At 41.1% G+C, this 72,089-nt stretch overlaps 2 protein-coding genes across 2 annotated transcripts; one reads left to right on the top strand and one right to left on the bottom strand.

The window, feature by feature from the left end:
* Positions 1-12,077: 12,077 nt before the first annotated feature.
* On the bottom strand, positions 12,078-12,641 carry LOC115186631 (zinc finger protein 239-like; the record flags this gene model as incomplete). The annotated part of the gene is made up of 1 exon (XM_029746201.1): positions 12,078-12,641. A coding segment is annotated over one exon (564 nt), but the record flags the coding sequence as incomplete, so codon positions are not given.
* A 3,138-nt stretch (positions 12,642-15,779) lies between these two features.
* On the top strand, positions 15,780-64,378 carry LOC115186407 (zinc finger protein 135-like). Its single transcript, XM_029746048.1, has 4 exons — positions 15,780-15,785; positions 30,369-30,417; positions 41,034-41,051; positions 63,219-64,378. Exons 1-4 carry the CDS (start codon positions 15,780-15,782, stop codon positions 64,352-64,354), a joined length of 1,209 nt encoding a protein of 402 aa, XP_029601908.1. The 3' UTR covers positions 64,355-64,378.
* The last annotated feature ends 7,711 nt before the right edge of the window (positions 64,379-72,089 follow it).

Genomic DNA, 72,089 nt, shown 5'->3' with positions numbered 1-72,089 from the left:
TCCGGTGAAGTCCACACAAAGCGTATTGCAGGTAACCAAACAGTTAGGTGACCTGCAGCACGGTCAAAGCAAAATATATGTTTCAGACGTTTTAGGGACGACAAAACGACTATTGCTTTAAAACGACACAGAGAGTTCAGCACCTACAGTTACGATCTGTCTTTAATTTTGCCCTTTTTTAAAACCATAAATTTGGATTAGCACAGCTAACACAGCTAGCACAGCTAACACAGCTAGCACAGCTAACGCAGCTAGCACAGCTAACACAGCTAACACAGCTAGCACAGCTAACACAGCTAACACAGCTAGCACAGCTAACACAGCTAGCACAGCCAACACAATCAAAGGAAGCCAAATGCTCACTGGCTTCCCTTGCCTTCAACGCTACGGGCAGCAACAATGTTATACTCTTTATGACCAGACAGCATCAGACAGGACTGAGACAGACTGTTTCACTGTCCAGACAGCATCAGACAGGACTGAGACAGACTGTTTCACTGACCGGACAGCATCAGACAGGACTGAGACAGACTGTTTCACTGACCGGACAGCATCAGACAGGACTGAGACAGACTGTTTCACTGACCAGACAGGACTGAGACAAACTGTTTCACTTATCAGACAGGACTGAGACAGACTATTTCACTGACCAGACAGCATCAGACAGGACTGAGACTACCCCAAATACAACGTGTGTGAAGCAAGAGCTTCCTGTGACAACCGGAAGTTGTTAAAAACAGCCTAGAGCTATTGTCATATGGCCACCTGCAGATAGTGAAAATTACTCAACTCAACCATGTGTCATTCAGTCAATTATTAAGGTAGAGACTTCTTATTCAGGATTCTGTTTATGTCTACCCCAAAGACAACGTGTGTTGAGTAAGAACTTTCTGTGACAACCGGAAGTGGTTAAAAACAGCCTAGAGCTTTTGTCATATTTCAACATGACGGAGAGTAAAGTCAGTCAGGAGTCCCTGACCTTGTCTTCTCTCAAGAAGATGTCTGGTAGGCCCATTTAAATACCTTTTTTTGGACATTTCAAGATAGCAGATGTTTGAGTTGGGTCTATTAACACAGCTGTGAGTTGTTATTTTTTTCATTTTTTCATTTTTGACAAAATGAGCAGTCCTGGAAGTGACAGATTTTGACTCATATTGAGTGATAAGACTGAGCAATTTAGAAAATCCCTTAGCCTTTCGACTAATTTTGGGTTAGTTGGACTAATTTTGGGTTAGTTCTCTCAAGAAGAACTAACCAATCTCAACATGACAGAAAGTAAGACAGGGAAACCAATCTCAACATGACAGAAAGTAAGACAGGAGAACCTATTTCAACATGACAGAGAGTCAGTCAGGAGTCCCTGACCTTATCTTCTCTCAAGAAGATGTCTGGTAGGCCCATTTAAATACCTTTTTTGGACATTTCAAGATAGCAGATGTTTGAGTTGGGTCTATTAACACAGCTGTGAGTTGTTAATTTTTTCATTTTTTCATTTTTGACAAAATGAGCACTCCTGGAAGTGACAGATTTTGACTCATATTGAGTGATAAGATTGAGCTATTTAAAAACACTTTTTCAACATTTCAAGATAGCAGTTAGTTCAGTTTGATCTTAATAAAGACAGCTGTATCATTTTTTTATTCATTTTGACATATTGTTTGGGACCACTTTCTTTGCTATGTTTGAAGGCTGTCAGCTTCTTCTCAGGAGGAGAATCACTTAGCCTTTCAACTAATTTTCAAATGATAGGATGCCTATTTAAAAACACCTTTTCAACATTTCAAGATAGCAGTTAGTTCAGTTTGATCTTATTAAAGACAAATGAATCCACTGTGTCTGCCTTTCCACTGTGAAGACAGGTTCTACTGCCCCCTGCTGTCTGTTGATGGTACTACTACTAGACACAGCGGCAGAATAAATTAAACTAGACATTTGTTTTCATCTCAAAACCAGAGAGCAACCGCTGTCCGGTGAAGTCCACACAAAGCGTATTGCATGTAACCAAACAGTTAGGTGACCTGCAGCATGGTCAAAGCAAAATATATGTTTGACGTTTTAGGGACGACAAAACGACTATTGCTTTAAAACGACACAGAGAGTTCAGCACCTACAGTTACGATCTGTCTTTAATTTTGCCCTTTTTTAAAACCATAAACTTGGATTAGCACAGCTAACACAGCTAGCACAGCTAACACAGCTAGCACAGCTAACACAGTTAGCACAGTTAGCACAGCTAACACAGCTAACACAGCTAACACCGCTAACACAGTTAGCACAGCTAACACAGCTAGCACAGCCAACACAATCAAAGGAAGCCAAATGCTCACTGGCTTCCCTTGCCTTCAACGCTACGGGCAGCAACAATGTTATACTCTTTATGACCAGACAGCATCAGACAGGACTGAGACAGACTGTTTCACTGTCCAGACAGCATCAGACAGGACTGAGACAGACTGTTTCACTGACCGGACAGCATCAGACAGGACTGAGACAGACTGTTTCACTGACCGGACAGCATCAGACAGGACTGAGACAGACTGTTTCACTGACCAGACAGGACTGAGACAAACTGTTTCACTTATCAGACAGGACTGAGACAGACTGTTTCACTGACCAGACAGCATCAGACAGGACTGAGACTACCCCAAATACAACGTGTGTGAAGCAAGAGCTTCCTGTGACAACCGGAAGTTGTTAAAAACAGCCTAGAGCTATTGTCATATGGCCACCTGCAGATAGTGAAAATTACTCAACTCAACCATGTGTCATTCAGTCAATTATTAAGGTAGAGACTTCTTATTCAGGATTCTGTTTATGTCTACCCCAAAGACAACGTGTGTTGAGTAAGAACTTTCTGTGACAACCGGAAGTGGTTAAAAACAGCCTAGAGCTTTTGTCATATTTCAACATGACGGAGAGTAAAGTCAGTCAGGAGTCCCTGACCTTGTCTTCTCTCAAGAAGATGTCTGGTAGGCCCATTTAAATACCTTTTTTTGGACATTTCAAGATAGCAGATGTTTGAGTTGGGTCTATTAACACAGCTGTGAGTTGTTATTTTTTTCATTTTTTCATTTTTGACAAAATGAGCAGTCCTGGAAGTGACAGATTTTGACTCATATTGAGTGATAAGACTGAGCAATTTAGAAAATCCCTTAGCCTTTCGACTAATTTTGGGTTAGTTGGACTAATTTTGGGTTAGTTCTCTCAAGAAGAACTAACCAATCTCAACATGACAGAAAGTAAGACAGGGAAACCAATCTCAACATGACAGAAAGTAAGACAGGAGAACCTATTTCAACATGACAGAGAGTCAGTCAGGAGTCCCTGACCTTATCTTCTCTCAAGAAGATGTCTGGTAGGCCCATTTAAATACCTTTTTTGGACATTTCAAGATAGCAGATGTTTGAGTTGGGTCTATTAACACAGCTGTGAGTTGTTAATTTTTTCATTTTTTCATTTTTGACAAAATGAGCACTCCTGGAAGTGACAGATTTTGACTCATATTGAGTGATAAGATTGAGCTATTTAAAAACACTTTTTCAACATTTCAAGATAGCAGTTAGTTCAGTTTGATCTTATTAAAGACAGCTGTATCATTTTTTTATTCATTTTGATATATTGTTTGGGACCACTTTCTTTGCTATGTTTGAAGGCTGTCAGCTTCTTCTCAGGAGGAGAATCACTTAGCCTTTCAACTAATTTTCAAATGATAGGATGCCTATTTAAAAACACCTTTTCAACATTTCAAGATAGCAGTTAGTTCAGTTTGATCTTATTAAAGACAAATGAATCCACTGTGTCTGCCTTTCCACTGTGAAGACAGGTTCTACTGCCCCCTGCTGTCTGTTGATGGTACTACTACTAGACACAGCGGCAGAATAAATTAAACTAGACATTTGTTTTCATCTCAAAACCAGAGAGCAACCGCTGTCCGGTGAAGTCCACACAAAGCGTATTGCAGGTAACCAAACAGTTAGGTGACCTGCAGCACGGTCAAAGCAAAATATATGTTTCAGACGTTTTAGGGACGACAAAACGACTATTGCTTTAAAACGACACAGAGAGTTCAGCACCTACAGTTACGATCTGTCTTTAATTTTGCCCTTTTTTAAAACCATAAATTTGGATTAGCACAGCTAACACAGCTAGCACAGCTAACACAGCTAGCACAGCTAACGCAGCTAGCACAGCTAACACAGCTAACACAGCTAGCACAGCTAACACAGCTAACACAGCTAGCACAGCTAGCACAGCCAACACAATCAAAGGAAGCCAAATGCTCACTGGCTTCCCTTGCCTTCAACGCTACGGGCAGCAACAATGTTATACTCTTTATGACCAGACAGCATCAGACAGGACTGAGACAGACTGTTTCACTGTCCAGACAGCATCAGACAGGACTGAGACAGACTGTTTCACTGACCGGACAGCATCAGACAGGACTGAGACAGACTGTTTCACTGACCGGACAGCATCAGACAGGACTGAGACAGACTGTTTCACTGACCAGACAGGACTGAGACAAACTGTTTCACTTATCAGACAGGACTGAGACAGACTATTTCACTGACCAGACAGCATCAGACAGGACTGAGACTACCCCAAATACAACGTGTGTGAAGCAAGAGCTTCCTGTGACAACCGGAAGTTGTTAAAAACAGCCTAGAGCTATTGTCATATGGCCACCTGCAGATAGTGAAAATTACTCAACTCAACCATGTGTCATTCAGTCAATTATTAAGGTAGAGACTTCTTATTCAGGATTCTGTTTATGTCTACCCCAAAGACAACGTGTGTTGAGTAAGAACTTTCTGTGACAACCGGAAGTGGTTAAAAACAGCCTAGAGCTTTTGTCATATTTCAACATGACGGAGAGTAAAGTCAGTCAGGAGTCCCTGACCTTGTCTTCTCTCAAGAAGATGTCTGGTAGGCCCATTTAAATACCTTTTTTTGGACATTTCAAGATAGCAGATGTTTGAGTTGGGTCTATTAACACAGCTGTGAGTTGTTATTTTTTTCATTTTTTCATTTTTGACAAAATGAGCAGTCCTGGAAGTGACAGATTTTGACTCATATTGAGTGATAAGACTGAGCAATTTAGAAAATCCCTTAGCCTTTCGACTAATTTTGGGTTAGTTGGACTAATTTTGGGTTAGTTCTCTCAAGAAGAACTAACCAATCTCAACATGACAGAAAGTAAGACAGGGAAACCAATCTCAACATGACAGAAAGTAAGACAGGAGAACCTATTTCAACATGACAGAGAGTCAGTCAGGAGTCCCTGACCTTATCTTCTCTCAAGAAGATGTCTGGTAGGCCCATTTAAATACCTTTTTTGGACATTTCAAGATAGCAGATGTTTGAGTTGGGTCTATTAACACAGCTGTGAGTTGTTAATTTTTTCATTTTTTCATTTTTGACAAAATGAGCACTCCTGGAAGTGACAGATTTTGACTCATATTGAGTGATAAGATTGAGCTATTTAAAAACACTTTTTCAACATTTCAAGATAGCAGTTAGTTCAGTTTGATCTTATTAAAGACAGCTGTATCATTTTTTTATTCATTTTGACATATTGTTTGGGACCACTTTCTTTGCTATGTTTGAAGGCTGTCAGCTTCTTCTCAGGAGGAGAATCACTTAGCCTTTCAACTAATTTTCAAATGATAGGATGCCTATTTAAAAACACCTTTTCAACATTTCAAGATAGCAGTTAGTTCAGTTTGATCTTATTAAAGACAAATGAATCCACTGTGTCTGCCTTTCCACTGTGAAGACAGGTTCTACTGCCCCCTGCTGTCTGTTGATGGTACTACTACTAGACACAGCGGCAGAATAAATTAAACTAGACATTTGTTTTCATCTCAAAACCAGAGAGCAACCGCTGTCCGGTGAAGTCCACACAAAGCGTATTGCAGGTAACCAAACAGTTAGGTGACCTGCAGCACGGTCAAAGCAAAATATATGTTTCAGACGTTTTAGGGACGACAAAACGACTATTGCTTTAAAACGACACAGAGAGTTCAGCACCTACAGTTACGATCTGTCTTTAATTTTGCCCTTTTTTAAAACCATAAATTTGGATTAGCACAGCTAACACAGCTAGCACAGCTAACACAGCTAGCACAGCTAGCACAGCTAACGCAGCTAGCACAGCTAACACAGCTAACACAGCTAGCACAGCTAACACAGCTAACACAGCTAGCACAGCAAACACAGCTAGCACAGCCAACACAATCAAAGGAAGCCAAATGCTCACTGGCTTCCCTTGCCTTCAACGCTACGGGCAGCAACAATGTTATACTCTTTATGACCAGACAGCATCAGACAGGACTGAGACAGACTGTTTCACTGTCCAGACAGCATCAGACAGGACTGAGACAGACTGTTTCACTGACCAGACAGGACTGAGACAAACTGTTTCACTTATCAGACAGGACTGAGACAGACTATTTCACTGACCAGACAGCATCAGACAGGACTGAGACTACCCCAAAGACAACGTGTGTGAAGCAAGAGCTTCCTGTGACAACCGGAAGTTGTTAAAAACAGCCTAGAGCTATTGTCATATGGCCACCTGCAGATAGTGAAAATTACGCAACTCAACCATGTGTCATTCAGTCAATTATTAAGGTAGAGACTTCTTATTCAGGATTCTGTTTATGTCTACCCCAAAGACAACGTGTGTTGAGTAAGAACTTTCTGTGACAACCGGAAGTGGTTAAAAACAGCCTAGAGCTTTTGTCATATTTCAACATGAAGGAGAGTAAAGTCAGTCAGGAGTCCCTGACCTTGTCTTCTCTCAAGAAGATGTCTGGTAGGCCCATTTAAATACCTTTTTTGGACATTTCAAGATAGCAGATGTTTGAGTTGGGTCTATTAACACAGCTGTGAGTTGTTATTTTTTTCATTTTTTCATTTTTGACAAAATGAGCAGTCCTGGAAGTGACAGATTTTGACTCATATTGAGTGATAAGACTGAGCTATTTAGAAAATCCCTTAGCCTTTCGACTAATTTTGGGTTAGTTGGACTAATTTTGGGTTAGTTCTCTCAAGAAGAACTAGCCAATCTCAACATGACAGAAAGTAAGACAGGAGAACCTATTTCAACATGACAGAGAGTCAGTCAGGTGTCCCTGACCTTATCTTCTCTCAAGAAGATGTCTGGTAGGCCCATTTAAATACCTTTTTTGGACATTTCAAGATAGCAGATGTTTGAGTTGGGTCTATTAACACAGCTGTGTGTTGTTAATTTTTTCATTTTTTCATTTTTGACAAAATGAGCAGTCCTGGAAGTGACAGATTTTGACTCATATTGAGTGATAAGATTGAGCTATTTAAAAACACTTTTTCAACATTTCAAGATAGCAGTTAGTTCAGTTTGATCTTATTAAAGACAGCTGTATATTCTTTTTTTTGACCCAAAAATATTCTATGTTCACGCCCACTTTTTTTGCACTATGTTTGAAGGCTGTCAACTTCTTGTCAGGAGGAGAATCACTTAGCCTTTCAACTTATTTTCAAATGATAGGATGCCTATTTAAAAACACTTTTTCAACATTTCAAGATAGCAGTTAGTTCAGTTTGATCTTATTAAAGACAGCTGTATCATTTTTTTATTCATTTTGACATATTGTTTGGGACCACTTTCTTTGCTATGTTTGAAGGCTGTCAGCTTCTTCTCAGGAGGAGAATCACTTAGCCTTTCAACTAATTTTCAAATGATAGGATGCCTATTAAAAAACACCTTTTCAACATTTCAAGATAGCAGTTAGTTCAGTTTGATCTTATTAAAGACAAATGAATCCACTGTGTCTGCCTTTCCACTGTGAAGACAGGTTCTACTGCCCCCTGCAGTCTGTTGATGGTACTACTACTAGACACAGCGGCAGAATAAATTAAACTAGACATTTGTTTTCATCTCAAAACCAGAGAGCAACCGCTGTCCGGTGAAGTCCACACAAAGCGTATTGCATGTAACCAAACAGTTAGGTGACCTGCAGCACGGTCAAAGCAAAATATATTTCAGACGTTTTAGGGACGACAAAACGACTATTGCTTTAAAACGACACACAGAGTTCAGCACCTACAGTTACGATCTGTCTTTAATTTTGCCCTTTTTTAAAACCATAAATTTGGATTAGCACAGCTAACACAGCTAGCACAGCTAACACAGCTAGCACAGCTAGCACAGCTAACGCAGCTAGCACAGCTAACACAGCTAGCACAGCTGACACAGCTAACACAGATAGCACAGCCAACACAATCAAAGGAAGCCAAATGCTCACTGGCTTCCCTTGCCTTCAACGCTACGGGCAGCAACAATGTTATACTCTTTATGACCAGACAGCATCAGACAGGACTGAGACAGACTGTTTCACTGACCAGACAGGACTGAGACAAACTGTTTCACTTATCAGACAGGACTGAGACAGACTATTTCACTGACCAGACAGCATCAGACAGGACTGAGACTACCCCAAAGACAACGTGTGTGAAGCAAGTTTGAGGGATCCCTCGTGCACCATTTACCCAGGTCATCAGGAGCCAGGTAATTTACCCAGGTCGTCAGTCACCAAGTGAAGATTCACATCCCCATCGCCAAATGTGGTGGTTCATTTCTTTAACCTGTCTGGGAATGTGGGACGCTTGCGTCCCACCCTAGTCAACAGCCAGTGGAATCGCATTGCGCGAAATACAAATATATGCTATAACTTCAATTTCTCAAACATATGACTATTTTACACCATTTTATAGATACACCTCTCCTGAATCGAACCACGTTGTCCGATTTCAAAAAGGCTTTACAGCAAAAGCAAAACATTAGATTATGTTAGGAGAGTACCCTGCCAAAAAAAAATCAGACTGCCATTTTCAAAGCAACTAGCATGCATCACAAATACCCAAAACACAGCTAAATGCAGCACTAACCTTTGACAATCTTCATCAGATGACACTCCTAGAACATCATGTTACACAATACATGCATTTATTGTTCGATAAAGTTCATATTTATATATAAAAACAGCATTTTACATCGGCGCGTGACGTTCAGAAAATATTTTCCCTCAAATGCTTCCGGTGAATGAGAGCTACAATTTACAAAATTACTATTCGAAAACATTGTTAAAATGTAATATTGTCATTCAAAGAATTATAGATTAACATCTCCTGAATGCAACCGTATTGCCAGATTTAAAAATAATTTTACTGGGAAATCACACTTTGCAATAAACGACGTGGTATGCTCAGAAAAATAGGCTAGGCGATACATGTTAGCGCCATCTTGGAGCCATCTAAAATCAAATATACTATTGTAAATATTCCCTTACCTTTGATTATCTTCATCAGAAGGCACTTCCAGGAATTCCAGGTCCACAACAAATGTAGTTTTGTTTGAAAAAGTTAATTTATATCCCAATAGTTCCTTCTTCTTAGCGCGTTCCGAAGGCTACTCATAATGTACTGAAGCGCGCGGGACTTGTCGTCATGAATGTGCAAAAAATATATATTTACGTTCGTTCAAACATGTCAAACATTGTATAACAGAAATCTTTAGGTCCTTTTTCAACCAGAGCTTCAATAATATTCAAGGCGGACGATTGCATTGTCTTACTAAACGTTTCGGAACAAAAGGGTTCCCATGGGCGCCCGCGTCATAGTAGTAATGAACCTCCCCCTGTGACCAACTTCCCAAGCCTCTCTTTGGGTCAGTTTCTACCATAGAAGACTCAAACCACTTTGTAAAGACTGTTGACATCTAGTGGAAGCCTTAGGAAGTGCTAAATGATTAATAAGTCCCTGTGTGTTTCAATGGCAAAGGCTTGAAAGTGATTCCACACATCAGATTTCCACTTCCTGTTCCACACCATTCAAACAGTTTTAGAAACTTTAGTGTTTTCTATCCAAATCGACTAATTATATGCATATTCTAGTTACTGTGCAGGAGTATTAACCAGATTAAATCGGGTACGTTTTTTATCCGGCCGTGCAAATACTGCCCCCTATCCCCAACAGGTTTTAATATCAATTGAGGAGACAAACTTATCACACAAGTCAGAGTTATTCTTAAACTAAATCTTTATTCACTTATAAGGGAGCAGGGCAATACAACGTACACATATAAAGTGAATCAATTGAGTGCCCTACGATAATGATGGCTGGTGGACCCAGGGGACAAAAGTACAAAGGTCTTTTATAGCCCTTTCAACCTACATAACGAACAGATGTATAGAACGGGTCACAAGGTTAAGATTTGTATGAAAGATACTTATAATTCTCAGCAGACAGTATCTGCTATAAAAACAGTACTCTTTGTGTAGAGACCAGGGTCTGGCCCTGGGGTCATCTCTCCCTGGTACCATATAGAACAGAAACATTAACTCATGCTCTGGAATGCGGTCTCTTTAGGTTTTATCACCCAAAAGACATTGTAAATCTCCTGTCAGTGTTTTCTCCCAGAGGCCCATCCTCAGTAGAACACACAGACACAATAGTTCTAAGAACCCTCTATTCTGTTGCATAAAACAACCATTTGATGTAATGAAAGTATTATAACATAATCTTGCAATTTTACTCTGTGTCCACTGAAAGTTGACTAGTAACAACAACTGGGACCTAAAAGACACCCACCATGAGACCCACTAAATCTGCCCAAGAAGAGGCAAACAAAAGAAAAACCCACACCAAACTTAAAGACAGGAAGCAAACCAAAAAGGTGGAGCAACTAAAAGGTGTTGACTCTCCACATGTATCAAGACAACTGGAGCACTGGGCCAGACACTCTTAAATAGAATCTGGACCAGCTCAGGTGAAACACCTTCCCACTAACGAGATGGACAAGCCAGCACAGGTGTAACACATACTGACTAACGAGGTGACACCAATCAGTGCGTCCTACGTGCTAACGAGCTAGACGTGCTAACGAGCTAGACGTGCAAAAATCCAAACCTCAAAACATAAATGGAAAAATCAAAGACTGTAACACCGTAAGAGAATGCTTACCACCAACAGAAAATAACTTCTATTTCACATTATAATCAACTACAATGCTTCACCTTCACCAATATAAACATGGTGTCTACTGGCTGTCAACAATTAAAAACAAGAAAAAAACGTATTTTTTCCCCACTAGCTTCTAGAACTCTCGTCCCCTTGGAACGAGCCCGAACAAAACTCATCTTTAATACGGAAAAACGTGCAGTCACAATAAGATCCATGGCAACTCACTGGCTAAACGCAAAACACAAATCTTTTTGACTGTCCAACCTTGAGACAATCAGAAACTAAATTGTCCTCACCATGGACACAAGCACCAAAAAACGCAGTTGTTTTGACAAGTAGCAATAAATCACTGATATCGATTAGGGGGGAAATTAGGTTGTACGTGCTGTTGAAACTAGCACAACTAAAAAAACACATGGAAATGGGAGATATATTTCACCTCACTGGTTAGAGGACAACCTGCAGAAGACAGTCAGCTACATTTTGGAGTGATGCATTTAAATGTAGGGGTCACTAAACAAAGGAACACAACACTTATTTGTCATCACTCATTGATATCATGTTGAAATCAATTGCGTGAGAGGAGGGAGATGAGGTTGCACGTCCTGTTAAAACTAACAGCTCAAAAACCACACGGAATCTGGGAATAATGTGTACATCACTGGTTAGACAATTTGTAGAAAACAGCTAGCTACATTTTGAAGTGTTGCATTTTGATTCAAGTGGGTCACCAACATGGTAAGTGTAACAACTCTTTTTGTTAGTTACTTTTTGTTAAATCTCATAAATAGTAACTCTTCCAATTCAGAGCCTGGATTTTCCCCCTGAGGCTAATATCCATATCATGTTGAAATCAATAGAACAGGGGACAAACGTTTAGGGTTCTACATTGTGACATCATTAAAATACTCCTACTACAATGTTAAAACATTCTACATTGTGACATTATATCATTGATATCATGAAACAATTCCTTCATGTATTTTCTGATGTTTAATCAGAGATCTTTTATCAGAGTATCTCTTGTCACATTGACCACAGCCAAAATAATTCTCTCCTGTGTGTGTTCTCTTGTGTTGAGTCAGATGTGCAGATCGACCAAAACTCTTCCCACATTTACCACAGCTATAAGGTTTCTCTCCTGTGTGTGTTCTCTGGTGCACTGTCAGATCTCCAGATTGACCAAAACTCTTCCCACATTTACCACAGCTATAAGGTTTCTCTCCTGTGTGTGTTCTCTGGTGCACTGTCAGATTTCCAGATTGACCAAAACTCTTCCCACATTGATCACAGCTATAACGTTTCTCTCCTGAATGTATTCTCTGGTGTATAGTCAGCTGGCCAGATTGACCAAAACTCTTCCCACATTGACCACAGCTAAAAGGTTTCTCTCCTGTGTGTGTTCTCTGGTGCACTGTCAGCTCTCCAGATTGACCAAAACTCTTCCCACATTGACCACAGCTATAAGGTTTCTCTCCTGTGTGTATTCTCTGGTGTAGAGTCAGAGAGCTAGATGTAGTAAAACTCTTCCCACATTGATCACAGCTATAAGATTTCTCTCCTGTGTGTGTTCTCTGGTGTGATTTCAGGCTGCCTGACTGAGTAAAACTCCTCCCACATTGACCACAGCTATAAGGTTTCTCTCCTGTGTGCGTTCTCTGGTGCATTGTCAGATAGCTAGATTGACTAAAACTCTTCCCACATTGACCACAGATATAAGATTTCTCTCCTGTGTGCGTTCTCTGGTGCATTGTCAGATAGCTAGATTGACTAAAACTCTTCCCACATTGACCACAGATATAAGGTTTCTCTCCTGTGTGCGTTCTCTGATGAATTTTAATGCCTGCTGGGGAGGTGAATCTCTTCCCACAGTCAGAGCAGCAGTGAGTTCTCTTCACTGTGGATCTCTGCAGGTGTTTATTGAGGTGTTCTGATCTGGAGAGACTCTCCTCTGCCTCTTCAGCATCACGAGGTTGTTGAGGCTCCCCAGAGGATCCACGATAGGTAAGTATCTCTCCTGTGTGAACAACAAAGTCAGACAGATGATTAAAGGCCCACAACAGCGGTAATCCACTGTAAAAGGTGATGCCAACAGCGTAGCCATGATGTTGTACAACAATTGACGTCTGTAATGAATGTTAAAATTATTTGACAATTGTCTTAAAATGACTTCTTTTCACATTAGTAGTAACATCGATGATTGTAGGCTATAAATAAGATATTCATGTTGTTGAAATCCTAAGCAGTGTGCCAGACGACTTTTGGTCTCCAATATCGGCCCCTTTCTGTGTTTGCTAAAATTGCGGCACGAGGGCAATTTGATTGCAGAAACTCCTCCCTGCTAATGAGGAAACCGAAAGTTATGGATGTACTATATCTGCCTGGAGCAAAAATGGTGAGCAAAGATTTTAGTTTTTCACAATGTATTCTGAATGTGAATGGGGAAACTCAGGGGAGTAACCTCCATTTCCAGGTTGGTTATGAGTGCATTTCACACTACTTTGGATTATAATTGTAAGGCTCATTTGAATGTCCTGCTTAATATAATGTTTGCTACAGTATTATGAATTATGTGTAATTATTGAAGAACCGTGTTAATGACAGTATCCATTTGGGTGTTGTCAATAAAGTTAAGTTTACAGATGGGCTGTGTACAGCTGCAGCGATCGGTAAGCTGCTCAGATAGCTGATGCTTAAAGTTAGTGAGGGAGATATAAGTCTCCAACTTGATTTTTGCAATTCGTTCCAGTGATTGGCAGCAGAGAACTGGAAGGAAATGCAGCCAAAGTAGGTATTGGCTTTGGGGATGACCAGTGAGATATACCTCCTGGAGCGCGTGCTATGGGTGGGTGTTGCTATGGTGACCAGTGAGTGAAGGCGGCCTAGCAAAGACTTATAGATGACCTGGAGCCAGTGGGTTTGGCGACGAATATGTAGCGAGGGCCAGCCGATGAGAGCATACAGGTCACAGTGGTGGGTGGTATATGGGGCTTTGGTGACAAAACGGATGGAACTGTGATAGACTGCATCCAGTTTGCTGAGTCGAGTGTTGGAGGCTATTTTAAAAATGACATCGCCGAAGTCAAGGATCGGTAGGATAGTCAGTTTTACGAGAGTATGTTTGGCAACGTGAGTGAAAGAGGCTTTGTTTGCGAAATAGGAAGCCGATTCTAGATTTAATTTTGGATTGGAGATGCTTAATATTAGTCTGGAAGGAGAGTTTGCAGTCTAACCAGACACCTAGGTATTTTTTGTTGTCCACATATTCTAAGTCAGAAACGTCCAGAGTAGCGATGCTGGACGGGCGGGTAGTGATCGGTTGAAGAGCATACATTTAGTTTTACTAGCGTTTAAGAGCAGTTGGAGGCCACGGGTGGAGTGTTGTATGGCATTGAAGCTCGTTTGGAGGATTGTTAACAGTGTCCAAAGGGCCAGATGTATACAGAATGGTGTCATCTGCGTAGAGGTGGATCAAGGAATCACACACAGCAAGAGCAACATCGTTGAACAGAGAAAAGAGTCGGTCCGAGAATTGAACACTGTGGTACCTCCATAGAGACTGCCAGAGGTCCGGACAACAGGCCCTCCGATTTGACACACTGAACTCTGTCTGAGAAGTAGTTGGTGAACCAGGCGAGTCAGTCATTTGAGAAACAAAGGCTGTTGAGTCTGCCAATAAGAATACGGTGATTGACAAAGTCGAAAGCCTTGGCCAGGTTGATGAAGACAGCTGCACAGTACTGTCTTTTATCGATGGCGGTTATGATATCATTTAGTACCTTGAGCATGGCTGAGGTGCACCTGTGACCAGCTAGGAAAGTGGATTGCACAGCAGAGAAGGTACGGATTCAAAATGGTCAGTGATCTGTTTGTTAACTTGACTTTCGAAGACTTTAGAACGGCAGGGCAGGATGGATATAGGTCTGTAATAGTTTGGGTCTAGAGTGTCAGCCCCTTTGAAGAGGGGGATGACCGCGGAAGCGTTCCAATCTTTAGGAATCTTGGACGATACTAAAGAGAGGTTGAACAGACTAGTAATGGGGTTGCCACAATGGTGGCGGATAATTTTAGAAAGAGAGGGTCCAGATTGTCTAGCCCAGCTGATTTGTACGGGTCCAGGTTTTGCAACTCTTTCAGAACATCAGCTATCTGGATTTGGGTGAAGGAGAAGATGGGGAGGCTTGGGGAAGTAACTGCGGGGAGCTGTTGGCCGGGGTTGGGGTAGCCAGGAGGAAAGCATGGCCAGCCGTAGAGAATTGCTTCTTGAAATTCTCGATTATCGTGGAGTTATTGGTGGTGACAGTGTTTCCTAGCCTCAGTGCAGTGGGCAGCTGGGAAGAGGTGCTCTTATTCTCCATGGACTTTACAGTGTCCCAAAACTTTTTGGAGTTAGAGCTACAGGATGCAAATTTCTGTTTGAAAAAGCTAGCCTTTGCTTTCCTAACTGACTATGTGTATTGATTCCTGACTCTCTGAAAGTTGCATATCGCGGAGACTATTCTATGTTTTTGTGCTGGTCGAGGGCAGTCAGGTCTGGAGTGAACGAAGGGCTATATCTGTTCTTAGTTCTACATTTTTTGAAAGGGGCATGCTTATTTGAGGTGGTGAGGAAATTACAATTAAAGAACAACCAGGCATCCCCTACTGACGGGATGAGGTCATTATCCTTCCAGGATACCCGGGCCAGGTCGATTAGAAAGGCCTGCTTGCAGAAGTGTTTTAGGGAGCGTTTGACAGTGATGAGGGGTGGTCGTTTGACCGCAAACCCATAACGGATGCAGGTAATGAGACAGTAATCGCTGAGATCCTGATTGAAAACAGCAGAGGTATTTGGAGGGCAAGTTGGTCAGGATAATATCTATGAGGGTGCTCATGTTTACAGATTTAGGGTTGTACCTGGTGGGTTCCTTGATAATTTGTGTGAGATTGAGGGCATCTAGCTTGAATTGTAGGACAGCCGGGGTGTTAACCTCACTAGGGTAGGGGGCACTATTTTCACCTCCGGATGAAAAGCGTGCCAAAGTAAACTTGGTAGATTTGGATAGAAAACACTCTACAGTTTCCAAAACTGTTAAAATAATGTCTGTGAGTATAACAGAACTGATATGACGGCGAAAACCTGAGAAAAATCCATCCAGGAAGTGGGATTTGTTGTTGTTGTTGTTGTAGTTTTCCATTGACTGCCTTTACAGATTCCATTGACTTAGGTCTCAAATTGCACTTCCTATGGCTTCCACTAGATGTCAACAGTCTTTAGAATTGGTTTCAGGCTTGTATTCTGAAAAATGAGAGTGTAAGACCACTCTGAATGAGTAGACCATTCAGTGTCCCATAGATTTTTCATGCTCGAGATCGACAGCGCGCCTTTCTTGTTTACCTTTTATACTGAAGACGTTATTGTCCGGTTGAAATGTTATCTATTATTTAGGCTAAAAACAACCTGAGGATTGATTATAAACATTGTTTGACATGTTTCTATGAACTTTACTGATACTTTTCTGATTTTTCGTCTGGCTGTTGTGATTGCCTTTGAGCCTGTGGATTACTGAACAAAACGCATGAACAAAACTGAGGTTTTTGGATATAAAGAGAGACTTTATCGAACACAACGAACATTTATTGAGTAAATAGGAGTCTTGCGAGTGCAACGATATGAAGATCATCAAAAGTAAGTGATTCATTTTATCGCTATTTCTGACTTGTGTAACTCCTCTACTTGGCTGGTAACTGTTTGTAATGATTTGTCTGCTGGGCGCTGTTCTCAGATAATCGCATGGTATGCTTTCACGGTAAAGCCTTTTTGAAATCTGACACCGTGGTTTGATTAACAAGAAGTTAATCTTTAAACCGATGTATAACACTTGTATGTTTTATGAATTCTTATAATGAGTATTTCTGTTTTTGAATTTGGCGCTCTGCAATTTCACTGGATGTTTGCCATGTGGGACGGTAGCATCCCACACCCCCTAGAGAGGTTAAGCATATCCCAGTTTAGGTCACCTAACAGAACGAACTCTGAAGATAGATGGGGGCCAATCAATTCACATATGGTGTCCAGGGCACAGCTGGGAGCAGAGGGGGGTCTATAACAGGCGGCAACAGTGAGAGACTTATTTCTGGAGAGATTCATTTTTTAAAATAGAAGCTCAAACTGTTTGGGCTTAGACCTGGAAAGTATGATAGAACTTTGCAACTCCTCTCATTTTGATGGAAAATGTTGTATTTGAGGATGGAAATTTCATAATTTTTGGTGACCTTCCAAAGCCAGGATTGAGACACGGCAAGGACATCAAGGTTGGCGGAGTGTGCTAAAGCAGTGAGTAAAACAAACTTAGGGAGGAGGCTTCTGATGTTAACATGCATGAAACCAAGGCTTTTACGGTTACAGAAGTCAACAAATGAGAGCGCCTGGGGACACACAGGGCCTGGGATAACCTCTACATCACCAGAGGAGTAGGATGAGGGTACGGCTAAAGGCTTTCAGAACTGGTCGGCTCCCTCCAGTCAGGTTACGTTGACGACTGGCTCCCTCCGGTCAGGTTACGTTGACGACTGGCTCCCTCCGGTCAGGTCACGTTGACGACTGGCTCCCTCCGGTCAGGTCACGTTGACGACTGGCTCTCTCCGGTCAGGTCACGTTGACGACTGGCTCCCTCCGGTCAGGTTACGTTGGCGACTGGCTCCCTCCTGTCAGGTTATGCTGACGACTGGCTCCGTCCGGTCAGGTTACGTTGACGACTGGCTCCGTCCGGTCAGGTTACGTTGACGACTGGCTCCCTCCGGTCAGGTTACGTTGACGACTGGCTCCCTCCGGTCAGGTTACGTTGACGACTGGCTCCCTCCGGTCAGGTTACGTTGACGACTGGCTCCCTCCGGTCAGGTTACGTTGACGACTGGCTCCCTCCGGTCAGGTTACGTTGACGACTGGCTCCCTCCGGTCAGGTTACGTTGACGACTGGCTCCCTCCGGTCAGGTTACGTTGACGACTGGCTCCCTCCGGTCAGGTTACGTTGACGACTGGCTCCCTCCGGTCAGGTTACGTTGACGACTGGCTCCCTCCGGTCAGGTTACGTTGACGACTGGCTCCCTCCGGTCAGGTTACGTTGACGACTGGCTCCCTCCGGTCAGGTTACGTTGACGACTGGCTCCCTCCTGTCAGGTTACGTTGACGACTGGCTCCCTCCTGTCAGGTTACGTTGACGACTGGCTCCCTCCTGTCAGGTTACGTTGACGACTGGCTCCCTCCAGTCAGGTTACGTTGATGACTGGCTCCCTCTAGTCAGGTTATAGTGATGACTGGCTCCCTCCAGTCATTTCTGTGTTTTAATTATTTAATCAAATAGCATGCTTAAAGCATCAGACAAGTTCAGTACATATAGTTGATTGTATAAAAACACATGGGGCGATTTGTAGAAAGAACAGATGACTCTTGGTTGACTAAGATTTATTTTAGTTGGGGACAGCACTAGAACATGATTTTGGGGCTCCCGAGTGGCGCGGCTGTATCACAACCGGCCGTGATTTGGAGTCCCATAGGGCGGCGCACAATTGGCCCAGCGTTGTCCGGGGTAGGCAGTCATTGTAAATAAGAATTTGTTCTTAACTGACTTGCCTAGTTAAATAAAGGTTACATTTAAATACATTTAAAAAATTGAGTTTCATGACAATCCATTTTTTACAAATCCGGCAAGGCACCAATTTTGAGAAGGGTTTAAAACAAAGGTTTCAAACCAATTCATGAATGTAATTGAATCTAGGTATGTCTTGCCTTTAATGTAATGGCATGAAAAACAATTGGCTGAATATTATACAATGACTTATCAACAGCTCTAATAATTTGCCTCCACCGGAAATCTACACTGGCAGTTATAGAATATACTATATAGCCTAGAAACCTGGTTAAACTATCATTATGACATCCTGGATGAATTCTAGAATATACTATATAGCCTAGAAACCTGGTTAAACTATCATTATGACATCCTGGATCAATTCTAGAATATACTATATAGCCTAGAAACCTGGTTAAACTATCATTATGACATCATGGATGAATTCTAGAATATACTATATAGCCTAGAAACCTGGTTAAACTATCATTATGACATCATGGATGAATTCTAGAATATACTATACATCCTAGAAATCTGGTTAAACTATCATTATGACATCATGGATGAATTCTAGAATATACTATATATCCTAGAAAACTGGTTAAACTATCATTATGACATTGTGGATGAATAAATCTGAGTGGTTACACTCCTCCTTCCCCCATCCCTCAGCTGTTTACCAAACCAAGCCTCTGGCAGCCATTTTGTTACTGTTGAAAATACCCACACAACCCAGCAATCTGCAGATCATACAATAACAAAGCAGTCATTCCACCACTGTTTTGGTTATAAGATGATTATGGGGTTGGGGAAATGTAACTACTTTCAAATTCATAGACAGACCTATGGATGCAAGGACTGACCATCCATGATATCAACAATATAGTTTTAACCATGTTGAGGCTATACAGTGTTGGTTTACATTTCTAAACATTGGAGTAAAAAAAAGCTTATTTGGGGTTCTGATGGGGTACAACAGTTGAACTAAGCTCATGAGGCATGTGTTATATTCTTCAACAATCAATGGCTATAAATTAATAATTTAAAAGTCACAATATGGATGTAGCTATTGCATATTTCTGCTTTAACACCAAACATCAGTTCAACAACTGCAGAGTTTGTGCCTCTGTATTTAAGACAGTACTTACTAGTGTTAATCAGGGAACGGTTTCTGAAAACCATCTTATGGCTGAGTTCACCGTTAGAACCATTGGATGCCTTAAGATGCGTTTGGGAAACAGGGCCCAGATGTCCAGTTTCCTCCTCTTCTTCCTCCTCCTTTATCGATGTAACAGTCATCTCCCCCTCTTCCTCTTTCACTCCATAAACTGCATCCTCCTCTTCTTTTACTGTAACATCCTCCTCCTCTTTCAGTCTGAACGCGTCTTTTTCTTCTTTCACAGTAACGGCCTCACCCTCTACTTCTTGTTTTACTGTAACATCCTCCTCCTCTTTCACTCTGAACGCGTCTTTTTCTTCTTTCACAGTAACGGCCTCACCCTCTACTTCTTGTTTTACTGTGATATTCTCTTCTTTAGCAGGAGGAGAGTAGCTCAGTGGCCGCATGGTTGGGAATGTTAGCTAGCTAGGCTAATGCTAACTTAACCAGCCCGCTAGCTGACTAATAACAACAACACCGTAAATATGAAATTAAATCTGATAACTAACTAGACGACAGAAGTGGGTTTAAAACACAGAGGCTAATATACACTAACGCGTCTAAAGAGCTTTATTATTCGGCTATTTTGTCTAGCAAGCTACCGTGGTGTCTGACTAACTGGTGCTACTGTTGAAAGAAGAGTTCCGTCCACTACATTATACGTCACACTAACAGCATTACCTTAAATTCCCACACCGCCATCTGCTGACTGGAGTGGGTAACGCAGTTGAGTAAAATTTTTATTTTGTCAGACAAAAAGTTAAAGGGTAGGAATAAGGGACATCGCTGGTCCTAAAATGTTCATTAGCCCCCCCCCCCCTAAATAAATCAATATCAGTCAATATATGTTTTCTGTGATTTCTTTTTTTCGTTAACGTCGCATCTTAAACTTCCTATCAGGCCGACACTAGGACCGGGGGAGGCTGCTGCTGCACTAGTGACTGTGAGACTTTCTTCAGCAAAGATGGCAGACAGAAATACTAGGAGAGAGGGGTACCCCTACACAGAACTGAACTGGATCAAAGATGGAGGACAGAAATACTAGGAGAGAGGGGTACCCCTACACAGAACTGAACTGGATCAAAGATGGCGGACAGAAATACTAGGAGAGAGGGGTACCTACACAGAACTGAACTGGATCAAAGATGGAGGACAGAAATACTAGGAGAGAGGGGTACCCCTACACAGAACTGAACTGGATCAAAGATGGAGGACAGAAATACTAGGAGAGAGGGGTACCCCTACACAGAACTGAACTGGATCGAAGATGGCGGACAGAAATACTAGGAGAGAGGGGTACCCCTACACAGAACTGAACTGGATCAAAGATGGCGGACAGAAATACTAGGAGAGAGGGGTACCCCTACACAGAACTGAACTGGATCAAAGATGGCGGACAGAAATACTAGGATGGAAGCAAATGTAAGGGATTATAACTTCATAACGAATCATGCAAAAACATGTACAGTTGACAGGAATGTTAGTTAATGTAGAGACAAACGATTATGCTTTTTTTTAATCGTAAAGTTCATTTACGAAAATCGCGATTTAGCAAGCTAGCTGACTAGCTAACATTAACCAGCTAGATGACTAGCTAACATTAGCCAACTAGCTGACTAGCTAAAATTAGCCAGCTTGCTGACTAGCTAACATTAACCAGCTAGCTGACTAGCTAACATTAGCCAGCTAGCTGACTAGCTAACATTAGCCAGCTAGCTGATTAGCTAACATTAACCAACTATCTGACTAGCAAACATTAGCCAGCTAATTGACTAGCTAACATTATCCAGCTAGCTGACTAGCTAACAATAGCCAGTTAGCTAACATTAACCAACTAGCTGACTAGCTACTATTATCCAGCTAGCTGACTAGCTAACAATAGCCAGCTAGCTAACATTAGCCAGCTAGCTGACTAGCTAACTTTAGCCAGCTAGCTGACTAGCTAACAATAGCCAGCTAGCTAACATTAGCCAGCTAGCTGACTAGCTAACATTAACCAACTAGCTGACTAGCTAACATTAGCCAGCTAGCTGACTAGCTTACATTAGCCAGCTAGCTGGCTAGCTTTATGGGTGTTGTGACATGAGTATGAAATTGTCATTCTGGTTGTTTTAGGGACTCCTGAAACAACCAGCAAACCAGGCTGTCGTTTTGTGTAACAGTGGATGTAGAGAATCTAGCTAGCTGAAGAATTCACTGCAAATTGAATGTACAATTGTGTAAGCTTGCCTTGCTGATCATGTACTCTACCTTGGCAAAGAAAGGTGCAGTTTAGGTATGAATGTCTTCGAAATTATTTTTCAGTCATATCCAATACCAGGAGGCCCAAATTCCAGTCTTTGAATGATGCTGTGTCTGCATGTATGTATTACAATTATACACTTCAACAGTGTTTACCAATCTTGGTCCTGGGACATCAATGGTTACACATTGTAACTAATAGACTAGAAACAGGATTTAACTAGTTAATTCATATATACAGAAATATAACGTTAAAAACAGAACACTACACTTCCTATGCATCATGTAAATACTCTAACACTGGTTCATCTCAACATCTAATGCCCTTCATCTGCGTTGATCTGATAAACACAGGATAGGTGGAGTATTTCATCACATTACACTTCATTTCAACCAGTAGAGAATGTGAAACGCTTTATTGAAAAGCTCATTATCCAAGTGTTATAAATACAAGTTCAATCTGTCCTTCAATGCACATCTGTTGTGCATTATAAAAACAGAGGAAGAAAGAGGAGGTGGTGAGAGAGGTGTAAAAGACAGAAAGGGAAAGAGGTAAGCACATAGGAGCAGGGAAGGCAGCACATGATTAATGAATCACAGTGCTACCTAAATATTCTCTCAGTTCATCACAATTACATAATAGTGTCTCTCGTCGGCCCAAAGGTTCTTAAAAGCAGGTGAGGTGGCGATGATGGGACTGGGGGTTGGCATCCTCTCACATCAAAACATACCTGCAGACGAGAGACAGATGGAGAGAGAGAGAACATGTTTAAACCTTGTGTTTTTATTTTTTATTCTAACATTGTTAGTCATCAATCAGGAGGTGAAATGCAAAACTCATATATGGTCATATATTTTGATACATTGAATGTTGATATTGTGAACCTATGTTATATATTTGCACCTCCTGTTTCAGGAAGTGATGTCACTAGGTACTGCCCCTATATATACAGTGCTGTCGGAAAGTATTCAGACCCCTTCACTTTTTACACATTTTGTTACATTATTCAAACATTTATGAGGAAAACATTGATTTAATCCATCTACACACAATACTCCATAATGACTTCACAATACCCCATAACGACATCACAATAGCCCATAATAACATCACAATACCCCATAATGACAAAGCAAAAACCGTTTTTTAGAAATGTTTGCAAATGTAACAAAAACAACAACTGAAATATCACATTTACATACAGTACCAGTCAAAAGTTTATACACATCTACTCATTCAATGGTTTTTCTTTATTTTGACTATTTTCTACATTGTAGAATAACATTGAAGACATCAAAACTATGAAAAAACACATGGAATCATGTAGTAACCAAAAAAGGTGTCACGTCCTGACCAGCAGGTGGAGTAGGTGTATAGTTTTGGTCAGGGCGTGGCAGAAGAAGTTGTGTTTTCTATGTTCTGTCTAGGTTGGGTGTTTCTATGTAGAGTTAATTGGGGTGGACTTCCAATTGAAGGCAGCTGTGTGGTGTTGCCTTTGATTAGAAGTCCTATATTAGTTGGGTGTGTTTGTCTGTGTGTTTGTGGGGAATTGTTTTTGCACTGCGTTAGTATAGCATGCAAAACTGTTGGTGTCGTGAGTATCGGTTTTTTCTTCTTCTGTGGATGCTTTACTCTTGTTTTTGTGAATTAAAAGAATGAGTATCCACAACTCTGCTGCATTTTGGTCTTCCCTGCAACAGCACGACATTATTTGTGACAAAAGGGTTAAACAAATCAAAATACATTTTATATTTCAGATATTTCAAAGCAGTCACTCCTTGCCTTGATGACAGCTTTGCACACTCTTGGCATTCTCTCAACCAGTTTCATGAGGTAGTCACCTGGAATTAATTTCAGTTAACAGGTGTGCCTAGTGAAATGTTAATTTGAGGAATTTCTTTCCTTCTTAATGCGTTTGAGCCAATCAGTTGTGTTGTGACAAGGTATGGGTGGCTCTCATGAGGATTGCCACAGGAAATGAAGACCCAGAGTTACCTCTGCTGCAGAAGATATGTTCCTTAGAGTTAACTGCACCTCAGATTGCAGCTCAAATAAATGCTTCAGAGTTCAAGTAAGACACATGTCAACATCAACTGTTCAGAGGAGACTGTGTGAATCAGACCTTCATGGTCGAATTGCTGCAAAGAAACCACTACTAAAGGACATCAATGAGAAGAAGAGACTTGCTTGGGCCAAGAAACACAAGAAATAGACATTAGACCAGGGAAATTTGTCCTTTGGTCTGATGAGTCCAAATTTGAGATCTTTGATTCTAACCGCCGTGTCTTTGTGAGATGCAGAGTATGTGAACGGATGATCTCCGCGTGTGCGGTTCCCACCGTGAAACATGGAGATGTGATGGTGTGGGGGTGCTTTGCTGGTGACACGGTCTGTGATTTAGTCAGAGACTGCGTGAATCAGGCCTTCATGGTTGAATTGCTGCATGCAAAAACACTGTTTACAAATAATGTGCTTTTTTTTAAAAAAGGACATTTCTAAGTGACCCCAAACTTGAACGGTAGTGGTGTATTGTTACACCATGTAGGATCAGTATAGACCTAGTCTGTTCATTATATACATCTACATGATGTATTGTTACACCATGTAGGAGCAGTATAGACCTAGTCTGTTTATTATATACATCTACATGATGTATTGTTACACCATGTAGGAGCAGTATAGACCTAGTCTGTTCATTATATACATCTACATGATGTATTGTTACACCATGTAGCAGCAGTATAGACCTAGTCTGTTCATTATATACATCTACATGATGTATTGTTACACCATGTAGGAGCAGTATAGACCTAGTCTGTTCATTATATACATCCACATGATATATTGTTACACCATGTAGGAGCAGTATAGACCTAGTCTGTTCATTATATACATCTACATGATGTATTGTTACACCATGTAGCAGCAGTACAGACCTAGTCTGTTCATTATATACATCTACATGATGTATTGTTACACCATGTAGGAGCAGTATAGACCTAGTCTGTTCATTATATACATCTACATGATGTATTGTTACACCATGTAGCAGCAGTATGGAGGTCAGTGGGGGACAAAATTGTTGACACCCTTGATAAAGATGAGCAAAAACGACTCTATAAAATAAAGAATTAAAATACTGAGCTATATTGTATAAAAAATAAAGGGAAATTATATTATTTTATACTAATACAATTGCTCAGAGAAAGAGATTTAGTGTAACATGTAATTCTCAAAAGGTAGGGGTCTGAATTATTGTCACCCATGTTTTCAATACTCCAGCACCCTCCCCTTGGGAGGATAACGACACTGAAATGTTTTATGAGATTAGAGAACACATTGGGTGGGATCTTAGACCAATCCTCCATACAGAATCTCTTCATGTCCTTGATTTCTTTAGTCTGTCTTATGGACTGCCCTGTTCAATTCAAACCACACGTTTTCAATGGAGTTCAAGTCCGAAGACTGAGATGGCCATTGAAAATGTTGATTTTTGTGCCCAATTAACCTTTTGTTTGTGGATGTTGATGTGTCTTGCTGGAAGATCCACTTATGGCCAAGTTTCAGCCTCCTAGCAGAGAGGTAACCAGGTTTTGGGCTAAAATATCCTGGTAGTGGGTAAAGTTTATTTATTTATTTTATACAGTAATTTTTGCTCATCTTTATCTAGGGTATCAATAACTAGGTGCTTATTTTGATATCTAGTTATTTGACTGAATCAGAAATACAGATGTGGAGTAGATGTAGAGTTTGTTTTAAAATCTCATAAAAAATCTGAACTAATCAAACAACACTTGTTGCTCTTTGTACGTGCTGATATAATATTAATATTTAATGGAGAGAAAAAACCGTTTCCCTAAACTGCTTTATAATATTATAATTCAATGAAGAATAAAAATAGTTTTCCCTCCTCAACTGCGTTTCCTCCCTCCAGACAGCAGATGGCGATATGTGTCTTTCAGGCGATGTTTCTAGTGTGACGTATAATCTAGTGGACGGAACGCTTCTTCAACAACTGCAGCCACCTCGGTAGCTCGCTAGCCGACAAAGTCTGAACATTCAAGTTCTTTAGACACTTTCCTGGTTTAATTGTAACTGTGATTTAAACATACTTATGTGTAAACAACTAGCTACCCCATTTCATTTCATATTTACGTTGTAAGTCAACAATCTGGCTGGTTAAGTTAGCGCTAGTCTAGTCGCTAATGCTAACTAGCTATTATCCCCGACCATGAGTTCACTAAGCTACTCTCCTCCTGTTAAAGAAGAGGATGTCTGCTGGATGGAGAAAGAAGCTCTCGTGAAAGAGGAGGAGGAAGAGGAGGCTGTTACAATACAAAAACAAGTAAAGGGTGAGGCTGTTACAGTGAAAGAAGAAGAGAAAGACGTTTCAGAGAAAGAAGATGAAGACGCGTTCAGAGTGAAAGAGGAGGAGGATGTTACTGTAAAAGAAGAGGAGGAAGATGCAGTTTTTGGAGTGGAGGATGAAGTGAAAGAAGATGAAGACGTTTTTGGAATGAAGGATGAAGAGGGGGAGATTACTGTCACATTGGAGGAGGACGAAGAAGAGAAGACTGGAGAACTGATTAACACCAGTAAATACAGTGAGTACTATCTTATAAAACAGGGACATTGATCTGATTAACACCAGTAAATACAGTGAGTACTATGTTATAAAACAGGGACATTGATCTGATTAACACCAGTAAATACAGTGAGTACTATCTAATAAAACAGGGACATTGATCTGATTAACACCAGTAAATACAGTGAGTACTATCTTATAAAACAGGGACATTGATCTGATTAACACCAGTAAATACAGTGAGTACTATCTTATAAAACAGGGACATTGATCTGATTAACAACAGTAAATACAGTGAGTACTATCTAATAAAACAGGGACATTGATCTGATTAACACCAGTAAATACAGTGAGTACTATTTAATAAAACAGGGGCATTGATCTGGTTAACACCAGTAAATACAGTGAGTACTATCTAATAAAACAGGGACATTGATCTGATTAACACCAGTAAATACAGTGAGTGCTATCTTATAAAACAGGGACACAAACTCTGCAGTTGTTGAACTAATGTGTGATTTTTAAAAGGGCATTCTACATTTGAATATGTTTTTGTACTGTCGGAATTGTTCATGATGTCCTTTCCTGTTGAAAAGTGATATATAAATACAGTAAAGTATAAACACACTAAAAGGAAACAAATAAATGTTTTGAGCAAAATAGTGTTTTTTTAGACAACTGCAAACTAGAAGGAGTGAGTGATGTCATAGTAAGGCCTCCAAGGAGTTGGCTTGATGGGAAGTCGTGATGTCATCCAATAGGAGACTGATCTTCATGTGAATATTCATTATTCTTTTTAAAATCCTTCCTGTTCTGTCAAGTTGGTTGTTGATCATTGCTAGAAAGCCATTTTCTCGTCTTGCATTGACTTTCAAGATGATTTAAGTCAAAACTGTAACTAGGCCACTCAGGAACATTCAATGTCATCTTGGTAAGCTCCTCCAGTGTAGATTTGGCCTTGTGGTTTAGGTTATTGTCCTGTTAGGACAGTTTTTTTGTATTCAGATCTCTGAAATGCTCTCTACCTACGTAACATTTAGTGTCTCCTTATATTACGCTGGGAAAATAGTTTTCATGGGCACAAAAATCCTAAATCATTTCAGAGTTTGCTAAATCCAATGGTTCTAACCGAGAGTCACCTTAACTTTATTGACAACTCCCAAATGGATACTGTCATTAACGCTGTTCTTCAATAATTACACATAATACTGTAGCTGTTTAGTTACAGTCACATGTTCAACTATCATCAGCTGATCCAGGAAATCATTTTCTGAATGACAGTCACATGACAAACATCACGACATGCAACAACAACCAAAGTGCTTCTTCATTCATTACTCTGGTAAAGACAGTTATGCTGTGCTCCACGTTGGATCCAACATCCCTAACAAATTGATGTTTATAAAGTGTTATTGTCTACTTGATTTACTGTAGGGTCTCGTTAGTCTGTTTGGAAACAGAGATACTTAGCTCATCATGTGTAGAGAACTGTTCCTTGATGGATAGGCTATTGTTCAACACACAGAGATATTTTCCTATATTTGTTGTTAGGTGAGGTTATGGGTCCTACAGTAGGTCTATGTTGTTGTCAGGTGAAGTTATGGGTCCTACAGTAGGTCTATGTTATTGTTAGGTGAAGTTATGGGTCCTACAGTAGGTCTATGTTATTGTTAGGTGATGTTATGGGTCCTACAGTAGGTGTATGTTGTTGTTAGGTGAAGTTATGGGTCCTACAATAGGTCTATGTTGTTGTTATTGTTAGGCTAAGTTATGGGTCCTACAGTAGGTCTATTATATTGTTAGGAAAAGTTATGGGTCCTACAGTAGGTCTATGTTGTTGTTAGGTGAAGTTATGGGTCCTACAGTAGGTCTATGTTATTGTTAGGTGATGTTATGGGTACTACAGTAGGTCTATGTTATTGTTAGGTGATGTTATGGGTCCTACAGTAGGTCTATGTTGTTATTAGGTGAAGTTATGGGTCCTACAGTAGGTATGTTATTGTTAGGTGAAGTTATGGGTCGTACAGTAGGTCTATGTTATTGTTATGGGTCCTACAGTAGGTCTATGTTATTGTTATGGGTCCTACAGTAGGTCTATGTTATTGTTAGGTGAAGTTATGGGTCCTACAGTAGGTCTATGTTATTGTTATGGGTCCTAGAGGACACTATGCATGTCATGCAACAACAACCAAAGTGCTTCTTCGTTCATTACATAGGTATGTTTGTTGTTAGGGGAAGTTATGGGCCAATTTGGCAAACAGTGTACAAACCCTCATTATCAGACTGATGGAAAAGCCAAAGAGCATTTTACTGGTTGAAGTGTTTTTTACGTACAAAGTGGTTGATTTGCGATGACGACACAAACATTATATTAAGCAGGACATTCAAACAAGCCTTACAATTATAATCCAAAGTAGTGTGAAATGAACTCATAAGCAACCTGGAAATGGAGGTTACTCCCCTGAGGTTTCCCCCATTCACATTCAGAATACATCGTGAAAAACTAAAATCTTTGCTCACCATTTTTGCTCCAGGCAGATATACTACATCCATAACTAGTGGTTTCCTCATTACCAGATATACTACATCCATAACTAGTGGTTTCCTCATTACCAGATATACTACATCCATAACTAGTGGTTTCCTCATTACCAGATATACTACATCCATAACTAGTGGTTTCCTCATTACCAGATATACTACATCCATAACTAGTGGTTTCCTCATTACCAGATATACTACATCCATAACTAGTGGTTTCCTCATTACCAGATATACTACATCCATAACTATCGGTTTCCTCATTACCAGATATACTACATCCATAACTAGTGGTTTCCTCATTACCAGATATACTACATCCATAACTAGTGGTTTCCTCATTACCAGATATACTACATCCATAACTAGTGGTTTCCTCATTACCAGATATAGTACATCCATAAATATCGGTTTCCTCATTAGTGGGGAGGAGTTTCTACAATCAAATTGCATGTGCATCGCCCTGATGCCGCAATTTTAGCTTACACAGAAAGGGGCCTATATTGGAGACCAAAAGTCGTCTGGCACACTGCTTAGAGTTTCAACAACATGAATAACGTATTTCTAGCCTACAATCATCGATGTTACTACTAATGTGAAAACAAGACAAAATATGACTATTCTTGCTCATTTTAAGACAAATGTCAAGTAATCGTTACATTCATTACAGATGTCAATTGTTGTACAACATCATGGCTACGCTGTTGGCATCACCTTGGACCTTACAGTGGATTTTCGCTGTTGTGGGCCTTTAACCATCTGTCTGACTTTGTTGTTCACACAGGAGAGAGACGGGACTATCGTGGATCCTCTGGGGAGCCTCAACAACCTCGTGATGCTGAAGAGGCAGAGAAGAGTCTCTCCAGATCAGAACACCTCAATAATCACCTGCAGAGATCCACAGGGAAGAGAACTCACTGCTCCTCTGACTGTGGGAAGAGATGCACCTCATCAGGCATTAAAATTAATCAGAGAATCCACACAGGAGAGAAACCTTATAGCTGTGATCAATGTGGGAAGAGTTTTACTCAGTCAAGCAGCCTGATATCACACCAGAGAACACACACTGGAGAGAAACCTTTTAGCTGTGATCAATGTGGGAAGAGTTTTACTGCATCTGATCATCTGACAGTACACCAGAGAACACACACAGGAGAGAAACCTTATAGCTGTGATCAATGTGGGAAGAGTTTCACTACATCAAGCATTCTGACTGTACACCAGAGAAAACACACAGGAGAGAAACCTTATAGCTGTGATCAATGTGGGAAGAGTTTTGGTCAATCTGGACATCTGACAGTGCACCAGAGAACACACACAGGAGAGAAATCTTATAGCTGTGGTAAATGTGGGAAGAGTTTTGGTCAATCTGGAGATCTGACAGTGCACCAGAGAACACACACAGGAGAGAAACCTTATAGCTGTGGTAAATGTGGGAAGAGTTTTGGTCGATCTGCACATCTGACTCAACACAAGAGAACACACACAGGAGAGAAATATTTTGGCTGTGTAATCAATGTGGGAAGAGATACTCTGATAAAAGGCCTCTGATCAAACATCAGAAAATACATGAAGGAGTTGTTTCATGATATCAATGAATTAATGTCACAATGTAGAATGTTTTAACATTGTAGTAGGAGTATTTTAATGATGTCACAATGTAGAACCCTAATCGTTTGTCCCCTGTTCTATTGATTTCAACATGATATGGATATTAGCCTCAGGGGGAAAATCCAGGCTCTGAAATGGAAGAGTTACTATTTATGAGATTTAACAAAAAGTGACTAACAAAAAAGGAGTTCTGTTACACTTACCATGTTGGTGACGCACTTGAATCAAAACGCAACACTTTAAAATGTAGCTAGCTGCATTCTACAAATTGTCCTCTAACCAGTGATGTACACATTATTCCCAGATTCCATGTGGTTTTTGAGCTGTTAGTTTTAACAGGACTTGCAACCTCATCTCCCTCCTCTCGCACAAATGATTTCAACATGATATCGATGAGTGATGACAAATAAGTGTTGTGTTCCTTTGTTTAGCGACCCCTACATTTAAATGCATCACTCCAAAATGTAGCTGACTGTCTTCTGCAGGTTGTCCTCTAATCAGTGAGGTAAAATATATCTCCCATTTCCATGTGTTTTTTTATTTGTGTTAGTTTCAACAGCACGTACAACCTGATTTCCCCCCTAATCGATATCAGTGATTTATTGCTACTTGTCAAAACAACAGCATTTTTGGTGCTTGTGCAGTTTATAAGGTGCTTGTTTAAAAAATTACAAGTAATATGATTATTGTGGCAGATGTTTGTGTACATAACACATTTTATGTTTAGGTTTTCAATATATCACAAACTGTTTCTGCATATTGGTTATTGATTTAGACACGTTAAAACTGTGTTTTGACATTGGGGCTATCCCACCTAGCAAAATGTCTTTGAAAAGCTGTTGAAAATAAGACGATGCAACCAAATATTTCATATTTACATTTCATGCAAAATTTAGTAATGATAATTATTTATTTAACCAACTGACAATTTTTTTGTGCAATTATATTGACATTCTTGCCCTGCTTTTAGAATATCAGGGTTTATTCTCACATGGGTAGGCAGTCAAAAAGTGTTGTGTTTTGCGTTTAGCCAGTGCGTTGCCATGGATCACAATTTATTTTGACTACATGTTTTTCTGTATTGGAGATGAGTTTTGTTTGGGCTCGTTCCAAGGAGACGAGAGTTCTAGAAGCTAGTGAGTTTTAGGAAGACGAGAGTTCTAGAATCTAGTGAGTTTTAGGAAGACGAGAGTTCTAGAAGCTAGTGGGGAAAAATGTTTTTTTTCTTGTTTTTAATTGTTGACAGCCAGTAGACACCATGTTCATATTAGTGAAGGTGAAGCGTTGTAGTTGATTATAATGTGAAATGGAAGTTGTTTTCTGTTGATGGTGAGCAAACTTCTAAAGTGTTATTCTTTGGTTTTTCCTTTTTATGTTTTGAGGTTGGACTTTAGCACGTCTAGCTCGTTAGCACGTCTAGCTCGTTAGCACGTCTAGCTCGTTAGCACGTCTAGCTCGTTAGCACGTCTAGCTCGTTAGCACGTCTAGCTCGTTAGCACGTCTAGCTCGTTAGCACGTAGGACGCACTGATTGGTGTCACCTCGTTAGTCAGTATGTGTTACACCTGTGCTGGCTTGTCCATCTCGTTAGTGGGAAGGTGTTTCACCTGAGCTGGTCCAGGTTCTATTTAAGAGTGTCTGGCCCAGTGCTCCAGTTGTCTTGATACATGTGGAGAGTCAACACCTTTAGTTGCTCCACCTTTTTGGTTTGTTTCCTGTCTTTAAGTTTGGTGTGGGTTTTTCTTTTGTTTGCCTCTTGGGCAGATTTAGTGGGTCTCATGGTGGGTGTCTTTTAGGTCCCAGTTGTTGTTACTAGTCAACTTTCAGTGTCCCAAACTTATATTTTGGGTTGGATATTGCATCCAATTAACATTTTAATCAATGGCATTTCCATAGGGTGCTCATTAGTTTTTAAGTTTAGTCTTCTGTTTTTTATCCTCTTACGTTTGTTGTGTACTAAATATTTCTGTTTATTTTCAATGTTTTTTAAAATCTTTTTCCTGTGAAGCCATTTTGTTGCATCCATGTCTGAAATGTGCTGTATGAATCAAGCTTGATTTTATTTGAACATATAATGAACCCAATGACTGAACAATCAACAGACTCTTGGTCCATCTTAGTATGAAAAACAGTATCAATCCCACTTTTCCAGCCTGCTGAAGGCGTGGTGGAGTGGTAAACACCACCCCCGGCTCTACCAGGGACTTGAGGTGGTCTCCCACATCTCTGCGTATGTCATGTTCTGTGGCCTTGCTGTTCCATTTCTTGACTGTCCCTGCAACACAGAAATAAACACATTTAGTCATATTATATATAACACTCAAAGTAATGGATATGGAGCATCTATGGCCTCAGTTACACCTGGCACCTAAATGTGACTTCTGTCATCCGATCACTCCAAGCTGCATTAGGTTCAGATCTACCAGGATGGGCCTTTGACGTAGTCTGGATGCAGTCAAGCCACCAAATATGCATCAGCAATGTAAAGAGATGGGGTGAATGAGTGGGGAAAAGTACATTTTACACAAATGACCTTCATAATATCAAAGAACAAATGTGTGTGTCTGAGGGGAAATTAACTTTCATTCAGCCAAAAGGGGTGAGAAATTACACCAATATCAGTGGACAATTTGCACTAATGTAAATAAACATGGATTATGGAACATATTCCCTTTTGCTGACGTGATGAACCGCTAAGGGAACATAAATATTTACCATCTAAACCATGCGTGACCTCTCACCTCTCTGGATGTAGAAGTGTTCTTCCTAACCAGTCCCTCAACAGCTCTCTGACTGAGCTCCACCCTCACTGGGTCTTCAGAGGAGAGGAAGGCTGAGGAGGGATGGAAGGATGAATGGATCAGTCAGTCAATAAAGTGTCTCCTTCAACATGGTCAACATGGTCAGTCTCATTATGAGTCTAATCTGGTCTCCTTCGACATGGTCAGCCTCATTATGAGTCTAATCTGGTCTCCTTCGACATGGTCAGACTCAATAGGAGTCTAATCTGGTCTCCTTCGACATGGTGAGCCTCATTATGAGTCTAATCTGGTCTCCTTCGACATGGTCAGCCTCATTATGAGTCTAATCTGGTCTCCTTCGACATGGTGAGCCTCATTATGAGTCTAATCTGGTCTCCTTCAACATGGTGAGCCTCATTATGAGTCTAATCTGGTCTCCTTTAACATGGTGAGCCTCATTATGAGTCTAATCTGGTCTCCTTCAACATGGTGAGCCTCATTATGAGTCTAATCTGGTCTCCTTCGACATGGTGAGCCTCATTATGAGTCTAATCTGGTCTCCTTTAACATGGTGAGCCTCATTATGAGTCTAATCTGGTCTCCTTCAACATGGTGAGCCTCATTATGAATCTGGTCTCCTTCGACATGGTGAGCCTCATTAATTGTCTGATGAAAAAGAAAACCCACACACTGATCAGTATCAATCAGCCTTTTGTTTTCCTTCAAGTTATTAACTAATGATTAACACACACAAGTTCTCAGATGTGTGAGTGCTTTACCTATTTCTAACAGTATCATTTCAAATGGAGAAAACATCTCAGCAAAATGGAAACAATGTGGGAGGACTAGCAAATCCTGTTTCACTATCGAAATTACAAACCACATGCACAAGTGCATTGGACACGCCTATGAGGCCAATACTAATCCCATCATGTCTGCATTGGATACGCCTATGAAGCCAATACTAATCCCATCATGCCTACGAAGCCAATACTAATCCCATCATGCCTATGAAGCCAATACTAATCCCATCATGTCTACATTGGACACGCCTATGAAGCCAATACTAATCCCATCATGTCTGCATTGGACACGCCTATGAAGCCAATACTAATCCCATCATGTCTACATTGGACACGCCTATGAAGCCAATACTAATCCCATCATGTCTGCATTGGATACGCCTATGAAGCCAATACTAATCCCATCATGCCTATAAAGCCAATACTAATCCCATCATGTCTGCATTGGATACGCCTATGAAGCCAATACTAATCCCATCATGCCTATGAAGCCAATACTAATCCCATCATGCCTATGAAGCCAATACTAATCCCATCATGTCTGCATTGGACACGTCTATGAAGCCAATACTAATCCCATCATGTCTGCATTGGACACACCTATGAAGCCAATACTAATCCCATCATGTCTGCATTGGACACGTCTATGGGCCGGCAAGTAGCCTAGTGGTTAGAGCATTGGGCCAGAAACCAAAAGGTTGGTGTATCGAATCCCGAGCTGACAAGGTAAAAATCTGTCATTCTGCCCCTGAACAGTTAACCCACTGTTCCCTGGTTTATTTATTTATGTTATTTCACCTTTATTTAACCAGGTAGGCAAGTTGAGAACAAGTTGTCATTTACAATTGCGACCTGGCCAAGATAAAGCAAAGCAGCTCGACAACATACAAAAACAGAGTTACACATGGAGTAAAACAACATACAATCAATGATACAGTACAAAAATAAGACTATATACAATGTGAGCAAATGATGTGAGATAAGGGAGGTAAAGGCAAAAAAGGCCATGGTGGCAGAGTAAATACAGTATAGCAAGTAAAACACTGGAATGGTAGATTTGTTATTTGAAAAAAAGATCAAAGTTAAAATATAAATAATATGGTGCAAAGGAGCAAAATAAATAAAATAAATAAATACAGTAGGGGAAGAGGTAGTAGTTTGGGCTAAATTATAGATGGGCTATGTACAGGTGCAGTGATCTGTGAGCTGCTCTGACAGCTGGTGCTTAAAGCTAGCGAGGGAGATTCTAGTTTCTAGTTTCAGAGATTTTTGTAGTTCGTTACAGTCATTGGCAGCAGAGAACTGGAAAGAGAGACGACCAAAGGAGGAGTTGGCTTTAGGGGTGACCAGAGAGATATACCTGCTGGAGCGCGTGCTACAGGTGGGTGCTGCTATGGTGACCAGTGAGCGGAGATAAGGGGGGACTTTACCTAGCAGGGTCTTGTAGATGACCTGGAGCCAATGTGTTTGGCGATGATTATGAAGCGAAGGCCAGCCAACGAGAGCGTACAGGTCGCAGTGGTGGGTAGTATATGGGGCTTCGGTGACAAAACGGATGTCACTGTGATAGACTGCATCCAGCTTGTTGAGTAGGGTATTGGAGGCTATTTTGTAAATGACATCGCCGAAGTCGAGGATTGGAAGGATGGTCAGTTTTACGAGGGTATGTTTGGCAGCATGAGTGAAGGATGCTTTGTTGCGGAATAGGAAGCCAATTCTAGATTTAACTTTGGATTAGAGATGTTTGATGCGAGTCTGGAAGGAGAGGTAGGCCATCATTGTAAATAATAATTTGTTCTTAACTGTCTTGCCTAGTTAAATAAAGCTTAAAATAATGTTTAAAATGTAGCAGAATTAAATACCCACAGCATTCATTCTGGGGGAACTAGATTGACTCTGTTCACAGACCGTCAGCCAGACAGTGATTGTGCATCAATATCATCAGACTAAATTAGAGAAACAACCAAATAAAACAGACAAACAGGGAATGTTCAATGACCCAAAAAGACACTATAGTTGATTGTGTGAATCCACTTTATTTCCTATCATAAAGAACAGCTGTGGAAATGAGCTGTGGATTTAGACGTCCATCTGACTCCACAACAAGACATGACCGAATAGTTCAATAGTGTCTAATCCAAATAATCAGCACAATGTCAGGTGTTAGTGCAGGGCTGGAACAGAAACCTGCACACCCAGTAGCTAGATCTCTAGCAGCAAGGTTGGCCATGCATTTTCTAGGTCTCTGCATCGTTGCTTTAACAGTATTGGTGTAGTCATACAACTTATTCTAACAGTAAACCAATAGCATATTCAGAGCATTTAGAAAGTATTCAGACCCCTTGACCTTTCCCACATTTTGTTACGTTACAGCCTTATTCTAAAATGTATTCAATAATATTGTTTTCCTCATTAATCTACACACAATACCCCATAATGACAAAGTGAAAAACAGAAATACCTTATTTACATAAGTATTCAGACCCTTTGCTATGAGACTCGAAATTGAGCTTAGATGCATCCTGTTTCCATTGATTATCCTTGAGATGTTTCTACAACTTGATTGGAGTCCACCTGCGGTAAATTCAATTGATTAGACATGATTTGGGCACACACCTGTTTATATAAGGTCCCACAGTTGACAGTGCATGTCAGAACAAAAACCAAGCCATGAGGTCAAAGGAATTGTCCGTAGAGCTCCGAGACAGGATTGTGTCGAGGCACAGATCTGGGGAAGGGTACCAAAAAATGGCTGAAGTATTGAAGGTCCACAAGAACACAGTGGCCTCCATCATTCTTAAATGGAAGACATTTGGAACCACCAAGACTCTTCAAACAGAGCAATCGGGGGAGAAGGGCCTTGTTCAAGGATGTGACCAAGAACCCGCTGGTCACTATGACAGAGCTCCAGAGTTCCTCTGTGGAGATGGGAGAACCTTCCAGAAGGACAACCATCTATACAGCACTCCACCAATCAGGCCTTTATGTGGACAGATGGAAGTCACTCCAGACCATGAGAAACAAGATTCTCTGGTCTGATGAAACCAAGATTGAACTCTTTGGCCTGAATGCAAAGCATCACGTCTGGAGGAAACCAGGCACCATCCCTACGGTGAAGCATGGTGGTGGCAGCATCATGCTGTGGGGATGTTTTTCAGTGGCAGGGACTGGCAGACTAGTCAAGATCGAGGGAAAGATGAACGGAGCAAAGTACAAAGATGTTTCTACTGATGAAGCTCATGTCATGCTGAAATCAATAGAACAGGGGGAAACGTTTAGGGGTTTACATTGACATAATTAAAATACTTCTACTACAATGTTAAAACCTTTTAGGGTCAGACGTTCCGCAAGCGGAACGCCTCACCAATATCCAATGGTAGAGCGTGGCGCAAAATACAAATACCTCAAAAATGCTATAACTTCAATTTCTCAAACATATGACTATTTTACACCATTTTAAAGACAAGACTCTCGTTAATCTAACCACATTGTCCGATTTCAAAAAGGCTTTACAGCGAAAGCAAAACATTAGATTATTTTTGGCAGGGTACTCTCCTGATATAATCACACAGCCATTTTCAAGCAAGCACATATGTCACAAAAACCAAAACCACAACTAAATGCAGCACTAACCTTTGATGATCTTCATCAGATGACACTCCTAGGACATTACGTTATACAATACATGCATGTTTTGTTCAATCAAGTTCATATTTATATCAAAAAACAGCTTTTTACATTAGCATGTGATGTTCAGAACTAGCATACCCACCGCAAACTTCCGGTGAATTTACTAAATTACTCATGATAAACGTTCACAAAAAATATAATTATTTTAAGAATTATAGATACAGAACTCCTTTATGCAATCGCGGTGTCAGATTTTTAAATAGCTTTTTGGCGAAAGCACAATTTGCAATATTCTGAGTAGATAGCTTGGCCATCACAGGCTAGCTAATTTGACACCCACCAAGTTTGGTACTCACTAAACTCAGAATTACTATAAGAAAAATTGGATTACCTTTGCTGTTCTTCATCAGAATGCACTCCAAGGACTTCTACTTCAACAACAAATGTTGTTTTGGTTCCAAATAATCCAGTTATATTCAAATAGCTCCGTTTTGTTCGTGCGTTCAAGTCACTATCCGAAGGGTGACGCGCGAGTGCATTTCGTGACAAAAAAAAATCAAAATATTCCATTACCGTACTTTGAAGCGTGTCAAACGCTGTTTAAAATCAATTTTTAGCTATTTTTCTCATAAAATAGTGATAATATTCCAACCGGGCAACGTTGTATTCATTCAAAGGCTAAAAGAAAAAAATGGAGTAGTCTCGTGGACGCGCATCTCCAGTGTCACTGTTCCCAGGCTGACCACTTACAAACTCTCCTGCTGTTCGTCGCCCAGAGACTGCAGACACCCCATTACACTTTCTGGCGCCTTCTGAGAGCCAATGGAAGCCTTAGAAAATGTCACGCTACAGCACAGATGCTGTATTTTCGATAGAGATGCCACAGAAGGAGAACAAATTGTCAGACAGGGCACTTCCTGTAAAGGAATCTCTCAGGTTTTTGCCTGCCATTTGAGTTCTGTTATACTCACAGACACCATTCAAACAGTTTTAGAAACTGTGGAGTGTTTTCTATCCAACGCTACTAATTATATGCATATTCTAGTTTCTGGGCAGGAGTAATAACCAGATTAAATCGGGTACGTTTTTTTATCCGGCCGTGAAAATACTGCCCCCTATCACAAACAGATTAAAACATTCTACATTGTGACATCATTAAAATACTCCAACTACAATGTTAAAACATTCTACATTGTGACATCATTAAAATTCTCCTACTACAATGTTAAAACATTCTACATTGTGACATTAATTCATTGATATCATGAAACAACTCCTTCATGTATTTTCTGATGTTTAATCAGAGATCTTTTATCAGAGTATCTCTTGTTACATTGATCACAGCTATGAGGTTTCTCTCCTGTGTGTGTTCTCTGGTGTTCAATAAGACGGCTAGATGTAACAAAACTCTTCCCACATTGACCACAGCTATGAGGTTTCTCTCCTGTGTGTGTTCTCTGGTGTACAATAAGACTACTAGACTTAGTAAAACTTTTCCCACATTGATCACAGCTATAAGGTTTCTCTCCTGTGTGTGTTCTCTGGTGTGATACCAGGTTGCTTGACTGAGTAAAACTCTTCCCACATTGATCACAGCTATAAGATTTCTCTCCTGTGTGTTTTCTCTGGTGTGATAACAGGCTGCCTAAATGAGTAAAACTCTTCCCACATTGAGTACAGCTAAGATATTTCTTTCCTGTATGTGTTCTCTGGTGTACAATCCATTGGCTAGATGTAGTGAAACTCTTCCCACATTGAGTACAGCTATACGGTTTCTCTCCTGTATGTGTTCTCTGATGAATAGTCAGACAGCTAGATATAGTAAAACTCTTCCCACATTGATCACAGCTATAAGGTTTCTCTCCAGTGTGAATTCTCATGTGTACTTTTAGTGATTTTAATCTTAAGTAACTCTTCCCACAATCAAAACAGTGGTGAGATTTCTCTCCAGTGTGAATTCGCAGGTGTACTTTTAGTGAATTTGATCTTAAGAAACGTTTCCCGCAGTCAGAGCAGCAGTATGGTTTCTCTCCTGTGTGTACTTGCTGGTGTATTTTAAGTTCTGATGAAGATTTGCAACCTTTCCCACAGTCAGAGCAGCAATGAGATTGATCATCTGTGGGTCTCTGCTGGTGTTTCTGGAGGTGTTCTGATGTGGAGAGACTCTGCTCTGCCTTGTCAGCATCATGATGATGTTGAGGCTCCCCAGAGGATCCACGATAGTCCCGTATCTCTCCTGTGTGAACAACAAAGTCAGACAGATGGTTAAAGGCCACAACAGCAGAAATCCACTGTAAAAGGTGATGCTGTCTTAAGACAGTCAAGTCAGAAACTGTAGTGATATTTTGTCTTGTTTTCACATTAGCAGAAACATCGATGATTGTAGGCTAGAAATAAGTTATTAAAGTTGTTGAAATCCTAAGCAGTGTGCCAGACAACTTTTTGGTCTCCAATATAGGCCCCTTTCTGTGTTTGCAAAAATTGGCGCACGAGGGCGATGCACACACAATCTGGTTGTAGAAACTCCTCCCTGCTAATGAGGAAACCACTAGTTATGGATGTAGTATATCTGGTAATGAGGAAACCACTAGTTATGGATGTAGTATATCTGGTAATGAGGAAACCACTAGTTGTGGATGTAGTATATCTGGTAATGAGGAAACCACTAGTTATGGATGTAGTATATCTGGTAATGAGGAAACCACTAGTTATGGATGTAGTATATCTGGTAATGCGCACGCAATTTGGTTGCAGAAACTCCATGCTAATGCAGAAATTGCTAGTTATACCAATACCATAGACCTACTGTAGGACCCATAACTTCACCTAACAACAACATAGACCTACTGTAGGACCCATAACTTCACCTAACAATAACAAAGACCTACTGTAGGACCCATAACTTCACCTAACAACAACATAGACCTAGGACTATAAATCATTTAATATTTCAGGTGAAACATGGAAAGTAAAATGTCTTTGTCATGACATTTCATAACTGATCACCAGATAATTTTGTGAATAATCCCACTAGGCTACTCTGTGATGTGTTGTCATTCTAAATGTCCTGAATAAATGAAAATAGCTCTGTGTGTTGTACAATAGCCTTTCCATCAAGGAACAGTTTTCTACACATTATGAGCTAAGTATCTCCGTTTCCAAACGGACTAACGAGACCCTACTGTAAATCAAGTAGACAATAACACATTATAAATATCGATTTGTTTGGGATGTTGGATCCAACGTGGAGCACGGCATAACTGTCTTTACCGGTGTAATGAATGAAGAACTACATTTGACTGGCATGCAGAAAATGATTTTCTGGATCAGCTGATGATAGTTGAACATGTGACTGTAACTAAACAGCTACAGTATTAAGTATTATGCGTAATTATTTAAGAACCGCATTAATGACAGTATCCATTTGGGAGTTGTCAATAAAGTTAAGGTGACTCTCGGTTAGAACCATTGGATTTAGTAAACTGAAATGATTTAGGATTTCTGTTCCAATGAAAACTGTTTTCCCAGCGTAACATAAGGAGACAATAAATGTTACGTAGTTAGAGAGCATTTCAGAGATCTGAATACAAAAAAACTGTCCGACAACAACATCCGGTAATTAAGTTAAAGTTCATCATATGACAAGCTTAACGTTATGACTATAACTACTGATCCCTGAAGGAGGGAAACTAGGTACAACATACTATTAAATCCACACGTTATGTCTATAACTACTGATCCCTAAAGGAGGGAAACTAGGTACAACATACTATTAAATCCACACCTCGCTGGAAGCCCCGCATTCCACAGGTGATGAGCGTGAGACTCGGATATATTCCTTAAATGATTTAATCCTTAAATTTAATACCTCACTTCACCGACCCAGGAAGTGGCAGAGCCAAACAGGTGTTGCAACTCGTTCATAACTGGCACGCAGATCGGTAGAAATGGTAAGATAAATTGGCACTTCAAACGGAAATGGAAAAAGTTTGCTGATTTTACCGGAAACTCCAGGAGCATAACGTCAGAATTAACGAAGGCCAGCAGCAGGTGGGGAATTGGTTATTTTCTTCTGGTTATATTGACCTCTGGCTTCCTCAAGTCATTTGTGTGTGTTAATTATTTAATCAAACGCTTGAAGCATCAGTTCAGTTCAAGTTCTGCACATACAGTTGATTTTATTAAACACATGGGGTGTGTCTATATGAACAAATACACGTCATAACATTTCAACCAATCAATTGGTAATAAGAAAATACTAATTTAAAAAAAAAATCTGCCCTAGAACATACAACATACATGCATTCAGACCCCTTCCCTTTTTACACATTTGGTTATTATAAAATTGATTTATTTTTTGATCAACTTTCAGACAATACCTCATAAACACATCACAATACCCCATAAAAGTGAGAAAAAAAGTTTAGAAATGCTTGTATGTATATATATATATAGGTCATTCCAGTAGGCTACAGTAGGTTGTATCTCTCTAGGTTATGCCAGTAGTCTACAGTAGGTTGTATCTCTCTAGGTCATGCCAGTAGGTTACAGTAGGTTGTATCTTTCTAGGTCATGCCAGTAGGTTACAGCAGGTTGTAACTCTCTAGGTCATGCCAGTAGGTTACAGTAGGTTGTAACTCTCTAGGTCATGCCAGTAGGCTACAGTAGGTTGTATCTCTCTAGGTCATGCCAGTAGGCTACAGTAGGTTGTAACTCTCTAGGTCATGCCAGTAGGTCAGTAGGTTGTAACTCTCTAGGTCATGCCAGTAGGTCAGTAGGTTGTATCTCTCTAGGTCATGCCAGTAGGTTACAGCAGGTTGTAACTCTCTAGGTCATGCCAGTAGGTTACAGTAGATTGTATCTCTCTAAGTCATGCCAGTAGGTTACAGTAGGTTGTATCTCTCTAGGTCATGCCAGTAGGTTACAGTAGGTTGTATCTCTCTAGGTCATGCCAGTAGATTACAGTAGGTTGTACCTCTCTAGGTCATGCCAGTAGGTTGTAACTCTAGGTCATGCCAGTAGGTTACAGTAGGTTGTAACTCTCTAGGTCATGCCAGTAGGTTACAGTAGGTTGTATCTCTCTAGGTCATGCCAGTAGGCTACAGTAGGTTGTATCTCTCTAGGTCATGCCAGTAGGTTACAGTAGGTTGTAACTCTCTAGGTCATGCCAGTAGGCTACAGTAGTTTGTATCTCTCTAGGTCATGCCAGTAGGTCAGTAGGTTGTAACTCTCTAGGTCATGCCAGTAGGCTACAGTAGGTTGTAACTCTCTAGGACATGCCAGTAGGTTACAGTAGGTTGTATCTCTCTAGTTTATGCCAGTAGGTTACAGTAGGTTGTATCTCTCTAGGTCATGCCAGTAGGTTACAGTTGGTTGTATCCAAGTGGAAACAATTATCAACCCAATGTGAAAAGTGTTGAATTTGGTCAACAACAAAATGAATGGCTTATTTGCTACGTGAGGTTTACTTGATCTAACAGAAGTTTCGTAATGATTAAGTTGTTATGTGGACACGTGTCATACCGACAACTTTGATAAAACACTATAGGATTTGTCTCCAGATCGCTATGCATATTCATGCTAGTAACTTAGCATCTCTCTCCATTGAATACAGGCGGTTGACGTCAACAACCCTCATAGAATATAAACAATAGATTACAATAATAAGATGTATCCACCAATCCAAAGACAGGATAGGTGGGAGCGAGACAACCCACAATGCTGCTTTGTGGACAACGACTCCCCTTGTTAGGGCGGAGAGACATCTTGTCAGTATATCCATAATCTTTGGTGTAGCCAACCCAACTCTCACATGGCTCTATTGGGGGTCACGGTGTGTAGTAAAACATCACTACATTAAAATCACTACATGCTGTGGCCCCCCAGTCTGCGGTCAGCAGATAGACCCTCCTCAAATATATATGTTAAGTCACTTTTTGGAAACGGAACGGAGAAAACAAGGGGTAGCTTGTTCTCTACGTCGTCTGATTCTAGACATATCAGTCATCATCCCAGGACCCTCCGTTGAAGAGGTATCGACGAGCCAACTCCGAATATCCAAAGTTAAAAACTAATTGAAGGTGGTACTTACTGGTGTTAATCAGATCTCCTGTCTCCTCCTCTTCATCTTCCAATGTGACAGTAATCTCTCCTTCCTTCTTCACTCCAAAAACAGCATCATCCTCTTCTTCCTCTTGTTTAACTGAAACGTCTTTCTCTTCTTCTTTCACTGTAACAGCCTCACCCTCTACTTCTTGTTTTACTGTAACATCCTCCTCTTCCTTCTCCTCTTTCACGACAATGTTCAGCCCCAGAGCTTCTTTCTCCGTCCAGCAGACCTCCTCTTCTTTAACAGGAGGGGAGTAGTTTAGGGAGCTCATGTTCGGGGATGTTAGCTAGCTAGCTATCATTAGCGACCAGGCTAATGCTAACTTAACCAGCCAGCTACTATAGCTGACTAATAAAAAATAACGTAATATTAAATTAAATAGGTTAACAAGTAGATACGATAGAAGTGTGTCTAAAACACAGTAGGTAATATAGACCGAAAGCGTATAAATAGCTTGAATCTTTCGGCTATGTTGGCTAGCAAGCTACCGAGGTGGTGGACGAGCTGTTTATGAAGAACCGTCCACTAGATTATACGTCACGCTGCAGCATCGCCTGAAAGACGCACATCGCCGTCTGCTGACTGGAGGGAAACGCAGTTGAGGATCAGATTTTATTTTCAGACAAAGATTTTTTTACATGGATTTAATTAAATAATACTATTATATTGAGACATACAAAGACAGGAATGTGGTGATTGATTAGTGAGAATAAAAAATGTTCACTACAGCACATTTAAGGCAGTTTCATTCAGTCAAACAACATATAAATAAGTAGCCAGCTACTGTAGGTCTATACTGCTCCTACATGGTGTAACAATACATCATGTAGATGTATATAATGAACAGACTAGGTCTATACTGCTACTACATGGTGTAACAATACATCATGTAGATGTATATAATGAACAGACTAGGTCTATACTGCTCCTACATGGTGTAACAATACATCATGTAGATGTATATAATGAACAGACTAGGTCTATACTGCTGCTACATGGTGTAACAATACATCATGTAGATGTATATAATGAACAGACTAGGTCTATACTGCTCCTACATGGTGTAACAATACATCATGTAGATGTATATAATGAACAGACTAGGTCTATACTGCTGCTACATGGTGTAACAATACAGTGCATTCGGAAAGTATTCAGACCCCTTCACTTTTTCCACATTTTGTTACATTACAGCCTTATTCTAAAATGATTAACACTACCGTTCAAAAGGTTGGAGTCACTTAGAAATGTTCTTGTTTTTGAGAGAAAAACACTTTTTTTGTCCATTAAAATAACATCAAATTGATCTGAAATACAGTGTAGACATTGTTAATGTTGTAAATGACTATTGTAGCTGGAAACAGCTGATTGTTTATGGAATATCAACATAGGCGTACAGAGGATCATTATCAGCAACCATCACTCCTGTGTTCCAATGCCACGTTGTGTTAGCTAATTCAAGTTTATCATTTTAAAAGGCTAATTGATCATTAGAAAACCCTTTTGCAATTATGTTAGCACAGCTGAAAACTGTTGTGCTGATTTAACAAAGCTTTTGTAAACAGTGTTGTTGCATAACAATCAGGCAGTAGAACAACAATAATCATCACCCTCTTGACCAATCTTCCCTCCCCTTAACATTAGGTTGATTCAGACCCTGTCAGTGTACCAGGTGGACATTGGGTTGATTCAGACCCTGTCAGTGTACCAGGTGGACATTGGGTTTAATTCAGACCCTGCCAGTGTACCAGGTGGACATTGGGTTTGATTCAGACCCTGCCAGTGTACCAGGTGGACATTGGGTTTGATTCAGACCCTGCCAGTGTACCAGGTGGACATTGGGTTTGATTCAGACCCTGCCAGTGTACCAGGTGGACATTGGGTTTGATTCAGACCCTGCCAGTGTACCAGGTGGACATTGGGTTTGATTCAGACCCTGTCAGTGTACCAGGTGGACATTGGGTTGATTCAGACCCTGTCAGTGTACCAGGTGGACATTGGGTTTGATTCAGACCCTGTCGGTGTACCAGGTGGACATTGGGTTTAATTCAGACCCTGCCAGTGTACCAGGTGGACATTGGGTTTAATTCAGACCCTGCCAGTGTACCAGGTGGACATTGGGTTTAATTCAGACCTGCCAGTGTACCAGGTGGACATTGGGTTTGATTCAGACCCTGCCAGTGTACCAGGTGGACATTGGGTTTGATTCAGACCCTGCCAGTGTACCAGGTGGACATTGGGTTTGATTCAGACCCTGCCAGTGTACCAGGTGGACATTGGGTTTGTTTCAGACCCTGTCAGTGTGCCAGGTGGACATTGGGTTTGATTCAGACCCTGCCAGTATGCCAGGTGGACATTGGGTTTGATTCAGACCCTGCCAGCATGGCCAGAAATGTATTCCAAGGTCAGTAACTTATAACCACAGAACCACCCCAGACCTTTCATGCCTGACTAAAAACACCTAAGTATTAGATTTACTGCCATGGTCTAGTATGTCACTGCATCAGACACCATTCACAATGCTGGCTGAGGTACGAGTAAAACATGAAATATTATTTCCTAACCATTCACAATGCTGGCTGAGGTACGAGTAAAACATGACATATTATTTCCTAACCATTCACAATGCTGGCTGAGGTACGAGTAAAACATGACATATTATTTCCTAACCATTCACAATGCTGGCTGAGGTACGAGTAAAACATGACATATTATTTCTTAACCATTCACAATGCTGGCTGAGGTACGAGTAAAACATGACATATTATTCCCTAACCATTCACAATGCTGGCTGAGGTACGAGTAAAACATGACATATTATTTCCTAACCATTCACAATGCTGGCTGAGGTACTAGTAAAAAATGAAATATTATTTCCTAACCATTCACAATGCTGGCTGAGGTACGAGTAAAACATGACATATTATTTCCTAATTGTAAAAAATTCCCCAATCTTTTAAAAAAGATCTGAAATGGCAAGGCTTTAGTTCAGTGGGCTTTTCCATTGTTGAGGAAAGCAGGGGAAGTGTTGTGAGTAACAGAACTGCCTACGGTGTGGGGGAAGGGACGCTGCTCACTGATTGGCTGTAGTGACAAGGGTCCCTCCAAAAATCTAGCACTATTCCAACTCAAATTCTCCCCCAAATCTACCACTAATAGACCAAGCCTCCACAGACCCTGTCTTGTATTGACAAACAGAACAAATCATTTCACATTCAAATATGTAATTTTAAATAGCTCAATTAAATCCAGCTGGGCCTTTTTAACACAGACAGTTGTTCCTGCTGTAGATGTTATGCCTTTGTACAGATCTAGGATCAATTCTCCTCCACAATGCATATTCAGTACCGGTCAATTGTTTGGACACACCTACAAATTCAATGTTTTTTCTTTATTTTAACTATTCTCTATGTTGTAGAATAATAGTGAAGACAACACAACTATGCCAAGTGTGTGCAAAGCTGTCATCAAGGCAAATTGTGAATACTTTGAAGAATCTCAAATAGAAAATATATTTTGATTTGTTTAACCCTTTTTTGGTTACTACATGATTCCATATGTGTTATTTCATAGTTTTAATATCTTCATTATTATTCTACAATGTAGAAAATAGTAAAAATAAAAACACTTGAATGAGTAGGTGTGTCCAAACCCTTGAATGGTACTGTATGTAAATGTGATATTTCAGTTGTTGTTTTTGTTACATTTGAAACATTTATAAAAACCTGTTTTTGCTTTGTCATTATGGGGTATTGTTATGTCATTATGGGGTATTTGTAACGATCGTCGTCGGGTGATGAGGAAGCGGACCAAAGCGCAGCTGGGAGCGAACACATGTTTATTCTTCACACTGAAATAAACACGTACACAAAACCAAGAAAATGCCGATACGTTAACTGCTCAAACACAAAGAGGCAACACCCCACAAACAGCGTGGGGGAAAAAGGAACTTAAATGGGATCCCAATCAGAGACAACTAGCGACAGCTGTCTCTGATTGGGAATCGACAGAACCCAACATAGAAATAAACCACATAGAGCTAACACAAGGCTATAACGCAAACATAGAAAACAAACCAAGGAAAAATACCCAACATGACACACCCTGACCCAAAATACCCGAGTTCACCTGGTCAGGGCGTGACAGTACCCCCCCCCCCTACGGTGCGTACTCCCGGCGCACCAAACTTAAGTCTATTAGGGGGGGGACCCGGGTGGGCGCCTCACCCTCGGTGGAGGCTCTGGCCCCGGGCGTGTTCTTTCCCCTGCCTTCACCTTAACCCTACCCCTCTGGCCCGGACTGGACCACTGTGGAGCGGCATGCTCAGGCTCCGGAGCGGAGCCGTCGACCGGAACAGGATTGGGCACCGGTGGACCGGACACGGGCCGTGCCGGACTAGGAACACGCACCACTGGCTTGGTGCGGGCAGCAGGAACGGGCCGGGCCGGACTGGGAACACGCACCACTGGCTTGGTGCGGGGAGCAGGAACGGGCCGGACAGGACTGTGGACACGCACCGTGGGCTTGGTGCGGGGAACAGGGACGGGCCGGACAGGACTGTGGACACGCACCGTGGGCTTGGTGCGGGGAACAGGAACGGGCCGGACAGGACTGTGGACACGCACCGTGGGCTTGGTGCGGGGAACAGGGACGGGCCGGACAGGACTGTGGACACGCACCGTGGGCTTGGTGCGGGGAACAGGAACGGGCCGGACAGGACTGTGGACACGCACCATGGGCTTGGTGCAGGGGAACAGGAACGGGCCGGACAGTACTGTGGACACGCACCGTGGGCTTGGTGCGGGGAACAGGGATGGGCCGGACAGGACTGGGGACACGCACCACTGACCTGGTGCGGGGAGCAGGGACGGGCCGGGCCGGACTGGGAACACGCACCACTGGCTTGGTGCGGGGAGCAGGAACGGGCCGGGCCGGACTGGGGACATGCACCACTGACTTGGTGCGGGGAGCAGGGACGGGCCGGGCCGGACTGGGAACACGCACCACTGGCTTAGTGCGGGGAGCAGGAACAGGCCGGGCCGGACTGGGGACACGCACCACTGACTTGGTGCGGGGAGCAGGGACGGGCCGGACAGGACTGTAAACACGCACTGGTGAACTGAAGCGAGGAGCCGGTTTAGCCACTCGTCCTGGCTGGATGCCCATCCTAGCACGGCATGTGCTGGGCATGTCCACCAGACGCACCGGGCTGTGCGGGCGCACTGGCGACACAGTGCGCAACTCCGCATCCCATGGCTCCTCCTCTAGATTTTCCCTCAGCAGGTCCTCAATCAACTGCCTCATCTTCGTCTCCTCTTCCGCCGTCATCCCCCACGAGAGCAGTGGTCTGGGCTCTTCCTCTGCCCTTCCGGACCACCCCATTAGCCCCCCAACATTTTTTTATTGGGGGTGTCTTCCGGGCCTCCTTGACCGCCGCCTGCGACTCCGTCCACCGGCTGGCATTACCTCCTCGACCTGGGAATCCTTCCGCCAGGGTCCTTTCCCCGACATGATCTCCTCCCAGGTCCAGAACTCCTTCCCCTCGCGAGCCCATCTCTCGCGCTCCTTATCCTCCCGCTGCTTGGTCCTGGTTTGGTGGGGTGTTCTGTAACGTTCGTCGTCGGGTGATGAGGAAGCGGCCCAAAGCGCAGCTGGGAGCGAACACATGTTTATTCTTCACACTGAAATAAACACGTACACAAAACCAAGAAAATGCCGATACGTTAACTGCTCAAAACACAAAGAGGCAAAACCCCACAAACAGCGTGGGGGAAAAAGGAACTTAAATGTGATCCCAATCAGAGACAACTAGCGACAGCTGTCTCTGATTGGGAATCGACAGAACCCAGCATAGAAATAAACCACATAGAGCTAACACAAGGCTATAACGCAAACATAGAAAACAAACCAAGGAAAAATACCCAACATGACACACCCTGACCCAAAATACCCGAGTTCACCTGGTCAGGGCGTGACAGTATTGTGATGTCATTATGGGGTATTGTGATGTCATTATGGGGTATTGTGATGTCATTATGGGGTATTGTGATGTCATTATGGGGTATTGTGTGTAGATTGATTTAATCCATTTTAGAATAACGTAACAAAATGTGGAAAAAGTGAAGGGGTCTGAATACTTTCTGAATGCACTGTATATATAGGGGCAGTACTTAGTGACATCACTTCCTGAAACAGGAGGTACAAATATATAACATAGGTTCACAATATCAACATTCAATGTATCAAAATATATGACCAAGCTGGAAGTGTAAACGCCAGCCCAGCCACAATCCTAGAGGTTCACTGATGATCAACCTCCTCCTTCACATCTGACTCCTGATGATCAACCTCCTCCTTCACATCTGACTGCTGATGATCAACCTCCTCCTTCACACCTGACTCCTGATGATCAACCTCCTCCTTCACATCTGACTCCTGATGATCAACCTCCTCCTTCACATCTGACTCCTGATGATCATCCTCCTCCTTCACACCTGACTCCTGATGATCAACCTCCTCCTTCACATCTGACTCCTGATGATCAACCTCCTCCTTCACACCTGACTCCTGATGATCAACCTCCTCCTTCACATCTGACTGCTGATGATCAACCTCCTCCTTCACATCTGACTCCTGATGATCAACCTCCTCCTTCACATCTGACTCCTGATGATCAACCTCCTCCTTCACATCTGACTCCTGATGATCAACCTCCTCCTTCACACCTGACTCCTGATGATCAACCTCCTCCTTCACATCTGACTCCTGATGATCAACCTCCTCCTTCACATCTGACTCCTGATCAATCCAGAGCATCTTCTTTTTGGGGGAATCCCGATGGACGACGTCATCCCATAGGCCGTCATCACCACCACAAGTTAATTGTCATTCAGGTTATCAATGGGAAGAGCATTAGCAATATGTCCTGTCTGGTAACTTGTCTCGTTCAATAGATTTACATTGGCAGGTGCACAGGGAGAACCCCCATGAAAAAAACTCAGTTGATCTTAAACTGGGGAAACACTTTTGGAAGTCTTTAATTATATCAAAGTCTGTTGCCTGTGATGTTGGGACAGATGATAGTCCCTTATTATACAAGAGACAAAATCCCCTAATTCTACAGCACAACGGCAGAGTCATGTCTTCAGTGTAAAACTAACAATGACTCAATAATCCTTCTGGGAATGTTATGACGTCATAAAGTTATGGGCGGAGTTAGAAAGTTGGCTGTCAGAAGTACAATATTACTGTTAACGCAATAGAAAGGTCAAATGCTTTATTATCTAAAAATGTAAAGTTCTGGGCGACGGAGAGAAATAAAATGGTGCAGTTTGAGGCCATGTGGTGGAGAGTGATGCAGGAGCTGGAGATGGGGGTGTGTCAGTGTTGAGATGCGTGCGCTGAAGATGTGTGCTAGTGGGTCTGGGAAGGTGTGATGTAGTTAATGTTAATATGATGTCGTTTGTGTGTGTATGTTTTGTATTGTTTATAAAATATAAAATAAAATATTTTTTAAGTCCCAATGCAAAGTTACACCTCACTGTTCTATTTTTAGAGTTATTACATAAATCCAATTAGAATTACAAAGAATGCCAAAGTCAGGTGTGAAGTAATATGGAGCACCAGCCTATTCCCTATGATGTAAACTACAACAGAAATAACTTCAAATGTATAACTTCATATTAAACCAATCGTTTGCACTCATGGGTTCCCACTAGATAACACAACCACACAGTATATGAAACGCATGAGGTGTGGCTAATGTTGACAAGCTGGAGCTAGCTACCGAGCTAGCATACAAACTCTGTAGCACAGAGTAGATCCTCCATATGACGTAGAGAAATAGTGCATTGTGGGTAGTTTAGAAGATATCCAGAAATAAGTTAAGAAATATGTAATAACACAAAAATATAACTGTACTTATAGGAAACCAGATCGTGACTACAGCTCAGTTACTAAGTCTTTAACCACACTGTGTTGTTACACCGGTGAGTAAAAACTCATGCTTCCTACCCTTTAACTTGTTGTCTGAAGATAAAATGTACATTTTACTGAACTGCGTCCAGTCAGCAGATGGACTAGATGCCTCTTAGGCCGCCCATTGTGACTCCATCAAGAATTCAGCAGAGCAAGTTTGTATGAAGGTCTGGTTATTAAATGGGTACATAGTTCAATAGTAATATCCTCTAAAACGCTCTGGTACAAACTTTACTGCCCTGTTTCCAGTTGTCCACATGGCTGGGAGAACCTATTCAAGTAAGTAAGTAAATAGATTTTGAAAATGTAAAAAAAAACCGATGTATTATTAGCTAACTAGCTACAGTGCAGGCTAACTCAAATGAGCTGCTAAATGAGCTAGCTAGTTGGCTTGCTAGCTATCTAACCAACTTCACATACTGTATAGATAGATAGATAGCTGGTGATATTAAATTCACTTAGCTAGCTAACTTCATATTAGCTAGCTATCTATTTATCACTGTAAAAAACAAACTCCAAATGCATTTGTAGGTAGCTAGCTAACAGCCATGGAGGAGGGTGAAAGGATAGCAGCCCCAACTGTCAGTGAGAGAGGAGGCTATTCTGGATAGGGCAGGTACTTTTGTGTTGTTCCTGTCCCTAGAAGTGAGGACGGAGATAATAGTAACATAATATTCAGTGTGGTGTAATTTGACTATAATGAAGTCTGTTTCTTGTGAGATTTTCTGTCCTCAGATAAAGAGCTCTATGAAAGCCAGTCTACATATGAAGAGGTCCCAATGAAGAGCAGTGGTTCTCAGTCCTGGGGACTCAGAGGGGCACATTGTTGTTTTTGCCTTCACACTGCACAGCTGATTCAAATGATCAACTCATCATCAAGCTTCAAGTGGTATTTATGTATTCATTTGTGATGCCCTCCTTGATATGGTCCTGTTATTGTCACATGCTACACATGTACATATGTGTGCCCATGCATCTATCAATCCAATGTTATCATGATTTGTTATCAGGGATATTATACTTTAGTAATCCACAATGACCTGGTGATGTAACAGTCTAATAATTACATTGTCTTCCATATTCCTACAGATACCTTGTAACTGGAGATTCCTTCATAACGGTTGCCTACAGTTACCTTGTAGGACACTGCAAGGCTGGGTGACCAGGACCATCTGGGACTGCCTCCTGGAGGAATTCAGGTGTGTGAAGGCTACCTGTGTCCTGTGTAACTTCATGAGGATGGACAGGAGGACCAGGAGGGGATCTGCAGCTCACCGCCGTGTGCCAGAGGAGGAGTCTGCTGCTCTGCAGGATGTTTCAAGGATGGGGTCCAACAACGCAGCAAGAGAGGCAATCCGTGTGCAGGAGATCTTCACCTCCTACTTCTTCAAAGAGGGTGCTGTTCCCTGGCAACACCATAGACTACACTATGCACAACCAAAGGCTCTTTTAAGAGCCATTCACATTGCAATAAGAGTATTCTTCCATTTACTGAGCTATGTCAACTGCAGTTATTCAATTCACAGTTTCTCTCCCTTTGATTTCTACTTCTCAGGTGAGGGTGCTGTTTAGGTAAGGGTGTGATGTCTGTGAAAAAAACAAAACAGGCTATTTTAAATCACCCATATTGAAAAAATGTAGAACAATTAGACACCCTATAACCCACACCAACACACTCATGTATCAATCTGATTGATGGATTGTGTTGTGCAGTAAACAGGTTCAGGTGTATAACTGTGGCTCCTTCCACCTTCAAAGAATAGGCAAGAGGGCCAACCATGGAGAATAGTAAGACACTTCATTATTTCTATAACTACGCTATATTGTTTGTCCTTGTTGGTCCGTTCATGTTTTTCAGCATAAAGTACTCTGCAGCCACTTAGTGTGGTGTGGACACCAGGTGAGGCCACACACAGATTCCTGTTGAACACTGTCGCTTTAACTACCTTATTTTCTCAATAACAGTCTCTCTCCTTCACTTCATCCCTCTCTCCCCTTCTCCCTAAATCCTCTAGGTTATATCAGCTGTGTCGGTGAAACCCTCCTGCATCTGAACTGGCTACATAGAGGGCACAGCATGATCAGAGGTGAGAGGTCACTTGGTCAGGTCAACAGGAAGTATTATTAAAGAGATGTTTTACATTGAAATACAGATAGAGATGCAGTAGTCCCAGAGTTAATGATCCCAGGTCAGTTTATATTATACAGGAAGTATTATTAAAGAGATGCTTTACATTGAAATACAGATAGAGATGCAGTAGTCCCAGAGTTAATGATCCCAGGTCAGTTTATATTATACAGGAAGTATTATTAAAGAGATGCTTTACATTGAAATACAGAGAGAGATGCAGTCGTCCCAGAGTTAATGATCCAAGGTCAGTTTTTTATTTCACCTCCTGATTGATGACTAACAATGTTAGAATAAAAAATATAAACACAAGGTTTAAACATGCTCTCTCTCTCCATCTGTCTCTCGTCTGCAGATATGTTTTGATGTGAGAGGATGCCAACCCCCAGTCCCATCATCGCCACCTCACCTGCTTTTAAGAACCTTTGGGCCGACGAGAGACACTATTATGTAATTGTGATGAACTGAGAGAATATTTATGTAGCACTGTGATTCATTAATCATGTGCTGCCTTCCCTGCTCCTATGTGCTTACCTCTTTCCCTTTCTGTCTTTTACACCTCTCTCACCACCTCCTCTTTCTTCCTCTGTTTTTATAATGCACAACAGATGTGCATTGAAGTACAGATTGAAACTTGTATTTATAACACTTGGATAATGAGCTTTTCAATCAAGCGTTTCACATTCTCTACTGGTTGAAATGAAGTGTAATGTGATGAAATACTCCACCTATCCTGTGTTTATCAGATCAATGCAGATGAAGGACATTAGATGTTGAGATGAACCAGTGTTAGAGTATTTACATGATGCATAGGAAGTGTAGTGTTCTGTTTTTTAACATTATATTTCTGTATATATGAATTAACTAGTTAAATTCTGTTTCTAGTCTATTAGTTACAATGTGTAACCATTGATGTCCCAGGACCAAGATTGGTAAACACTGTTGAAGTGTATAATTGTAATACATACATGCAGACACAGCGTCATTCAAAGACTGGAATTTGATACTCCTGGTATTGGATATGACTGAAAAATAATCTCGAAGACATTCATACCTAAACTGCACCTTTATTTGCCAAGGTAGAGTACATGATCAGTGAATATATTAAATGTACAGGCTACAATGTGGGGATCTCATGCATGGTAATAACTACATGTATATACGACTTGCATCCTTGGCACAACATGATATTATATTCTACTCAATCCATAGGCTTCATTAATGTCATTCAGGCTGTTTTGAAGTTGATACAACTGGCTATGATAGCTGAGGTTCATAGGTTCTGAACTAATATGTATACCAAACGTTTGGGTCCATACACAGATCGGCTAGATAGCTAGCTACACATCCATAGACATACAGGTATTATAATCATCCACTGCACAATAAGCAAGAACATAGCTAGCTACGTTATTTCATCTATCTGCATGGCAAATATCAGCAAGGCAAGCTTACAAAATTGTACATTCAATTTGCAGTAAACTCTTCAGCTAGCTAGATTCTATACATCCACTGTTTCACAAATTGACAGCCTGGTTTGCTGGTTGTTTCAGGAGTCCCTAAAACAACCAGAATGACAATTTCATACTCATGTCACAACACCCATAAAGCTAGCCCAGCTAGCTGGCTAATGTTAGCTAGTCAGCTAGCTGGTTAATGTTAGCTAGTCAGCTAGCTGGCTAATGTTAGCTAGTCAGCTAGCTGGCTAATGTTAGCTAGTCAGCTAGCTGGCTAATGTTAGCTAGTCAGCTAGTTGGCTAATGTTAGCTAGTCAGCTAGCTGGCTAATGTTAGCTAGTCAGCTAGCTGGCTAATGTTACCTAGTCAGCTAGTTGGCTAATGTCAGCTAGTTGGTTAATGTTAGCTAGTCAGCTAGCTGGCTAATGTTAGTTAGTCAGCTAGCTGGCTAATGTTAGTTAGTCAGCTAGCTGGCTAATGTTAGTCAGTTAGTTGGTTAATGTTAGCTAGTCAGCTAGTTGATTAATGTTAGCTAGTCAGCTAGCTCGTTAATGTTAGCTAGTCAGCTAGCTGGTTAATGTTAGCTAGTCAGCTAGCTGGTTAATGTTAGCTAGTCAGCTAGCTGGTTAATGTTAGCTAGTCAGCTAGCTGGCTAATGTCAGCTAGTCAGTTAATGTTAGCTAGTCAGCTAGCTCGTTAATGTTAGCTAGTCAGCTAGCTGGTTAATGTTAGCTAGTCAGCTAGTTGGTTAATGTTAGCTAGTCAGCTAGCTGGATAATGTTAGCTAGTCAGCTAGCTGGATAATGTTAGCTAGTCAGCTAGCTGGATAATGTTAGCTAGTCAGCTAGCTGGTTAATGTTAGCTAGTCAGCTAGCTGGCTTATGTCAGCTAGTCAGCTAGTTGGTTAATGTTAGCTATTCAGCTAGCTGGCTAATGTTAGCTAGTCAGCTAGCTCGTTAATGTTAGCTAGTCAGCTAGCTCGTTAATGTTAGCTAGTCAGCTAGCTGGTTAATGTTAGCTAGTCAGCTAGCTCGTTAATGTTAGCTAGTCAGCTAGCTCGTTAATGTTAGCTAGTCAGCTAGCTTGCTAAATCGCGATTTTCGAAAATCAACTTCATTATAAAAAATGCATAATCGTTTGTCTCTACATTAACTAACATTCCTGTCAACTGTAGATGTTTCTGCATGATTCGTTATGACCTTATAATCCCTTACATTTGCTTCCATCCTAGTGTTTCTGTCCACCATCTTTGACCCAGTTCAGTTCTGTGTAGGGGTACCCCTCTCTCCTAGTATATCTGTCCGCCATCTTTGATCCAGATCAGTACTGTGTAGGGGTACCCCTCTCTCCTAGTGTTTCTGTCCGCCATCTTTGATCCAGTTCAGTTCTGTGTAGGGGTACCCCTCTCTCCTAGTATTTCTGTCCGCCATCTTTGATCCAGTTCAGTTCTGTGTAGAGGTACCCCTCTCTCCTAGTGTTTCTGTCCACCATCTTTGACCCAGTTCAGTTCTGTGTAGGGGTACCCCTCTCTCCTAGTATATCTGTCCGCCATCTTTGATCCAGTTCAGTTCTGTGTAGAGGTATCCCTCTCTCCTAGTATTTCTGTCCTCCATCTTTGATCCAGATCAGTTCTGTGTAGGGGTACCCCTCTCTCCTAGTATTTCTGTCCGCCATCTTTGATCCAGTTCAGTTCTGTGTAGGGGTACCCCTCTCTCCTAGTATTTCTGTCCGCCATCTTTGATCCAGTTCAGTTCTGTGTAGGGGTACCCCTCTCTCCTAGTATTTCTGTCCGCCATCTTTGATCCATTTCAGTTCTGTGTAGGGGTACCCTTCTCTCCTAGTATTTCTGTCCTCCATCTTAGATCCAGTTCAGTTCTGTGTAGGGGTACCCCTCTCTCCTAGTATTTCTGTCCTCCATCTTAGATCCAGATCAGTTCTGTGTAGGGGTACCCCTCTCTCCTAGTATTTCTGTCCTCCGTCTTAGATCCAGATCAGTTCTGTGTAGGGGTACCCCTCTCTCCTAGTATTTCTGTCCGCCATCTTTGATCCAGTTCAGTTCTGTGTAGGGGTACCCCTCACTCCTAGTATTGCTGAAGAAAGTCTAACAGTCACTAGTGCAGCAGCAGCCTCCCCCGGTCCTAGTGCCGCCCGGTAAGAAGTTTAAGATGCGATGGAACGGTTGACGAAGAAAAAAAAATCACAGAAAAAATATATTGACTGATATTGATTTATTTGGGGGGGGGGCTAATGAATATTTTAGGACCAGCGATGTTCCTTATTCCTACCCTTTAACTTTTTGTCTGACAAAATTAACATTTTACTCAACTGCGTTACCCACTCCAGTCAGCAGATGGCGGTGTGGGAATTTAAGGCGATGCTGTTGGTGTGACGTATAATCTAGTGGACGGAACTCTTCTTTCAACAATAGCAACAGTTATTCAGCCTCCTCGGTAGCTTGCTAGACACAATAGCCGAACCGATAAAGTTCATTAGACGCGTTAGTGTATATTAGCCACTGTGTTTTAAACCCACTACTGTCGTCTAGTTAGTTATCAGATTTAATTTCATATTTACGGTGTTGTTGTTATTATTCAGCTAGCGGGCTGGTTAAGTTAGCATTAGCCTAGCTAGCTAACATCTCCGACCATGCGGTCACTGAGCTACTCTCCTCCTGCTAAAGAAGAGAACATCACAGTAAAACAAGAAGTAGAGGGTGAGGCCGTTACTGTGAAAGAAGAAAAAGATGCGTTCAGAGTGAAAGAGGAGGAGGATGTTACAGTAAAAGAAGAGGAGGATGCAGTTTATGGAGTGAAAGAGGAAGAGGGGGAGATGACTGTTACATCCATAGAGGAGGAAACTGGACATCTGGGCCCGGTTTCCCAAACGCATCTTAAGGCGTCCAATGGTTCTAACGGTGAACTTAGCCATAAGATGGTTTTGAGAAACCGTTCCCTGATTAACACTAGTAAGTACTGTCTTAAATACAGAGGCACCAACTCTGCAGTTGTTGAACTGATGTGTGGAGTTAAAGCGGAAATATGCAATAGCTACATCCATATTGTGACTTTTAAATTATTAATTTATAGCCATTGATTGTTGAAGAATATAACACATGCCTCATGAGCTTAGTTCAACTGTTGTACCCCATCAGAACCCCAAATAAGCTTTTTTTTACTCCAATGTTTAGAAATGTAAACCAACACTGTATAGCCTCAACATAGTTAAAACTATAATGTTGATATCATGGCTTGTCAGTCCTTGCATCCATAGGTCTGTCTATGAATTTGAAAGTAGTTACATTTCTCCAACCCCATAGTCATCTTATAACCAAAACAGTGGTGGAATGACAGCTTTGTTATTGTATGAACTGCAGATTGCTGGGTTGTGTGGGTTTTTTCAACAGTAACAAAATGGCTGCCCAGAGGCTTGGTTTGGTAAACAGCTGAGGGATGGGGGAAGGAGGAGTGTAACCACTCAAATTTATTCATCCAGGATGTCATAATGATAGTTTAACCAGGTTTCTAGGATATATAGTATATTCTAGAATTCATCCATGATGTCATAATGATAGTTTAACCAGGTTTCTAGGATATATAGTATATTCTAGAATTCATCCATGATGTCATAATGATAGTTTAACCAGGTTTCTAGGATAGATAGTATATTCTAGAATTCATCCATGATGTCATAATGATAGTTTAACCAGGTTTCTAGGCTATATAGTATATTCTATAACTGCCAGTGTAGATTTCCTGTGGAGGCAAATTATTAGAGCTGTTGATAAGTCATTGTATAATATTCAGCCAATTGTTTTTCATGCCATTACATTAAAGGCAAGACATACCTAGATTCAATTACATTCATGAATTGGTTTGAAACCTTTGTTTTAAACCCTTCTCAAAATTGGTGCCTTGCCGGATTTGTAAAAAATGGTTTGTCATGAAACTCTATTTTTTAAATGTATTTAAATGTAACCTTTATTTAACTAGGCAAGTCAGTTAAGAACAAATTCTTATTTACAATGACTGCCTACCCCGGACAACGCTGGGCCAATTGTGCGCCGCCCTATGGGACTCCAAATCACGGCCGGTTGCAATACAGCCTGGATTTGAACCAGGGTGTCTGTAGTGAAGCCTCAAGCACTGAGATGCAGTGTCCGCTGCGCCACTCGGGAGCCCCAAAATCATGTTCTAGTGCTGTCCCCAACTAAAATAAATATTGGTCAACCAAGAGTCATCTGTTCTTTCTACAAATCGCCCCATGTGTTTTTATAAAATCAACTATATGTACTGAACTTGTCTGATGCTTTAAGCATGCTATTTGATTAAATAATTAAAACACACAAATGACTGGAGGGAGCCAGTCGTCAACGTAACCTGACTGGAGGGAGCCAGTTGTCAACGTAACCTGACTGGAGGGAGCCAGTCGTCAACGTAACCTGACTGGAGGGAGCCGACCAGTACTGAAATCCTTTAGCCGTACCCTCATCCTACTTCTCTGGTGATGTAGACTTTATCCCAGGCCCTGTGTGTCCCCAGGCGCTCTCATTTGTTGACTTCTGTAACCGTAAAAGCCTTAGTTTCATGCATGTTAACATCAGAAGCCTCCTCCCTCAGTTTGTTTTACTCACTGCTTTAGCACACTCCGCCAACCTTGATGTCCTTGCCGTGTCTGAATCCTGGCTTTGGAAGGTCACCAAAAATTCTGAAATTTCCATCCCCAACTACAACATTTTCCATCAAAATGAGAGGAGTTGCAATCTACTGCAGAGATGGCCTGCAATGTTCTATCATACTTTCCAGGTCTAAGCCCAAACAGTTCGAGCTTTTAATTAAAAAAATGAATCTCTCCAGAAATAAGTCTCTCACTGTTGCCGCCTGTTACAGACCCCCCTCAGCTCCCAGCTGTGCCCTGGACACCATATGTGAATTGATTGGCCCCCATCTATCTTTAGAGTTTGTTCTGTTAGGTGACCTAAACTGGGATATGCTTAACCTCTCTAGGGGGTGTGGGACGCTACCATCCCACATGGCAAACATCCAGTGAAATTGCAGAGCACCAAATTCAAAAACAGAAATACTCATTATAAGAATTCATAAAACATACAAGTGTTATACATCGGTTTAAAGATTAACTTCTTGTTAATCAAACCACGGTGTCAGATTTCAAAAAGGCTTTACGGCGAAAGCATACCATGCGATTATCTGAGAACAGCGCCCAGCAGACAAATCATTACAAACAGTTACCAGCCAAGTAGAGGAGTTACACAACTCAGAAATACGAATAAAATGAATCACTTACTTTTGATGATCTTCATATCGTTGCAACTCGCAAGACTCCCATTTACTCAATAAATGTTTGTTTTGTTCGATAAAGTCTCTCTTTATATCCAAAAACCTCCGTTTTGTTCATGCGTTTTGTTCAGTAATCCACAGGCTCAAAGGCAATCACAACAGCCAGACGAAAAATCCGAAAAGTATCAGTAAAGTTCGTAGAAACATGTCAAACGATGTTTATAATCAATCCTCAGGTTGTTTTTAGCCTAAATTATATATAACATTTCAACCGGACAATAACGTCTTCAGTATAAAAGGTAAACAAGAAAGGTGCGCTCTCGGTCTCGCGCATGAAAAATCTCTGAGATACTGAATGGTCCACTCATTCAGAGTGGTCTTACACTCTCATTTTTCAGAATACAAGCCTGAAACTATTTCTAAAGACTGTTGACATCTAGTGGAAGCCATAGGAAGTGCAATTTGAGACCTAAGTCAATGGAATCTGTATAGGCAGTCAATGGAACACCACAACAACAACAAAAAATCCCACTTCCTGGATGTATTTATCTCAGGTTTTCGCCTGTCATATCAGTTCTGTTATACTCACAGACATTATTTTAACAGTTTTGGAAACTTTAGAGTGTTTTCTATCCAAATCTACCAAGTTTACTTTGGCACGCTTTTCATCCAGAGGTGAAAACAATCGCCATGTTTTTATTTATGTTTTTTTTGCTCTTTTGCACACCAGTATTTCTACTTGTACATCTATCACTCCAGTGTTAAATTGTAATTACTTCACTACTATGGTCTATTTATTGCCTTGCCTCCGTACTCCATTTGCACACACTGTATATAGATTTTTCTATTGTGTTATTGACTGTTCGTTTGTTTATCCAACGTGTAACTCTGTTTTTTTTGTCGCACTGCTTTGCTTTATCTTGGCCAGCTCGCAGTTGTAAATGAGAACTTGTTCTCAACTAGCTTACCTGGTTAAATAAAGGTGAAATACATTTTTTTTTTTTTTTTAATCTTAGCTTTATTGACAACACTCAAATGGATACTGTCATAAATGCGGTTCTTCAATAATTACACATAATTCTTAATACTGTAGATGTTTAGTTACAGTCACATGTTCAACTATCATCAGCTGATCCAGGAAATCATTTTCTGATTGACAGTCACATGACAAACATCACGACATGCAACAACAACCAAAGTGCTTCTTCATTCATTACTCTGGTAAAGACAGTTATGCTGTGCTCCACGTTGGATCCAACATCCCTAACAAATTTATGTTTATAATGTGTTATTGTCTGCTTGATTTACTGTAGGGTCTCGTTAGTCTGTTTGGACACAGAGATACTTAGCTCATAATGTGTAGAGAACTGTTCCTTGATGGATAGGCTATTGAACAACACACAGAGCTATTTTCCTATATTTGTTGTTAGGTGAAGTTATGGGTTCTACAGTAGGTCTATGTTATTGTTAGGTGAAGTTATGGGTCCTACAGTAGGTCTATGTTGTTGTTAGGGGAAGTTATGGGTCCTACAGTAGGTCTATGTTATTGTTAGGTGAAGTTATGGGTCCTACAGTAGGTCTATGTTGTTATTAGGTGAAGTTATGGGTCCTACAGTAGGTCTATGTTATTGTTAGGTGAAGTTATGGGTCCTACAGTAGGTCTATGTTATTGTTAGGTGAAGTTATGGGCCAATTTGGCAAACGGTGTACAAACCCTCATTGTCAGGCTGATGAAAAAGCCAAAGAGCATTTTACTGGTTGAAGTGTTTTTTAAGTACAAAGCGGTTGATTTGCGATGATGACACAAACATATTAAGCAGGAGATTCAAGCGAGCCTGACAATTATAATCCAAAGTAGTGTGAAATGAACTCATAAGCAACCTGGTAATGGAGGTTACTCCCCTGAGCAAAAATCTTTTCTCACCAGCAAACATAGAAAAGGGCCTCCAATCTTAGATGTTACTACTAATGTGAAAACAAGACAAAATATGACTATTGTTGCTCATTTTAAGACGACTGTCAAGTAATCATTACATTCATTACAGATGTCAATTGTTGTTCAACATCATGGCTACGCTGTTGGCATCACCTTTTACAGTGGATTTCTGCTGTTGTGGGCCTTTAACCATCTGTCTGACTTTGTCATTCACACAGGAGAGAGACATGACTATCGTGGATCCTCTGGGGAGCCTCAACAACCTCATGATGCTGACAAGGCGGAGAAGAGTCTCTCCAGATCAGAACTCCTCAAGAAACACCAGCAGAGATCCACAGGGAAGAGAACTCACTGCTGCTCTGATTGTGGGAAGAGATTCACCTCATCAGGCATTAAAATTCATCAGAGAATCCACACAGGAGAGAAATCTTATAGCTGTGGTCAATGTGGGAAGAGTTTTGATACATCTAGCCATCTTATTGTACACCAAAGAACACACACAGGAGAGAAACCTTATAGCTGTGATGAATGTGGGAAGAGTTTTACTCATCGAAGCAGCCTGATATCACACCAGAGGATACACACAGGAGAGAAACCTTATAGCTGTGATGAATGTGGGAAGAGTTTTACTCATCGAAGCAGCCTGATATCACACCAGAGAACACACACAGGAGAGAAACCTTTTAGCTGTGATCAATGTGGGAAGAGTTTTACTCAGCTAATCAACCTGATAACACACCAGAGAACACACACAGGAGAGAAACCATATAGCTGTGATGAATGTGGGAAGACTTTTACTCATTCAACCAGCCTGAAATTACACCAGAGACCACACACAGGAGAGAAACCTTTTAGCTGTGATCAATGTGGGAAGAGTTTTACTCATCGAAGCAGCCTGATATCACACCAGAGAATACACACAGGAGAGAAACTATATATCTGTGATGAGTGTGGGAAGAGATTTACTTGCTTGCGCAATCTGACTCTTCACCAGAGAACACACACAGGAGAGAAACCCTATAGCTGTACTCGATGTGGGAAGTTTTTTTTAAAATCTAACCATCTGACGATACACCAAAGAAGACACACAGGAGAGAAATCCTATAGCTGTACTCAATGTGGGAAGAGTTTTGTTCAATCTGGCGAACTGAAGATACACCAGAGAAGACACACAGGAGAGAAATCTTATAGCTGTACTCGATGTGGCAAGAGTTTTGTTCAATCTGGCGAACTGAAGATACACCAGAGAACACACACAGGAGAGAAACCTTATAGCTGTGGTCAATGTGGGAAGCGTTTTGGTCAATCTGGCCATCTGACATCACACCAGAGAACACACACAGGAGAGAAATCTTATAGCTGTGATCAATGTTGGAAGAGTTTTACTACTTTTAGCCATCTGACATCACACCAAAGAACACACACCGGAGAAAAACCTTATAGGTGTGGTCAATGTAACAAGAGATACTCCGATAAAAGACATCTGATCAAACATCAGAAAATACATGAAGGAGTTGTTTCATGATCTCAATGAATTAATGTCACAATGTAGAATGTTTAACATTGTAGAAGGAGTATATTAATGATGTCACAATGTAGAATGTTTTAACATTGTAGTAGGAGTATTTTAATGATGTCACAATGTAGAATGTTTTAACATTGTAGTAGGAGTATTTTAATGATGTCACAATGTAGAACCCTAAACGTTTGTCCCCTGTTCTATTGATTTCAACATGATATGGATATTAGCCTCAGGGGGAAAATCCAGGCTCTGAAATGGAAGAGTTACTATTTATGTGATTTAACAAAAAGTGACTAACAAAAAAAGAGTTGTGTTAGACTTACCATGTTGGTTACGCACTGGAATCAAAATGCAACACTTCAAAATGTATCTGGCTGTTTTCTACAAGTTGTCCTCTAACCAGGGATGTACACATTATTCCCAGATTCCATGTGGTTTTTGAGCTGTTAGTTTTAACAGGACGTGCAACCTCATCTCCCTCCTCTCACACAATTTATTTCAACATGATATCGATGAGTGATGACATAAATGTTGTGTTCCTTTGTTTAGCGACCCCTACATTTAAATTCATCACTCCAAAATGTAGCTGACTGTCTTCTGTAGGTTGTCCTCTAAGCAGTGATGTCAAATATATCTCCCATTTCCATGTGTTTTTTTAGTTGTTTTAGTTTCAACATCACGTACAACCTGATTTCCCCCCTAATCGATATCAGTGATTTATTGCTAAACTGTTTCTGCATTTGGACTATTGATTTGGACACGTTTAAACTGTGACATTGGGGATATCCCACCTAGCAAAATGTCGTTGAAAATAAGACTTTGCCCGACATTCAATATAAGTTTGGTTTTAGCTGAAAGTTGAAAAGAAAACAATTTAATTTCAACTTACTTGCAGCCTAAACACATAGTCACAGTACAATAATCAATTATATGAACAATCCTACATCACTCCAGTATTTATTTACAACATTCATGTACTAAATGTCTTTATTCCACTACTGAAGTAGCAGGTGTCAAATCACCTCATATTTCAAACATCCAGCCTGACAAAAGATACATTTTATGCCTCACCATTAAGTGAATTATTGCTAAAACATATTAACAAAGGGGTGTACATTTGGTTTTTATATTTCATGTTTAATATTCATGTAAGATTTAGTAATCATAATTATTTATGCAACCAACTGATCATTTTTGGTACAATTATATTGACATTGCTGCCCTGCTTTTAGAATATCAGGGTTCATTCTGATGTGCCAACCCAAATGTACTAGAGCATGACATTGGGGACTGGGCCCCGATCCAACAACATGCCTATCTAGTGAACCCTGAAAAGAGAGAGAAGCTCTGCAGTGAGGTGGAAAGTTACTACGGATATTGCAGGAGTTTCCTCTTGAAATCAGACATGTCTGTGGTAAGGACAACTTGGTTGCTGATTGTCTCAAGGATGGGCAGTCAAAAAGATTTGTGTTTTGTCAGTGCATTACCATGGATTACAATTTATTTTGACTGCACGTTTTTCTGTATTGGAGATTAGTTTTGTTTGGGTTCGTTCCAAGGGGACGAGAGTTCTAGAAGCTAGTGAGTTTTAGGAAGATGAGAGTTCTAGAAGCTAGTGGGATTTAGGAAGATGAGAGTTCTGGAAGCTAGTGAGTTTTAGGATTCTATAGTAAGAAAAAGGAGGAAAAATTATTTCGATTGTATATTATTATTTAGAAATGTGTTTTTCTTGTTTTTAATTGTTGACACGTCTCGCTCGTTAGCCCGTCTAGCACGTCTAGCTCGTTAGCACGTCTAGCTCGTTAGCACGTAGGACGCACTGATTGTGTTACACCTGTCCTGGCTTGTCCATCTCGTTAGTGGGAAGGTGTTTCACCTGAGCTGGTCCAGGTTCTATTTAAGAGTGTCTGGCCCAGTGCTCCAGTTGTCTTGATACATTAGGAGAGTCAACACCTTTAGTTGCTCCACCTTTTTGGTTTGCTTCCTGTCTTTAAGTTTGGTGTGGGTTTTTCTTTTGTTTGCCTCTTCTTGGGCAGATTTAGTGGGTCTCATTGTGGGTGTCTTTTAGGTCCCAGTTGTTGTTACTAGTCAACTTTCAGTGGACACCCCCATAGTGTCTTTCAGAGACCCTCCTAAAAAACAAGTTATATTTTGGGTTGGATATTGCATCATATTGTTGATATTTTAATCAATGGCATTTCCTTAGAATGCTCATTAGTCTTTCAGTTGTTATTCTTCTGTTTTTTATCCTCTTATGTTTGTGTACTAAATATTTCTGTTTATTTTCATCGTTTTTTCCTGTGAAGCCATTGTGTTGCATCCATGTCTGACATGTGCTGTATAAATAAAGCCTCTGTTTTTATAATGCACAACAGATGTGCATTGAAGTACAGATTGAACTTGTATTTATAACACTTGGATAATGAGCTTTTCAATAAAGCGTTTCGCATTCTCTACTGGTTGAAATGAAGTGTAATGTGATGAAATACTCCACCTATCCTGTGTTTATCAGATCAATGCAGATGAAGGACATTAGATGTTGAGATGAACCAGTGTTAGAGTATTTACATGATACATAGGAAGTGTAGTGTTCTGTTTTTTAACATTATATTTCTGTATATATGAATTAACTAGTTAAATCCTGTTTCTAGTCTATTAGTTACAATGTGTAACCATTGATGTCCCAGGACCAAGATTGGTAAACACTGTTGAAGTGTATAATTGTAATCCATACATGCAGACACAGCGTCATTCAAAGACTGGAATTTGATACTCCTGGTATTGGATATGACTGAAAAATAATCTCAAAGACATTCATACCTAAACTGCACCTTTATTTGCCATGGTAGAGTACATGATCAGTGAATATATTAAATGTACAGGCTACAATGTGGGGATCTCATGCATGGTAATAACTACATGTATATACGACTTGCATCCTTGGCACAACATGATATTATATTCTACTCAATCCATAGGCTTCATTAATGTCATTCAGGCTGTTTTGAAGTTGATACAACTGGCTATGATAGCTGAGGTTCATAGGTTCTGAACTAATATGTATACCAAACGTTTGGGTCCATACAAAGATCGGCTAGATAGCTAGCTACACATCCATAGGCATACAGGTATTATAATCATCCACTTCACAATAAGCAAGAACATAGCTAGCTACATGGTGTTCAACCTTCCCAAGTTCTCTCACGTCACCCCGCTCCTCCGCTCTCTCCACTGGCTTCCAGTTGAAGCTCGCATCCGCTACAAGACCATGGTGCTTGCCTACGGAGCTGTGAGGGGAACGGCACCTCCATACCTTCAGGCTCTGATCAGGCCCTACACCCAAACAAGGGCACTGCGTTCATCCACCTCTGGCCTGCTGGCCCCCCTACCTCTGAGGAAGCACACTTCCCGCTCAGCCCAGTCCAAACTGTTCGCTGCTCTGGCACCCCAATGGTGGAACAAGCTCCCTCACGACGCCAGGACAGCGGAGTCAATCACCACCTTCCGGAGACACCTGAAACCCCACCTCTTTAAGGAATACCTGGGATAGGATAAAGTAATCCTTCTAACCCCCCCCCCCCTTAAAAGATTTAGATGCACTATTGTAAAGTGGTTGTTCCACTGGATATCATAAGGTGAATGCACCAATTTGTAAGTCGCTCTGGATAAGAGCGTCTGCTAAATGACTTAAATGTAATGTTAAATGTACATTATTTCATCTATCTGCATGGCAAATATCAGCAAGGCAAGCTTACAAAATTGTAAGGAGTCCCTAAAACAACCAGAATGACAATTTCAAACTCATGTCACAACACCCATAAAGCTGGTCAGCTAGCTAGTTAATGTTAGCTAGTCAGCTAGCTGGTTAATGTTAGCTAGTCAGCTAGCTGGTTAATGTTAGCTAGTCAGCTAGCTGGCTAATGTTAGCTAGTCAGCTAGCTGGCTAATGTTAGCTAGTCAGCTAGCTGGTTAATGTTAGTTAGTCAGCTAGCTGGTTAATGTTAGCTAGTCAGCTGGCTAATGTTAATGTTAGCTAGTCAGCTAGCTGGTTAATGTTAGCTTGTCAGCTAGCTGGTTAATGTTAGCTAGTCAGCTAGCTGGTTAATGTTAGCTAGTCAGCTAGCTGGTTAATGTTAGCTAGTCAGCTAGCTGGTTAATGTTAGCTAGTCAGCTAGCTGGTTAATTTTAGCTTGTCAGCTAGCTGGTTAATGTTAGCTAGTCAGCTAGCTGGTTAATGTTAGTTAGTCAGCTAGCTGGTTAATGTTAGCTAGTCAGCTGGCTAATGTTAATGTTAGCTAGTCAGCTAGCTGGTTAATGTTAGCTAGTCAGCTAGCTGGTTAATGTTAGCTAGTCAGCTAGCTGGCTAAATCGCAATTTTCATAAATGAACTTTACGATTAAAAAAATGCATAATCGTTTGTCTCTACATTAACTAACATTCCTGTCAACTGTACATGTTTCTGCATGATTCGTTATAATCCCTTACATTTGCTTCCATCCTAGTATTTCTGTCCATCTTTGATCCAGTTCAGTTCTGTATAGTGGTACCCCTCTCTCCTAGTATTTCTGTCCATCTTTGATCCAGTTCAGTTCTGTGTAGGGGTACCCCTCTCTCCTAGTATTTCTGTCCTCCATCTTTGATCCAGTTCAGTTCTGTGTAGGGGTACCCCTCTCTCCTAGTATTTCTGTCCGCCATCTTTCATCCAGTTCAGTTCTGTGTAGGGGTACCTCTCTCCTAGTATTTCTGTCCTCCATCTTTGATCCAGTTCAGTTCTGTGTAGGGGTACCCCTCTCTCCTAGTGTTTCTGTCTGCCATCTTTGATCCAGTTCAGTTCTGTGTAGGGGTACCCCTCTCTCCTAGTATTTCTGTCCTCCATCTTTGATCCAGATCAGTTCTGTGTAGGGGTACCCCTTTCTCCTAGTGTTTCTGTCCGCCATCTTTGATCCAGTTCAGTTCTGTGTTGGGGTACCCCTCTCTCCTAGTATTTCTGTCCTCCATCTTTGATCCAGTTCAGTTCTGTGTAGGGGTACCCCTCTCTCCTAGTATTTCTGTCCGCCATCTTTGATCCAGATCAGTTCTGTGTAGGGGTACCCTTCTCTCCTAGTGTTTCTGTCCGCCATCTTTGATCCAGTTCAGTTCTGTGTAGGGGTACCCCTCTCTCCTAGTATTTCTGTCCTCCATCTTTGATCCTGTTCAGTTCTGTGTAGGGGTACCCCTCTCTCCTAGTATTTCTGTCCGCCATCTTTGCTGAAGAAAGTCTAACAGTCACTAGTGCAGCAGCAGCCTCCCCGGTCCTAGTGCTAACCGGCAAGAAGTTTAAGATGCGATGGAACGGTTGACGAAAAAAATAAATAATCGAAAAAATATATTGACTGATATTGATTTATTTAGAGTGGTTAATGAATATTCTAGCAATGTCCCTGATTCCTACCCTTTAACTTTTTGTCTGAAAATAAAATATACATTTTACTCAACTGCGTTTCCCACTCCAGTCAGCAGATGGCGGTGTGGGAATTTAAGGTAATGCTGTTGGTGTGACGTATAATCTAGTGGACGGAACGCTTCTTTCAACAGCAACAACAGTTCGTCAGCCACCTCGGTAGCTTGCTAGACAAAATAGCCGAACCAATAAAGCTCTTTAGACGCTTTCGTGTATATTAGCCACTGTGTTTTAAACCCACTTCTGTCGTCTAGTTAGTTATCCGATTTAATTCCATATTTACGGTGTTGTTATTAGTCCGCTAGCATTAGCTTAGCTAGCTAACATCTCCGACCATGAGTTCACTAATCTACTCTCCTGCTGCTAAAGAAGAGGTCTGCTGGATGGAGAAAGAAGAGGCTGTTGAAATACAAAAACAAGTAGAGGGTGAGGCTGTTACAGTGAAAGAAGAAGAGAAAGACGTTACAGTGAAAGAAGAGGAAGACGCGTTCAGAGTGAAAGAGGAGGAGGATGTTACTGTGAAAGAAGAGGAGGATCCAGTTTATGGAGTGAAAGAGGGGGAGATGACTGTTACATTGAAAAAGGAAGAGGAGGAAACTGGATATCTGGGCCCGGTTTCCCAAACGCATCTTAAGGAATCCAATGGTTCTAACGATGAACTTAGCAATAAGATGGTTTTGGGAAACCATTCCCTGATTAACACTAGTAAGTACTGTCTTAAATACAGAGGCACAAACTCTGCAGTTGTTGAACTGATGTTTGGTGTTAAAGCGGAAATCTGCAATTGCTCCATCCATATTGTGACTTTTAAATTATTTATTTATAGCCATTGATTCTTGAAGAATATAACACATGCCTCATGAGCTTAGTTCAACTGTTGTTCCCCATCAGAACCCCAAATAAGCTTTTTTTTTTTACTCCAATGTTTAGAAACAATGTAAATCAACACTGTATAGCCTTAACATGGTTAAAACTATAATGTTGATATCATGGTTGGTCAGTCCTTGCATCCATAGGTCTGTCTGTCTGTAGTTACATGTCTGTAGTTACATCATCATCTTATTACCAAAACAGTGGTGGAATGACAGATTTGTTATTGTTTGAACTGCAGATTCCTGGGTTGTGTGTTTTTTTTTAAAACAGCAACAAAATGGCTGCCCAGAGACTTGGTTTGGTAAACAGCTGAGGGATGGGGGAAGGACGAGTGTAACCACTCTCAAATTCATAGAGAAAGCTATTGTAGCAACTGTAACCCAACACCTAGAGACCTCGTCAAGAAGTTCAGACATCTTGGCCTGACAGTCGCTGGATCCAGGTTTGAGTTCATGTAACCGATGTGAAATGGCTAGTTAGTTAGCGGTGGTGGGCGCTAATAGTATATTCTAGAATTCTTCCATTATGTCATAATGACAGTTTAACCAGGTTTCTAGGCTATATACACTGCTCAAAAAATTAAAAGGGAACACTTAATTATTATTTTGATTTGTTTAACCCTTTTTTAGTTACAACATGATTCCATATGTGTTATTTCATAGTTTTGATGTCTTCAATATTATTCTACAATGTAGAAAGTAGTCAAAATAAAGAAAAACCCTTGAAAAACCCTTTTGACTGGTACTGAATATATACTGAATATATACTGCTCAAAAAAATAAAGGGAACACTTAAACAACACAATGTAACTCCAAGTCAATCACACTTCTGTGAAATCAAACTGTCCACTAAGGAATCAACACTGATTGACAATAAATTTCACATGCTGTTGTGCAAATGGAATAGACAACAGGTGGAAATTATAGGCAATTAGCAAGACACCCCCAATAAAGGAGTGGTTCTGCAGGTGGTGACCACAGACCACTTCTCAGTTCCTATGCTTCCTGGCTGATGTTTTGGTCACTTTTGAATGCTGGCGGTGCGTTCACTCTAGTGGTAGCATGAGACGGAGTCTACAACCCACACAAGTGGCTCAGGTAGTGCAGCTCATCCAGGTTGGCACATCAATGCGAGCTGTGGCAAGAAGGTTTGCTGTGTCTGTCAGCGTAGTGTCCATAGCATGGAGGCGCTACCAGGAGACAGGCCAGTACACCAGGAGACATGGAGGAGGCCGTAGGAGGGCAACAACCCAGCAGCAGGAACGCTACCTCTGCCTTTGTGCAAGGAGGAGCAGGAGGAGCACTGCCAGAGCCCTGCAAAATGACCTCCAGCAGGCCACAAATGTGCATGTGTCTGCTCAAACGGTCAGAAACAGACTCCATGAGGGTGGTATGAGGGCCCGACGTCCACAGGTGGGGGTTGTGC

Source organism: Salmo trutta, unplaced genomic scaffold (assembly GCF_901001165.1).
Source record: "Salmo trutta unplaced genomic scaffold, fSalTru1.1, whole genome shotgun sequence".
NCBI lineage: Eukaryota > Metazoa > Chordata > Actinopteri > Salmoniformes > Salmonidae > Salmo > Salmo trutta.
Note: the sequence above shows the minus strand (reverse complement) of the source record. Positions and strands in the feature narration are given on the sequence as shown.